The 72,089-nt window shown below is 29.9% G+C and overlaps 2 pseudogenes; one reads left to right on the top strand and one right to left on the bottom strand.

Moving 5' to 3' along the window:
- Positions 1–49,885: 49,885 nt before the first annotated feature.
- Positions 49,886–51,557, top strand: LOC126184083 (NADH-ubiquinone oxidoreductase chain 5-like; annotated as a pseudogene).
- A 4,495-nt stretch (positions 51,558–56,052) lies between these two features.
- Positions 56,053–71,803, bottom strand: LOC126184081 (NADH-ubiquinone oxidoreductase chain 5-like; annotated as a pseudogene).
- Between the last annotated feature and the right edge of the window lie 286 nt (positions 71,804–72,089).

The raw sequence follows: 72,089 nt of genomic DNA, 5'->3' as shown, positions 1-72,089 counted from the left end.
GTTAACTAAACTAATAACCTTCAAAGTTATAATTAAAAGAATAATCTTTTAGGCCTTAGTAAAATTTCACACCTCTAGAATTGCAGTCTAGAATCATAATTGAATATAAGGCCTAAACATCATGGTAAGAGAGAAACATCTCATAAGTAGATTTACAGTATACCACCCTAAATTCAGCCATCTTACCGCAAAAAAGATTATTCTCAACAAACCATAAGGATATTGGTACTTTATACATCTTATTTGGAGCGTGAGCAGGAATAGTAGGAACATCAATAAGAATACTTATTCGTGCTGAACTCGGCCAACCAGGATCTCTAATTGGAGATGACCAAATCTATAATATTATTACAGCACTCGCATTTGTAATAATTTTTTTATAGTAATATCTATTATTATTGGTGGATTTGGTAATTGGCTTGTACCATTAATAATTGGTGCACCAGGTATGGCATTCCCACGAATAAATAATATAAGTTTGTGATTATTACCGCCTTCACTAACCCTTCTTCTTACATCTTCTATAGTAGATAACGGTGCTGGTACAGGGTGAACAGTTTACCCCCCTCTTGCAGGAGCTATCGCACATGGAGGAGCATCTGTAGACCTGGCTATTTTCTCACTTCACTTAGCAGGTGTATCATCTATTCTTGGTACAGTAAACTTCATTACAACAGCAATTAATATACGATCAGAGAGTATAACCCTAGATCAAACACCTTTATTTGTATGATCCGTAGCTATTACAGCTCTTCTCCTCCTTTTGTCGCTTCCAGTATTAGCAGGAGCTATTACTATACTACTAACAGATCGAAACTTAAATACATCATTCTTTGACCCTGCGGGAGGAGGTGACCCAATTCTGTATCAACACTTATTTTGATTCTTTGGGCACCCAGAAGTTTACATTTTAATTCTTCCAGGATTTGGAATTATCTCTCACATTGTATGTCAAGAAAGAGGAAAAATTGATTCATTTGGAACACTAGGTATAATTTATGCTATATTATCAGTTGGACTAATTGGATTTATTGTATGAGCACACCACATATTTACAGTAGGAATAAATGTTGACACACGAGCTTACTTTACTTCAGCAACAATAATTATTGCTGTACCTACAGGAATTAAGGTATTCAGATGATTAGCTACACTATATGGAACTAAATTCAAATTCAATCCACCACTATTATGAGCTTTAGGATTTATTTTTCTATTCACAATTGGTGGACTAACAGGGTTAGTATTAGCAAACTCATCACTTGACATCGTATTACACGATACATATTATGTAGTAGCCCACTTCCATTATGTATTATCTATAGGAGCAGTATTTGCAATCATAGGAGGTGTTATTCAATGATACCCATTATTTACAGGATTAACTATAGATAATACATGATTAAAAATCCAATTTACAATTATATTTATTGGGGTAAACTTAACATTCTTCCCTCAACACTTCCTAGGACTAGCAGGAATACCACGACGATATTCAGATTATCCAGATGCATATACATCATGAAATGTAGTATCAAGAATTGGATCTACAATTTCTATTGTAGGAAACATTATATTTATTGTAATTATATGAGAAAGAATGGTTACAAACCGAGCAATCATATTTAGAGCTAATATAAGAAGATCAACAGAATGATTACAAAATAACCCGCCTGCAGAACACAGCTACTCAGAACTACCATTAATTTCTAGATTCTAAAATGGCAGATTAGTGCAGTAGATTTAAGCTCTACAAATAAAGGTTTGACCTTTTATTAGAAAATTTATTAATGGCAACATGATCAAATTTATCCCTTCAAGATGGTGCTTCCCCATTAATGGAGCAACTATCATTCTTCCATGATCATACTATAGTCGTATTATTATTAATTACAGTAATTGTAGGTTATGCTCTAAGTTATATATTATTTATTGCTATACAAGCCGAAACATACTTCACGGACATTTAATTTAAACAATCTGAACAGCACTGCCAGCAATTACACTAATTTTCATTGCACTCCCATCATTACGACTACTATATTTACTTGATGATTCAGTAGATGCAATAATCACAATTAAAACAATTGGACGACAGTGATACTGAAGATATGAATATTCAGACTTTATAGATGTAGAATTTGACACTTATATAACGCCAGGACAAGACCTAGAAAATGACGGATTTCGACTCCTAGATGTAGATAACCGAACAATTCTACCAATAAATACGGAAGTACGACTATTAACAAGAGCATCAGACATTCTACACTCAGGAGCAGTACCTGCATTAGGGGTTAAAATTGACGCAACGCCTGGTCGACTAAACCAAGGAGCATTTACAATAAACCGACCTGGATTGTTCTTTGGACAATGCTCAGAAATCTGTGGAGCAAACCGCAGATTCATACCAATTGTAATTGAAAGAACTTCAGTAAACTTATTTATCAAGTGATTATCTAAGATAATCTAAGGAGTTAGTTAAAATATATAACATTAGAGTGTCAATCTAAAATAATTAAACGATTAGTACACCTTGAAATGCATTAGATGACTGAAAGTAAGTGATGGTCTCTTAAACCAAAAAATAGTAAATTAACGACTACTTCTGATGGGGAAATTTAATCCAAATCCCTCAAATATCTCCTCTCATATGATTCTCCCTATTCATTATATTTTCGGCTACATTAATTTTATTTAATCAAATAAACTTTTTTTCATTTAAACCAAATCTTATTAAAAGAGCAGAAAAAAGAACAATTGATATAAAAAACTTAAATTGAAAATGATAACAAATTTATTTTCAACATTTGACCCATCAACTAATATCTTCAATTTATCATTAAATTGAACTAGAACATTCTTAGGATTATTATTATTCCCATCAATGTTTTGACTTACACCATCACGAATTAATATTATTTGAAATAAACTAAACTTAATCTTACACAATGAATTTAAAACATTACTAGGACCAAAATCATTTAATGGAACAACATTCATCTTCATTTCAATCTGTATTATAATACTATTTAATAAATTCATAGGATTATTCCCTTACATTTTTACTAGAACAAGACATTTAGCATTAACATTTGCAATTGCTCTACCTATATGATTAAGATTTATGTTATTTGGATGAATTAATCATACCAATCATATATTTACACACCTTGTTCCTCAAGGAACACCACCTGCATTAATATCATTTATAGTATTAATTGAAACAATTAGAAATGTCATTCGACCGGGTACATTAGCACTACGACTAGCAGCAAATATAATTGCAGGACACTTACTATTAACATTACTAGGAAATACAGGACCATCTATAGCAATAAACTTAATTTCACTATTAATTATTGGACAAATACTTCTATTAATTCTAGAGTCAGCAGTAGTAATAAATCAAGCTTATGTTTTCTCAATTTTAAGAACTTTATACTCTAGAGAAGTATACTAAACCTATCTTTACAACTCACTCAAACCACCCATTCCACTTAGTAGATTACAGACCTTCACCATTAACAGGAGCAATTAGAGCAATAGTTTTAGTATCAGGATTAGCAAAATGATTTCACCTATTTAACATTAACTTATTCATAATTGGATTTGGAATTACCTTACTAACTATAATCCAATGATGACGAGATGTAGTACGAGAAGGAACATACCCAGGACTACATACAGGATTTGTATCAATTGGATTACAATGAGGGATAATTTATTTATTGCATCAGAAGTAATATTCTTCGTTTCATTTTTCTGAGCATTTTTTAGAAGAAGACTAGCACCTACTATTGAACTAGGAATGTTATGACCTCCAATAGGAATCCAACCTTTTAATCCTATACAAATTTCATTACTTAATACAGCTATTCTTTTAGCATCAGGAGTAACAGTAACATGAGCACATCATAGTTTAATAGAATCTAGTCATACTCAAGCATTACAAGGACTATTCTTCACAGTATTACTAGGACTATACTTCACTATACTTCAAGCATATGAGTATTGAGCAGCACCCTTCACCATTGCAGACGCAGTTTATGGATCAACATTCTTTGTTGCAACAGGATTCCATGGGCTACATGTAATTATCGGAACAATCTTCTTATCAACATGTCTACTTCGACATTCAATAAACCAATTCTCACCAAGACACCACTTTGGTTTTGAAGCAGCAGCATGATATTGACACTTTGTAGACGTAGTGTGATTATTCTTATACATCTCTATTTATTGATGAGGTAGATAATTGTTTTTCTAGTATAAATAGTACATTCGACTTCCAATCAAAAAGCTTGATATTAATCAAGAAAAACAATCCTAATTTTATCTACAAGAATTTTTATTAGATTTATTATTCCAATAATTGTTATAATCCTTGCAACAACACTATCAAAAAAATTAATTAATGACCGAGAAAGAAGATCACCATTTGAGTGTGGATTTGACCCAAAAAGATCAGCACGAATACCCTTCTCACTTCGATTCTTCTTAATTGCAGTAATTTTCTTAATTTTTGACGTAGAAATCGCACTAATACTTCCAATTGTAATTATTTTTAAAACTTCGGATATTATAATCTGAACAATATCAACAATATTTTTAATATAGTATTACTAGGAGGACTATACCATGAATGAAATCAAGGATCCTTACAATGAGCAGAATAAAGGTTTGTAGTTAACTATAACATTTGGGTTGCATTCAAAAAGTATTGATATAATCAATCAACCTTAAATAGAATAAAAAGCGAAATATATGCAGTCAGTTTCGACCTGGAAGGTTGGTAAATAAAATACCCTTATTCTTATTAATTGAAGCCAAACAGAGGCGTATTACTGTTAATAATATAATTGAACTATAAAGTTCCAATTAAGGAAATGTAAAGTCAATATGAAAGCTGCTAACTTTTTATATTAGCGGTTAAATTCCGTTAACATTTCTAAAATTTATATAGTTTAAATAAAACATTACATTTTCACTGTAAAAATAATATATGTATATTTGTAAATACCTAAAAGTAAAAATACTTCCTTAACATCTTCAGTGTTACGCTCTAATCATAAGCTATTTAAGTAAACGAAAAATAATACCACCAAAATAAACATACAAAAAATAAAAGTTAAAAGATAAATCTTAAAATTAGAATCATATCAACCTTGTATATAACCAATTAAATAAATAAATAGTCTATATAATTATTGACCACCAAATAATTCACCCCAACCATGGTCAAATGATTTAGATGAATAATAACCCAATTTTAAAGGAATATATCTAATAAACTTAGTTGAAAGAAAAGGTATAAACCACATAGAACCAGCAAATCTGACAAAAGAAAAGAAAGTATACTTAAAGAAAATAAATTTTGAGAAAAATCAAAATTAGAAATAAGATAACCTAAATAAGCACCCAAAACAACTACAGTAATAGTTAAAAACATTAAATAATGGGGCAAAGCAATAACATGAGGAATAGGAAAAATTAATCAAGACAAAAGACTGCCACCAAAAACAGCAACAAATAATAAACCAATTATACCAAACGAAATATAATAACCATTATCATCAAAAGAAAATCTAGAATAAAAATTATTATCACCTGACATTGAATAATAAAAAAGACGAAAATAATAAGAAGCAGTTAAGCCAGTAGAAAAGAAATAAAAAAAATTAAACAATTAATTCATCTTGAACAAACCAAAATAAACATAGGATTCAAAATAAACATAAATAAATCGTAAAGTATCAATACTATTTGTAGAAAAAATCTACATAAATGAATTCTAAATTCAACACATTAATCTGTCAAAATAGTAATTTAATTAATATTAATCAACAAAATAAAAATTTTTTTAACTATATGGTCCTTTCGTACTAATATGAATCAATAATCTTAGGATAGAAACCGACCTGGCTCACGCCGGTCTGAACTCAGATCATGTAAGAACTTAAAGGTCGAACAGACCTAATCACTGGGCAACTGCACCCAAAATTTTTCTTAATCCAACATCGAGGTCGCGATCTGCTTTGTCGATATGAGCTCTCAAAAACAATTACGCTGTTATACCTAAGGTAACTTAATCTTATGATTATAAATTATGGATCAAAACAACAAACATAAATAAATGATATAATAATGAAGAGTTTATTTATTCTTCATGTCACCCCAACAAAACATCATCATTAAATATAGAAAGACAAACAAAAAACTATATAAAAATAAAATGTTAAGCTCTATAGGGTCTTCTCGTCCTAAAGAAAAATTTAAGCCTTTTGACTCATTCCAGCCACTAATTAAGAGACTAATGATTATGCTACCTTTGCACGGTCGAAATACCGCGGCTCTTTAAAAATCTGCTCAGTGAGCAGGCCAGATCTCAAAGTATTTTCAAGAGGACATGTTTTTGATAAACAGGCGGAAATCAATTTTGCCTAGTTCCTTATAATAAATTCACAAGGTAAAAATTATATACAAATAAATATACTAATTCTATCATTATTACAAAAATTTTAAAATTAAATAAATAATCTTAATAAAAACCTAAAATAAATATAAAATCAAAATAAAAAATAATGAACTAAAACGTAATCTAAAAGATAGCTGGTTTAAAGCTTACTATTATATTTTATAAAACAAATTATAGGTTATTAACTTCAAAGCTTATCCCTTAAAGAATAAGTAAGTTAATATTTATACTTAAAACATTAAATAAAAACAATTAACTTAAAAAAATTAAATGTATCTTAAGAAACTAGATATCTTGGGAAACGATTAACAACTCATTTCTATAAATAATATAATAATAATTATGATACATTAACTATAAATTATTTATAAATCAACCCAAATCGAGACAAGTGAAATAAATACTAAAATTTTGATAAACCCTGATCCAAAAGGTACAATAAATAAAATCTACTTTTAAAAATTTAAAATAATATTTCATAAAGCAATTACATTACCTATTAACTAAAGTCTAAAAAATCAATTCTACAAAATTTACTAAGACAAATTTCGACAAAATTATTTTTATTAAATAATTAAATAAACAAAAAATAAATATAATAAAATAAATAATCAAGATATCCTGATTTGCACAGAAAAATTTTCAGTGTAAATGAAACACTTTACTAATAAGTTATATCTTGAAACTCTTACTAGATACACTTTCCAGTACATCTACCATGTTACGACTTATCTCATCTAAATTGAAGCTAAATTAAAACAATAAAATAGAATAATCAATAATGAGAGCGACGGGCGATGTGTACACACCTCAGAGCCAATATCAGTTAAACTAAATAAATTAAATTACTATCAAATCCTCCTTCATTAACAGTATTTCACCATCAAATCTATTGTAACCCACCTCCTCTTAACTATAAGCTGCACCTTGACCTGAAATATTTTATAATTATAAATCTTGAGAATTATAACTCTAAAAAGATTCTCTGATAACGGAGATATACAAACAAATAAATCAAGTAGAGTAAATTGTGTATTATCAATCACGGGGTAGGTTCCTCTGAATGGAATGAGATACCGCCAAATTCTTAAAGACCTTAACTAATAGTACCCTGGTAAATATAATTAACATTTAAAATAATAGGGTATCTAATACCAGTTTATTATTTTAATTTCTGAGATTCATAAAAAGAGCAATAAATAAATTTTAACATTTCACCTTACAAATTTATATTTTAACCCTAAAAATATAAACAACTGTTTTAACCAATAATATTCACTTGTATCAATCGTATAACCGTGGCTGCTGGCACGAATTATGCCGATACTATATCAATTGCTAAATCCAAAATCACTTGATAATTAAATCAAATTACTGCAAAATAGAATATTTAGTTTAACAAAACTTACATATAATACAAAGAAAAAGTGAATAAATAAGCAAGAATAAAACTTTTGGAAACAAAATAAGAAATTCGAAAATTTTTTAAATTAAGAAAAAATAAAAGATTCAAATATTTAAAGAAAAAAAAGAAAAAAAACACAAATAGCGGCAAAAAAAAAGAAACGCGCCCTCGAATGACCACAACAACTTCTCTATTATATATAAATAAAGATTAATATGGAACATGTATACCAATAAATGTATTATATTCTTTCTTATTTAATCTTTCTTTTCACTAATAATAAAGAGAGATTAAATAATATAATAAATATATTTTATACAATTATGTAAATTAATGTAATATGTTATTAATATAAAATTAACTTTATATTAAATTAACTTAAATATTAATTAATTAAATAATTTAATTATAGAAAATATATATAATTATAATATTATAATAAATATAATTATTTATATTAATATAATATTTTATATTTAATAATATAGATTATATTTATTATATCCAATTATAATAATATTTAATATTAATTTACATATTATTATATAATTTATAATATAATAATTTCTTTTAAGCTAAAAACATAAGTAGCTATAATCCTAGGTAAATAAATGTATTAAAATAATCACTTAATAATAATAAAATAACATTATAAGTATTTAAATTTAATTAAATGTAATATATTAATATAAATTATTTATTGTATATAATATATAATTTATGCTCAAATTATCCCAACCGAGATAAATTAATTAGAAACAACCAAAATAATACATAAACAAATTTTCAAAAAAAAAATTTCATTTATATATTAAATAAAAAAAAAGTGCCTGATTAAAGGGTTACCTTGATAGGGTAAATCAAGTAAATAAAAATTACCTTCATTAAAAATTAAATAAGACAGAATTAAACTACCTCCTTTAGTATCAAAAACTAACGTGCATCATACACCTTAATGTAAAAAGGTAAGCTAAACAAGCTAATGGGTTCATACCCCATTTATAGAGGTATCAATCCTCTCCTTTTTAATGTCCAACAACTCTACAAAATTTCTCTTCCTATCAACATTAAAGATAGGAACGATCCTGTCCATTTCATCAAACTCCTGATTTGGAGTTTGAATAGGACTTACTTTCATTTATTCCGCTCCTAACAAGAAATAAAAATATAATAATAAATGAATCATCAATTACATATTTTATTGTCCAAGCAATAGCATCGACAATACTATTATTTTCAATTTTGCTGATTCAAATAAAATATCCAATAGGATGAGAAACACAATTTATTCCATCAATAATAATCAGATCTAGATTATTATTAAAGATCGGGGCTGCACCTTTCCATTTCTGATTTCCAGAAGTAATAGGAGCTTCAAGATGAAATAACTGTTAAACACTAATAACATGACAAAAAATTGCCCCAATAATGGTGTTATTTTATTGTATTCAATTAAGAACTTTCGTTTGAACAATTATCATTCTAAGAATTATTATTGGGGCAATAGGTGGTTTAAATCAAACATCTCTACGACAACTTCTAGCATATTCCTCAATTAGACATTTAGGGTGAATAATTAGATCTCTAACAGTTAGAGAAAACATCTCAGAACTATACTTTATTATTTACTCTCTATTAAGATTAATTATGGTCTTACTATTTAAGCAAATAAATCTATTTTTTATAAACCAAATTTATTCAGCCAGAAATATAAAAACTGAAATTAAATTCATAATATTTTTCTCTCTTCTATCCCTAGGTGAATTACCACCATTCCTTGGATTTCTACCAAAATGAATTGTAATACAATCATTAATAGAAAATAACATAACAACTATTATAACCATTATGGTTGTATTAACTACAATTGCACTTTATTATTATATACGTATTAGATTCTCAGCCCTAATTATGTCATACACAGAAAATTCATGATCTATAAAAATAAAGTCTCAAAAATCAAGAATTATTCTCCCTATAACAGTAATAATTTCAACAATAGGATTAATCTCAACATCAACCTTACTCTCATTATACTAAGGACTTAAGTTAACTTAACTAATAACCTTTAAAGTTATAATTAAAAGAATAATCTTTTCGGCCTTAGTAAAATTTCACACCTCTAGAAGTGCAGTCTAGAATCATAATTGAATATAAGGCCTAAACATCATAGTAAGACAGAAACATCTCATAAGTAGATTTACAGTCTACCACCTTAAATTCAGCCATCTTACTGCAAAAATGATTATTCTCAACAAACCATAAGGATATTGGTATTTTATACTTCTTATTTGGAGCATGAGCACGAATAGTAGGAACATCAATAAGACTACTTATTCGTGCTGAACTCGGCCAACCAGGATCTCTAATTGGAGATGACCAAATCTATAATGTTATTATTACAGCACGCGCATTTGTAATAATTTTTTTATAGTAATACCTATTATAATTGGTGGATTTGGTAATTGGCTCATACCATTAATTATTGGTGCACCAGATATGGCATTCCCACGAATAAATAATATAAGTTTTTGATTATTACCACCTTCACTAACCCTTCTTCTAACATCTTCTATAGTAGATAACGGTGCTGGTACAGGGTGAACAGTTTACCCCCTCTTGCAGGAGCTATCGCACATGGAGGAGCATCTCTAGACCTGGCTATTTTCTCACTTCACTTAGCAGGTGTATCATCTATTCTTGGTGCAGTAAACTTCATTACAACAGCAATTAATATACGATCAGAAAGTATAACTCCAGATGCAAACACCTTTATTTGTATGATCCATAGCTATTACAGCTCTTCTCCTCCTTTTGTCACTTCCAGTATTAGCAGGAGCGATTACTATACTACTAACAGATCGAAACTTAAATACATCATTTTTTGACCCTGCGGGAGGAGGTGACCCATTTCTATATCAACACTTATTTTGATTCTTTGGGCACCCAGAAGTTTACATTTTAATTCTTCCAGGGTTTGGAATTATCTCTCACATTCCAGAATGAGATTTTCACTCTGCAGCGGAGTGTGCGCTGATATGAAACTTCCTGGCAGATTAAAACTGTGTGCCCGAACGAGACTCGAACTCGGGATCTTTGCCTTTCGCGGGCAAGTGCTCTACCAACTGAGCTGCCGAAGCACGACTCACGCCCGGTACTCACAGCTTTACTTCTGCCAGTACCTCGTCTCCTACCTTCCAAACTTTACAGAAGCTCTCCTGCGAACCTTGCAGAACTAGCACTCCTGAAAGAAAGGATATTGCGGAGACATGGCTTAGCCACAGCCTGGGGGATGTTTCCAGAATGAGATTTTCACTCTGCAGCGGAGTGTGCGCTGATATGAAACTTCCTGGCAGATTAAAACTGTGTGCCCGAACGAGACTCGAACTCGGGACCTTTGCCTTTCGCGGGCAAGTGCTCTACCAACTGAGCTGCCGAAGCACGACTCACGCCCGGTACTCACAGCTTTACTTCTCCCAGTACCTCGTCTCCTACCTTCCAAACTTTACAGAAGCTCTCCTGCGAACCTTGCAGAACTAGCACTCCTGAAAGAAAGGATATTGCGGAGACATGGCTTAGCCACAGCCTGGGGGATGTTTCCAGAATGAGATTTTCACTCTGCAGCGGAGTGTGCGCTGATATGAAACTTCCTGGCAGATTAAAACTGTGTGCCCGAACGAGACTCGAACTCGGGACCTTTGCCTTTCGCGGGCAAGTGCTCTACCAACTGAGCTGCCGAAGCACGACTCACGCCCGGTACTCACAGCTTTACTTCTGCCACTACCTCCTTTCTTTCAGGAGTGCTAGTTCTGCAAGGTTCGCAGGAGAGCTTCTGTAAAGTTTGGAAGGTAGGAGACGAGGTACTGGCAGAAGTAAAGCTGTGAGTACCGGGCGTGAGTCGTGCTTCGGCAGCTCAGTTGGTAGAGCACTTGCCCGCGAAAGGCAAAGGTCCCGAGTTCGAGTCTCGTTCGGGCACACAGTTTTAATCTGCCAGGAAGTTTCATATCAGCGCACACTCCGCTGCAGAGTGAAAATCTCATTCTGGAAACATCCCCCAGGCTGTGGCTAAGCCATGTCTCCGCAATATCCTTTCTATCAGGAGTGCTAGTTCTGCAAGGTTCGCAGGAGAGCTTCTGTAAAGTTTGGAAGGTAGGAGACGAGGTACTGGCAGAAGTAAAGCTGTGAGTACCGGGCGTGAGTCGTGCTTCGGCAGCTCAGTTGGTAGAGCACTTGCCCGCGAAAGGCAAAGGTCCCGAGTTCGAGTCTCGTTCGGGCACACAGTTTTAATCTGCCAGGAAGTTTCATATCAGCGCACACTCCGCTGCAGAGTGAAAATCTCATTCTGGAAACATCCCCCAGGCTGTGGCTAAGCCATGTCTCCGCAATATCCTTTCTTTCAGGAGTGCTAGTTCTGCAAGGTTCGCAGGAGAGCTTCTGTAAAGTTTGGAAGGTAGGAGACGAGGTACTGGCAGAAGTAAAGCTGTGAGTACCGGGCGTGAGTCGTGCTTCGGCAGCTCAGTTGGTAGAGCACTTGCCCGCGAAAGGCAAAGGTCCCGAGTTCGAGTCTCGTTCGGGCACACAGTTTTAATCTGCCAGGAAGTTTCATATCAGCGCACACTCCGCTGCAGAGTGAAAATCTCATTCTGGAAACATCCCCCAGGCTGTGGCTAAGCCATGTCTCCGCAATATCCTTTCTTTCAGGAGTGCTAGTTCTGCAAGGTTCGCAGGAGAGCTTCTGTAAAGTTTGGAAGGTAGGAGACGAGGTACTGGCAGAAGTAAAGCTGTGAGTACCGGGCGTGAGTCGTGCTTCGGCAGCTCAGTTGGTAGAGCACTTGCCCGCGAAAGGCAAAGGTCCCGAGTTCGAGTCTCGTTCGGGCACACAGTTTTAATCTGCCAGGAAGTTTCATATCAGCGCACACTCCGCTGCAGAGTGAAAATCTCATTCTGGAAACATCCCCCAGGCTGTGGCTAAGCCATGTCTCCGCAATATCCTTTCTTTCAGGAGTGCTAGTTCTGCAAGGTTCGCAGGAGAGCTTCTGTAAAGTTTGGAAGGTAGGAGACGAGGTACTGGCAGAAGTAAAGCTGTGAGTACCGGGCGTGAGTCGTGCTTCGGCAGCTCAGTTGGTAGAGCACTTGCCCGCGAAAGGCAAAGGTCCCGAGTTCGAGTCTCGTTCGGGCACACAGTTTTAATCTGCCAGGAAGTTTCATATCAGCGCACACTCCGCTGCAGAGTGAAAATCTCATTCTGGAAACATCCCCCAGGCTGTGGCTAAGCCATGTCTCCGCAATATCCTTTCTTTCAGGAGTGCTAGTTCTGCAAGGTTCGCAGGAGAGCTTCTGTAAAGTTTGGAAGGTAGGAGACGAGGTACTGGCAGAAGTAAAGCTGTGAGTACCGGGCGTGAGTCGTGCTTCGGCAGCTCAGTTGGTAGAGCACTTGCCCGCGAAAGGCAAAGGTCCCGAGTTCGAGTCTCGTTCGGGCACACAGTTTTAATCTGCCAGGAAGTTTCATATCAGCGCACACTCCGCTGCAGAGTGAAAATCTCATTCTGGAAACATCCCCCAGGCTGTGGCTAAGCCATGTCTCCGCAATATCCTTTCTTTCAGGAGTGCTAGTTCTGCAAGGTTCGCAGGAGAGCTTCTGTAAAGTTTGGAAGGTAGGAGACGAGGTACTGGCAGAAGTAAAGCTGTGAGTACCGGGCGTGAGTCGTGCTTCGGCAGCTCAGTTGGTAGAGCACTTGCCCGCGAAAGGCAAAGGTCCCGAGTTCGAGTCTCGTTCGGGCACACAGTTTTAATCTGCCAGGAAGTTTCAAATCAGCGCACACTCCGCTGCAGAGTGAAAATCTCATTCTGGAAACATCCCCCAGGCTGTGGCTAAGCCATGTCTCCGCAATATCCTTTCTTTCAGGAGTGCTAGTTCTGCAAGGTTCGCAGGAGAGCTTCTGTAAAGTTTGGAAGGTAGGAGACGAGGTACTGGCAGAAGTAAAGCTGTGACTACCGGGCGTGAGTCGTGCTTCGGCAGCTCAGTTGGTAGAGCACTTGCCCGCGAAAGGCAAAGATCCCGAGTTCGAGTCTCGTTCGGGCACACAGTTTTAATCTGCCAGGAAGTTTCATATCAGCGCACACTCCGCTGCAGAGTGAAAATCTCATTCTGGAAACATCCCCCAGGCTGTGGCTAAGCCATGTCTCCGCAATATCCTTTCTTTCAGGAGTGCTAGTTCTGCAAGGTTCGCAGGAGAGCTTCTGTAAAGTTTGGAAGGTAGGAGACGAGGTACTGGCAGAAGTAAAGCTGTGAGTACCGGGCGTGAGTCGTGCTTCGGCAGCTCAGTTGGTAGAGCACTTGCCCGCGAAAGGCAAAGGTCCCGAGTTCGAGTCTCGTTCGGGCACACAGTTTTAATCTGCCAGGAAGTTTCTTATCAGCGCACACTCCGCTGCAGAGTGAAAATCTCATTCTGGAAACGTCCCCCAGGCTGTGGCTAAGCCACGTCTCCGCAATATCCTTTCTTTCAGGAGTGCTAGTTCTGCAACGTTCGCAGGAGAGCTTCTGTAAAGTTTGGAAGGTAGGAGACGAGGTACTGGCAGAAGTAAAGCTGTGAGTACCGGGCGTGAGTCGTGCTTCGGCAGCTCAGTTGGTAGAGCACTTGCCCGCGAAAGGCAAAGGTCCCGAGTTCGAGTCTGGTTCTGGCACACAGTTTTAATCTGCCAGGAAGTTTAATCTCTCACATTGTATGTCAAGAAAGAGGAAAAATTGAATCATTTGGAACACTAGGTATAATTTATGCTATATTATCAATTGGACTAATAGGATTTATTGTATGAGCACACCACATATTTACAGTAGGAATAGACGTTGACACACGAGCTTACTTTACATCAGCAACAATAATTATTGCTGTACCTACAGGAATTAAGGTATTCAGATGATTTGCTACACTATATGGAACTAAATTCAAAATCAATCCACCACTATTATGAGCTTTAGGATTTATTTTTCTATTCACAATTGGTGGACTATCAGGGTTAGTATTAGCAAACTCATCACTTGACATCATATTACACGATACATATTATGTAGTAGCCCACTTCCATTATGTATTGTCTATAGGAGCAGTATTTGCAATCATAGGAGGTGTTATTCAATGATACCCATTATTTACAGGATTAACTATAAATAATACATAATTAAAAATCCAATTTACAATTATATTTATTGGGGTAAACTTAACATTCTTCCCTCAACACTTCCTAGGACTAGCAGGAATACCACGACGATATTCAGATAATCCAGATGCATATACATCATGAAATGTAGTGTCAAGAATTGGATCTACAATTTCTATTGTAGGAATCATTATATTTATTGTAATTATATGAGAAAAAATGGTTACAAACCGAGCAATCATATTTAGAGCTAATATAAGAAGATCAACAGAATGATTACAAAATAACCCGCCTGCAGAACACAGCTACTCAGAACTACCATTAATTTCTAGATTTCAATATGGTTGATTAGGGCAGTAGATTTAAGCTCTACAAATAAAGGTTTGACCTTCTATTAGTAAATTTATTAATGGCAACATGATCAAATTTATCCCTTCAAGATGGAGCTTCCCCATTAATGGAGCAACTATCATTCCTCCATGATCATACTATAGTCGTATTATTATTAATTACAGTAATTGTAGGTTATGCTCTAAGTTATATATTATTTATTGCCTATACGAACCGAAACATACTTCACAGACATTTAATTGAAACAATCTGAACAGCACTGCCAGCAATTACACTAATTTTCATTGCACTCCCATCATTACGACTACTATATTTACTTGATGATTCAGTAGATGTAATAATCACAATTAAAACAATTGGACGACAATGATACTGAAGATATGAATATTCAGACTTTATAGATGTAGAATTTGACACTTATATAACACCAGAACAAGAAATTGAAAATGACGGATTTCGACTCCTAGATGTAGATAACGGAACTATGCTACCAATAAATACAGAAGTACGAGTATTAACAAGAGCATCAGACATTCTACACTCATGAGCAGTACCTGCATTAGGGGTTAAAATTGACGCAACGCCAGGTTAACTAAACCAAGGAACATTTACAATAAACCGACCTGGATTGTTCTTTGGACAATGCTCAGAAATCTGTGGAGCGAACCACAGATTCATACCAATTGTAATTGAAAGAGCTTCAGTAAACTTCATTTCAATCTTTATTATAATACTATTTAATAATTTCATAGGATTATTCCCTTACATTTTTACTAGAACAAGACACTTAGCATTAACATTTGCAATCGCGCTACCTATATGATTAAGATTTATGTTATTTGGATGAATTAATCATACCAATCATATATTTACTCACCTTGTTCCTCAAGGAACACCGCCTGCATTAATATCACTTATAGTATTAATTGAAACAATTAGAAATGTCATTCGACCGGGTACATTTGCAGTACGACTAACAGCAAATATAATTGCAGGACACTTACTATTAACATTACTAGGAAATACAGGACCATCTATAGCAATAAACTTAATTTCACTATTAATTATTGGACAAATACTTCTATTAATTCTAGAATCAGCAGTAGCAATAATTCAAGCTTATGTTTTCTCAATTTTAAGAACTTTATACTCTAGAGAAGTATACTAAACCTATGTTAACAACTCACTCAAACCACCCATTCCACTTAGTAGATTACAGACCTTGACCATTAACAGGAGCAATTGGAGCAATAGTTTTAGTATCAGGATTAGCAAAATGATTTCACCTATTTAACATTAACTTATTTATAATTGGATTTGGAATTACCTTACTAACTATAATCCAATGATGATGAGATGTAGTACGAGAAGGACCATACCAAGGACTACATACAGGATTTGTATCAATTGGATTACGATGAGGGATACTTTTATTTATTGCATCAGAAGTACAATTCTTCGTTTCATTTTTCTGAGCATTTTTTAGAAGAAGACTAGCATCTACTATTGAACTAGGAATACTATGACCTCCAATAGGAATCCAACCTTTTAATCCTATACAAATTCCATTACTTAATACAGCTATTCTTTAAGCATCAGGAGTAACAGTAACATGAGCACATCATAGTTTAATAGAATCTAATCATACTCAAGCATTACAAAGACTATTCTTCACAGTATTACTAAGACTATACTTCACTATACTTCAAGCATATGAGTATTGAGAAGCACACTTCACAATTGCAGACGCAGTTTATGGATCAACATTCTTTGTTGCAACAGGATTCCATGGGCTACATGTAATTATCGGAACAATCTTCTTATCAACATGTCTACTTCGACATTCAATAAACCAATTCTCACCAAGACACCACTTTGGATTTGAAGCAGCAGCATGATATTGACACTTTGTAGACGTAGTGTGATTATTCTTATACATCTCTATTTATTGATGAGGTAGATAATTGTTTTTTTAGTATAAATAGTACATTTGACTTCCAATCAAGAAGCTTGATATTAATCAAGAAAAACAATCCTAATTTTATCTACAAGAATTTTTATTAGATTTATTATTCCGATAATTGTTATAATCCTTGCAACAACACTATCAAAAAAATTAATTAATGACAGAGATAAAAGGTCACCATTTGAGTGTGGATTTGACCCAAAAAGATCAGCACGAATACCCTTCTCACTTCGATTCTTCTTAATTGCAGTAATTTTCTTAATTTTTGACGTTGAAATCGCACTAATCCTTCCAATTGTAATTATTTTTAAAACTTCAGATTTTATAATCTGAACAATATCAACAATATTTTTTATTATAGTATTACTAGGAGGACTATACCATGAATGAAACCAAGGAGCCTTACAATGAGCAGAATAAAGGGTTGTAGTTAACTATAACATTTGGGTTGCATTCAAAAAGTATTGATATAATCAATCAACCTTAAATAGAATAAGAAGCGAAATATTGCAGTCAGTTTCGACCTGGAAGGTTGGTAAATAAAATACCCTTATTCTTATTAATTGAAGCCAAAAAGAGGCGTATTACTGTTAATAATATAATTGAACTATAAAGTACCAATTAAGGAAATGTAAAGTCAATACAAAAGCTGCTAACTTTTTATATTAGCGGTTAAATTCCGTTAACATTTCTAAAATTTATTTAGTTTAAATAAAACATTACATTTTCACTGTAAAAATAATATATGTATATTTATTAATACCCAAAAGTAAAAATACTTCCTTAACATCTTCAGTGTTACGCTCTAATCATAAGCTATTTAAGTAAACGAAAAATAATACCACCAAAATAAACATTCAAAAAATAAAAGTTAAAAGATAAATCTTAAAATTAGAATCATATGAACCTTGTATATAACCAATTAAATAAATAAATAGTCTATATACACCTTGACCACCAAATAATTCACCCCAACCATGATCAAATGATTTAGATGAATAATAACCCAATTTTAAAGGAATATATCTAATAAACTTAGATGAAAGAAAAAGTATAAACCACACAGAACCAGCAAATCTGACAAAAGAAAGTATACTTAAAGAAAATAAATTTTGAGAAAAATCAAAATTAGAAATAAGATAACCTAAATAACCACCCGATACAACTACAGTAATAGTTAAAAAACTTTAAATAATAGGGCAAAGCAATAACATCAGGAATAGGAAAAATTAATCAAGACAAAAGACTGCCACCAAAAACAGCAACCAATTATAAACCAATTATACCAAACGAAATATAATATCCCTTATCATCAAAAGAAAATCTAGAATAAAAATTATTATCACCAGACATTGAATAATAAAAAAGACGAAAAGAATAAGAAGCAGTTAAGCCAGTAGAAAAGAAATAAAGAAAAAAAATTAAACAATTAATTCATCTTAAACAAACCATTTCAAGAATTAAATCCTTTGAATAAAAACCAGCTAAAAATGGTATACCACACAAAGACAAACTAGAAACATTAAAACAAACTGAAGTTAAAGGCATAAAATTAACAATAGAACCTATAAAACGAATGTCCTGAGAATCCTTTAAATTATGAATTATTGATCCTGCACACATAAACAATAAAGCCTTAAATAAAGCATGAGCTAATAAATGAAAAAATGCAAGTTTGGGGTAACCCAATTCCAAAATTCTTATTATTAAACCAAGTTGTCTTAAAGTAGAAAGAGCAATAATTTTCTTCAAATCAAATTCAAAATTCGCCCCTAAACCAGCCATAAATACAGTTATACAACCAATTAAAAGCAAAAATCAACCACAATTATAAGTATCTAATATTGGTCTGAAACGAATTACTAAATAAACCCCAGCATTAACAAGAGTAGAAGAATGAACCAAAGCAGAAACAGGAGTAGGAGCAGCTATAGCAGCAGGAAGCCAAGAAGAAAAGGGAATTTGAGCTCTTTTAGTTATAGCTGCTAAAACAATTAATATAGTAATAAGCTTTATTTCAAAAGAATTAGAAATAAAATCATAATAATAAATGTAATTTCAACCACCAAAATTTAATATTCAAGCAATAGAAATTAAAATAGCAACATCACCATTACGATTAGAAAGTGCAGTTAATATACCCGCACTATAAGATTTCACATTTTGGTAATATATAACTAAACAATACGAAACTAAACCTAAACCATCCCATCCTAATAAAATTCTAATCAAATTAGACTAATAATTAGACTAATAATTAAAAAACCTATAGAAAGAATAAATATTAAATCAATAATAATAAAACGATTTATATTTTTTCTCCCGATATATAGTCCTCTCTATAATAAATAACCAAAGAAGAAATATACATAACCAAATACATAAAAATAAGAGACACTCAATCCAAAATTAAAGTCATAACAACCATAGAACCATTTAAATTAAAAAGTTCTTATTCAACAAAAACTCTATAATCAATTATTAAATAATAAATACCCAAAATAAAAATTACAGTTCTAGAAAAAAATAAAGAAAAAAACTCAAAGAACAAATAGAAAACAAATTCACGGCCTAAGATGAAAAAATTCGTATCATTGATTCCACAAAACAACATTTTTAATTAAAATACTTAAGCTACCTAAACAAAAAAATACTTCCCCTTTAAACAAAGAATTTTTAAAGGTAATCAATGTAAAAGTAAAAGATGATATTCACGAAAATAACCAAGAGAACAAGTATAAACACCAGAATAATAATTACCATGTTGAGAATAAGAATACATGTATAAAGTATAAACAGCTCTAAAAAAAGACAAAAAAATTTAAGCAAAAAATCAAAAAGAAGATCAAGACATAATTCTATTTAATAATCTAAGTTCACCTACCAAATTTAAAGAAGGAGGAGCAGCTATATTAGAAGAGCTCAAAAGGAATCATCATAAAGCCATTCTTGGTATCAAATTAATTATACCCTTGTTAATTAATAATCTTCGTCTACCTAAACGCTCATAAATAATATTAGATAAACAAAATAAACCAGAAGAACACAAACCATGACCAACCATTAAAGAAAGAGAACCTATACAACCCCATCAATTCATAGTCATCAATCCTCCAATAACTATTCTTATATGAGCAACAGAAGAATATGCAATTAAAGACTTTAAATCAACCTGACGAAAACAAATAAATCTAACAATAACCCCACCAGATAAGCCTAAACACAATCAAAAATAATTAAACTTTAAACCCAAATAAGAAATAACCTTCGTAACACGAAAAATACCATAACCACCTAACTTTAATAAAACACCAGCAAGAATCATTCTACCTGAAATAGGGGCCTCAACATGAGCCTTAGGAAGCCATAAATGAACCAAAAATATCGGCATCTTAACTAAAAAGGCAAGAATTATAAACACATAAAATATAAAATAATAAGAACCAAAATCAACCAATAAAGGAAAGTACAAAGTATTAGAAAAATCATAAACCCTAAATAAAACTAATAAGAAAGGCAATCTAGCAACCAGAGTATAAAAAATTAAATAAACACCAGCCTGTAAACGTTCAGGTTGATAACGTCAACCTAAAATCAAAAGTAAAGTAGAAACTAATCTAGCCTCAAAAAAAATATAAAAAGAAACAAGACTCAATCTAGCAAAGGAACAATAAAGCATAATCATTAAAATTAAGCATATAAAGACAAAAAATTAGAATGATAAGAACTTAAATAAACTGAACCTCTAGCAGTAATTATTAAAGAACAAATTCAAAAACTAAGCAAAATCAAACTAAAAGAAAAATAATCAATACCAAAATAATATCTAATCATATTCAAATCCGCATATGAATAAACACAAACCATAAAAACAAAGCTAGACATAAACATTAAAGAATGAACCAATCATCAACAATTATTAACCAAACAAAGAGGGATCAAAAAAATTGTTATAAATAAATACTTTAACATAAAGATAGACCAAAAGAATTAAAAAAATCATTCCCATTAGTACGAATTATTGAAACTAAAATAGAAAGACCTAAAGCACCTTCACAAACAGAAAAACCCAAAAAAATAAGGAAAAAAATAATCATAATCAAACTCAATAAGAAAAACAATAATTAATATAAATAAAGAAAGAACAATATATTCTAATCTCAAAAGAACCATTAATAAATGGTTACATTTAGAGGAAAAAACATAAACACCAGCAAAATAAATCAATTCTTGGTGTTATATTAGTTCTACTTATTATTATTACGAGAATTGCATCAAACGAAATATTTCAACCTAAATCAATTATGATAATTATTACCTTAACTATAGGAATATTTATTATATCAATATTAATTATACTAGATATAACAATATTTATAGACATTTTCAAAAATACTAAAACTATAAATATTGATAATTCAATCAAGTATCAAGAAATAACAATATCTTTAGAAAAACTATATAATAGACCAACATTTATTATTACAATAATGATAATAATTTATTTACTTTTGGCACTATTAGTAGTTGTTAAAATCACCAATATTAACCAGGGGCCTATTCGTAAAATAAGATAATTTACTAATGAATAAACCCTTACGATTAAGACATCCTATAATTAAAATCATTAATAACTCTTTAGTTGATTTACCTGCACCAACAAATATTTCATTTTGATGAAATTTTGGGTCCCTACTAGGACTATGTTTAGTAATTCAAATTGTAACTGGACTATTTTTAGCTATACATTATACATCAAATATTGAAATAACGTTTAGTAGTGTAGTTCACATCTGCCAAGACGTAAATAATGGTTGAATTATTCGAACCTTACATGCAAATGGAGTTCCATATATTTTTTATTTGTATTTATTTACATGTAGGATGAGGAATTTACTACGGATCCTACATATACATGCACACCTGAATAATTGGTACAGTAAATCTATTCTTAGTTATAGCAACTGCATTTATAGAATACGTTTTACCTTGAGGTCAAATATCATTCTGAGGTGCGACAGTAATTACTAATTTATTATCAGCAATTCCATATTTAGGAACAGATTTAGTTCAAAGGGTATGAGGAGGGTTTGCTGTTGATAATGCAACATTAAACCGATTCTTTACATTCCATTTTGTACTACCGTTTATTATTGCTGCCATGGCAGCAATTCATTTATTTTTCCTCCACCAAACAGGGTCTAATAACCCTTTAGGACTAAATGGAGATATTGGAAAAGTTCCGTTCCACCCATACTTTACTTTCAAGGACTCTATTACATTTGTATTAATAACATCATTATTAATTATTTTATGCTTGATTAATCCTTACCTTCTAGGGGATCCAGATAATTTTGTACCTGCTAACCCATTAGTAACTCCCGTCCATATCGAACCAGAATGATATTTCTTATTTGCATATGCAATTCTACGATCAATCCCTAATAAGCTAGGGGGTGTTATTGCACTATTCTTATCAATTAGAATCTTAATAATTTTACCATTTTATAATAAAACACCATTTCGAGGTATTCAATTCTATCCTATTAATCAAATTTTATTCTGAATTATAGTAGTTGTTGTAAGCTTATTAACATGAATTGCTAAACGACCTGTTGAAGAACCTTACATTATAACAGGACAAATCTTAACAATTATCTACTTTACATACTTCTTAATTAATGTACATATTGCAAACGCATGAGATAAACTAATTAAGAATTAATAAGTTAATTAGCTTAGGAAACGCATATGTTTTGAAAACATAAAACTTGGAGTTTAACTCTTCTATTAACTTTTCTTGAAAATTTTCACTAAATATATGAAATAAATAAAATCTTTAAACCGACAAAGAAAATAAAAAAATTTAAAGATAAAGGCAAAAAACTTTTTCAAGCTAAGTACATTAACTTATCATAACGAAAACGTGGTAATGTTCCCCGAACTCAAATAAACCCAAAGGACATTACAGCAAGCTTAATAAAAAATATAAAGGAATAAAAATCACCACCTAAAGAAATTAAAGCTAATACTATTCTTATAAAAACAATTCTTGTATACTCAGCTAAAAAAATTAAAGTAAATCCACCTGCACCATATTCAATATTAAAACCTGAAACTAACTCAGATTCACCTTCGGCAAAGTCAAAAGGAGTACGGTTAGTTTCAACTAAACAAGAAGCAAAACAAGCTAAAGCTAAAGGAAAAGAAATAATAATAAATCAACAATAAAGCTGTTAATTTATAAAATCAAACATGTTAAAACTACCAATTAAAATAATTAAAGATAGTAAAATTAAAGCCAAACTAACTTCATATGAAATTGTTTGAGCAACAGAACGAAGAGAACCTAATAAAGAATAATTTGAATTAGAAGACCAACCAGCAATTATAACAGTATAAACACATAATCTAGTACAACACAAAAAAACAAAAATCCATAAAAAAAGAACACATATAGGTCAAGTAAGGGAAAATTACTCAAACAGCCAAGGAAATTATTAAATTAAAAACAGGAGAAAAATAATAAAGTAAATAATTAGATATAATAGGAATTGGCTGCTCCTTACAAATTAACTTAATAGCATCACTAAAGGGCTGAGGAATTCCTACAAAACCTACTTTATTTGGGCCCTTTCGAATTTGGATGTAACCTAAAACCTTACGCTCTAATAAAGTTAAAAAAGCAACACTAATTATAACAACAATAACTAATAAAAGATAATTCAAAATAAACATAAATAAATCATAAAGTATCATTACTATTTGTAGAAAATATCTACATAAATTAATTCTAAATTCAACACATTAATCTGTCAAAATAGTGATTTAATTAATATTAATGAAAAACATAAAAAATATTTTAACCATATGGTCCTTTCGTACTAATATGAATCAATAATCTTAGGATAGAAACCGACCTGGCTCACGCCGGTCTGAACTCAGATCATGTAAGAATTTAAAGGTCGAACAGACCTAATCACTGGGCTACTGCACCCAAAATTTTTCTTAATCCAACATCGAGGTCGCAATCTGCTTTCTCGATATGAGCTCTCAAAAACAATTACGCTGTTATCCCTAAGGTAACTTAATCTTATGATCATAAATTATGGATCAAAACAACAAACATAAATAAATGATATAATAATGAAGAGTTTATTTATTCTTCGTGTCACGCCAACAAAACATCATCATTAAATATAGAAAGACAAACAAAAAACTATATAAAAATAAAATGTTAAGCTCTATAGGGTCTTCTCGTCCTAAAGAAAAATTTAAGCCTTTTGACTCAAAAGTTAAATTCAAAAATTTATTAAGAGACAGTTGATTTCTGGTCAAGCCATTCATTCCAGCCACTAATTATGAGACTAATGATTATGCTACCTTTGCATGGTCAAAATACCGCGGCTCTTTAAAAATCTGCTCAGTGAGCAGGCCAGACCTCAAAGTATTTTCAAGAGGACATGTTTTTGATAAACAGGCGGAAATCAATTTTGCCTAGTTCCTTATAATAAATTCACAAGGTAAAAATTATGTACAAATAAATATACTAATTCTATCATACTTACAAAAATTTTAAAATTAAATAAATAATCTTAATAAAAAACCTAAAATAATTATAAAATCAAAATAAAAAATAATGAACTAAAACGTAATCTTAAAGATAGCTGGTTTAAAGCTTACTATTATATTTTATAAAACAAATTATAGGTTATTAACTTCAAAGCTTATCCCTTAAAGAATAAATAAGTTAACATTTATACTTAAAAAATTAAATAAAAACAATTAACTTCAAAAATTTAATTTTTTCTTAAGAAACTAGATATCTTGGGAAACGATTAACATCTCATTTCTATTAATAATTTAATAATAATTATGACACATTAACTATAAATTATTTATAAATCAACCCAAATCTAGAGAAGTAAAATAAATACTCAAATTTTGATAAACCCTGATACAAAATGTACAATAAATAAAATCTACTTTTAAAAATTTAAAATAATATTTCATAAAACAATTACATTACCAATAAACTATAATCTAAAATATCAATTCTACAAAATATACTAAGACAAAAATCGACAAAAATATTTTAATCAAATAATTAAATAAACAAAAAATAAATATAATAAAATAAATAATCAAGATATCCTGATTTGCACAGAAAAATATTCAGTGTAAATGAAACACTTTACTAATAAGTTATATCTTGAAACTCTTACTAGATACACTTTCCAGTACATCTACTATGTTACGTCTTATCTCATCTAAATTGAAGCTAAATTAAAACAATAAAATAGAATAATCAATAATGAGAGCGACGGGCGATGTGTACACACCTCAGAGCCAATATCAGTTAAATTAAATTACTATCAAATCCACCTTCATTAACAGTATTTCACCATCAAATCCGTTACAAACAAAAATCTATTGTAACCCACCTCCTCTTAACTATAAGCTGCACCTTGACCTGAAATAATTTATAATTATAAATCTTGAGAATTATAACTCTAAAAAGATTCTCTGATAACGGAGATATACAAACAAATAAATCAAGTAGAGTAAATCGTGTATTATCAATCACGGGGTAGGTTCCTCTGAATGGAATGAGATACCGCCAAATCCTTTGGGTTTAAAGACCTTAACTAATAGTACCCTGGTAAATATAATTAACATTTAAAATAATAGGGTATCTAATCCTAGTTTATTATTTAAATTTCACAGATTCATAAATAGAGCTATAAATAAATTTTAACATTTCACCTTACAAATTTATATTTTAACCCTAAAAATATAAACAACTGTATTAACCAATATTATTCACTTGTATCAATCGTATAACTGCAGCTGCTGGCACGAATTATGCCGATACTAAATTAATTGCTAAATCCAAAATCACTTGATAATTAAATCAAATTACTGCAAAATAGAACATTTAGTTTAACAAAACTTACAAATAATACAAAGAAAAAGTGAATAAATAAGCAAGAACAAAACTTTTGGAAACAAAATAAAAAATTCAAATATTTTTTAAATTAAAAAAAATAAAAGATTCAAATATTTAAAGAAAAAAAAGAAAAAGAACACACATAGTGACCAAAAAAAAAAAGAAACGCGCCCTCGAATGACCACAACAACTTCACTATTATATATAAATAAAGATTTATATGGAACATGTATACCAATAAATGTATTATATTCTTTCTTATTTAATCTTTCTTTTCACTAATAATAAAGAAAGATTAAGTAATAGAATAAATATATTTTATACAATTATGTAAATTAATGTATTATGTTATTAATATAAAATTAACTTTATATTAAGTTAACTTAAATATTAATTAATTAAATAATCTAATAATAGAAAATATATATAATTATATTATTATAATTAATATAATTATTTATATTAATATAATATTTTATATTAATAATATAGATTATATTTATTATATCCAATTATAATAATATTTAATATTAATTTACATATTATTATATAATTTATAATATAATAATTTCTTTTAAGCTAAAAACATAATTAGCTATAATCCTAGGTAAATAAATGTATTAAAATAATCACTTAATAATAATAAAATAACATTATAAGTATTTAAATTTAATTAAATGTAATATATTAATATAAATTATTTATTGTATATAATATATAATTTATGCTCAAATTATCCCAACCGAGATAAATTAATTAGAAATAACCAAGATAATTCATAAACAAATTTTCAAAAAAAAATTTTAATTATATATTAAATAAAAAAAATGAAGTGACTGATTGAAGGGTTACCTTGATAGGGTAAATCAAGTAAATAAAAATTACCTTCATTAAAAATTACATAAGACAGGATTAAGCTACCTCCTTTAGTATTAAAACCTAACGTTCATCATACACCTTAATGTGAAAAGGTAAGCTAAACAAGCTAATGGGTTCATACCCCATTTATAGAGGTATCAATCCTCTCCTTTTTAATGACCAACAACTCTACAAAACTTCTCTTCCTATCAACATTAATGATAGGAACAATCCTGTCCATTTCATCAAACTCCTGATTTGGAGTTTGAATAGGACTTGAGATCAACTTATTTTCATTTATTCCGCTCCTAACAAGAAATAAAAATATAATTATAAATGAATCATCAATTAACTATTTTATTGTCCAAGCAATAGCATAGACAATACTATTATTTTCAATTTTGCTGATCCAAATAAAATATGCAATAGGATGAGAAACAGAATTTATTCCATCAATAATAATCAGATCTAGATTATTATTAAAGATCGGGGCTGCACCTTTCCATTTCTGACTTCCAGAAGTAATAGGAGCTTCAAGATGAAATAACTGTTTAACACTAATAACATGACAAAAAATTGCCCCAATAATGGTGTTATCTTATTGTATTCAATTAAGAACTTTCGTTTGAACAATTATCATTCTGAGAATTATTATTGGGGCAATAGGTGGTTTAAATCAAACATCTCTATGACAACTTCTAGCATATTCCTCAATTAGACATTTAGGGTGAATAATTAGATCTCTAACAGTTAGAGAAAACATCTGAGAACTATTTTTATTATTTACTCTCTATTAAGATTAATTATGGTCTTATTATTTAAGCAAATAAATCTATTTTTTATAAACCAAATTTATTCAGCCAGAAATATAAAAACTGAAATTAAATTCATAATATTTTTATCTCTTCTGTCTCTAGGTGGTTTGCCACCATTCCTTGGATTTCTACCAAAATGAATTGTAATACAATCATTAATAGAAAATAATGAAACAACTATTATAACCATTATGGTAGTATTAACCACAATTACACTTTATTATTATATACGTATTAGATTCTCAGCCCTAATTATATCATACACAGAAAATTCATGATCTATAAAAATAAAGTCTCAAAAATCAAGAATTATTCTCCTCATAACAGTAATAAATTCAACAATAGGATTAATCTCATCATCAACCTTGATCTCATTATACTAAGGACTTAAGTTAACTAAACTAATAACCTTCAAAGTTATAATTAAAAGAATAATCTTTCAGGCCTTAGTAAAATTTCACACCTCTAGAATTGCAGTCTAGAATCATAATTGAATATAAGGCCTAAACATCATGGTAAGAGAGAAACATCTCATAACTAGATTTACAGTCTACCACCTTAAATTCAGCCATCTTACCGCAAAAATGATTATTCTCAACAAACCATAAGGATATTGGTACTTTATACTTCTTATTTGGAGCGTGAGCAGGAATCGTAGGAACATCAATAAGAATACTTATTCGTGCTGAACTCGGCCAACCAGGATCTCTAATTGGAGATGACCAAATCTATAATGTTATTATTACAGCACATGCATTTGTAATAATTTTTTTATAGTAATACCTATTATAATTGGTGGATTTGGTAATTGGCTCGTACCATTAATAATTGGTGCACCAGATATGGCATTCCCACGAATAAATAATATAAGTTTTTGATTATTACCGCCTTCACTAACCCTTCTTCTAACATCTTCTATAGTAGATAACGGTGCTGGTACAGGGTGAACAGTTTACCCCCCTCCTGCAGGAGCTATCGCACATGGAGGAGCATCTGTAGACCTGGCTATTTTCTCACTTCACTTAGCAGGTGTATCATCTATTCTTGGTGCAGTAAACTTCATTACAACAGCAATTAATATACGATCAGAAAGTATAACTCTAGATCAAACACCTTTATTTGTATGATCCGTAGCTATTACAGCTCTTCTCTTCCATTTGTCGCTTCCAGTATTAGCAGGAGCGATTACTATACTACTAACAGATCGAAACTTAAATACATCATTCTTTGACCCTGCGGGAGGAGGTGACCCAATTCTATATCAACACTTATTTTGATTCTTTGGGCACCCAGAAGTTTACATTTTAATTCTTCCAGGATTTGGAATTATCTCTCACATTGTATGTCAAGAAAGAGGAAAAATTGAATCATTTGGAACACTAGGTATAATTTATGCTATATTTTCAATTGGACTAATAGGATTTATTGTATGAGCACACCACATATTTACAGTAGGAATAGACGTTGACACACGAGCTTACTTTACATCAGCAACAATAATTATTGCTGTACCTACAGGAATTAAGGTATTCAGATGATTAGCTACACTATATGGAACTAAATTCAAATTCAATCCACCACTATTATGAGCTTTAGGATTTATTTTTCTATTCACAATTGGTGGACTAACAGGGTTAGTATTAGCAAACTCATCACTTGACATCGTATTACACGATACATATTATGTAGTAGCCCACTTCCATTATGTATTATCTATTGGAGCAGTATTTGCAATCATAGGATGTGTTATTCAATGATACCCATTATTTACAGGATTAACTATAAATAATACATGATTAAAAATCCAATTTACAATTATATTTATTGGGGTAAACTTAACATTCTTCCCTCAACACTTCCTAGCACTAGCAGGAATACCACGACGATATTCAGATTATCCAGATGCACATACATCATGAAATGTAGTGTCAAGAATTGGATCAACAATTTCTATTGTAGGAATCATTATATTTATTGTAATTATATGAGAAAGAATGGTTACAAACTGAGCAATCATATTTAGAGCTAATATAAGAAGATCAACAGAATGATTACAAAATAACCCACCTGCAGAACACAGCTACTCAGAACTACCATTAATTTCTAGATTCTAATATGGCAGATTAGTGCAGTAAATTTAAGCTCTACAAATTAAGGTTTGACCTTTTATTAGAAAATTTATTAATGGCAACATGATCAAATTTATCCCTTCAAGATGGAGCTTCCCCATTAATGGAGCAACTATCATTCTTCCATGATCATACTATAGTCGTATTATTATTAATTACAGTAATTGTAGGTTATGCTCTAAGTTATATATTATTTATTGCCTATACAAACCGAAACATACTTCACGGACATTTAATTGAAACAATCTGAACAGCACTACCAGCAATTACACTAATTTTCATTGCACTCCCATCATTACGACTACCATATTTACTTGATGATTCAGTAATGCAATAATCACAATTAAAACAATTGGACGACAATGATACTGAAGATATGAATATTCAGACTATATAGATTTAGAATTTGACACTTATATAACACCAGAACAAGACCTAGAAAATGACGGATTTCGACTCCTAGATGTAGATAACCGAACAATTCTACCAATAAATACGGAAGTACGAGTATTAACAAGAGCATCAGACGTTCTACACTCATGAGCAGTACCTGCATTAGGGGTTAAAATTGACGCAACGCCAGGTCGACTAAACCAAGGAACATTTACAATAAACCGACCTGGATTGTCCTTTGGACAATGCTCAGAAATCTGTGGATCGAACCACAGATTCATACCAATTGTAATTGAAAGAACTTCAGTAAACTTATTTATCAAGTGATTATCTAAGCTAATCTAAGGAGTTAGTTAAAATATATAACATTAGAGTGTCAATCTAAAATAACTAAACAATTAGTACACCTTGAAATACATCAGATGACTGAAAGTAAGTAATGGTCTCTTAAACCAAAAAATAGTAAATTAACGACTACTTCTGATGGGGAAATTTAATCCAAATCCCTCAAATATCCCCTCTCATATGATTCTCCCTATTCATTATATTCTCGGCTACATTAATTTTATTTAATCAAATAAACTGTTTTTCATTTAAACCAAATCTTATTTAAAGAGCAGAAAAAAAAGAACAATTGATATAAAAAACTTAAATTAAAATTGATAACAAATTTATTTTTAACATTTGACCCATCAACTAATATCTTCAATTTATCATTATATTGAACTAGAACATTCTTAGGATTATTATTAATCCCATCAATGTTTTGACTTACACCATCACGAATTAATATTATTTGAAATAAACTAAACTTAACCTTACACAATGAATTTAAAACATTACTAGGACCAAAATCATTTAATGGAACAACATTCATCTTCATTTCAATCTTTATTATAATACTATTTAATAATTTCATAGGATTATTCCCTTACATTTTTACTAGAACAAGACATTTAGCATTAACATTTGCAATCGCTCTACCTATATGATTAAGATTTATGTTATTTGGATGAATTAATCATACCAATCATATATTTACACACCTTGTTCCTCAAGGAACACCGCCTGCATTAATATCATTTATAGTATTAATTGAAACAATTAGAAATGTCATTCGACCGGGTACATTAGCAGTACGACTAGCAGCAAATATAATTGCAGGACACTTACTATTAACATTACTAGGAAATACAGGACCATCTATAGCAATAAACTTAATTTCACTATTAATTATTGGACAAATACTTCTATTAATTCTAGAATCAGCAGTAGCAATAATTCAAGCTTATGTTTTCTCAATTTTAATAACTTTATACTCCAGAGAAGTATACTAAACCTATGTTAACAACTCACTCAAACCACCCATTCCACTTAGTAGATTACAGACCTTGACCACTAACAGGAGCAATTGGAGCAATAGTTTTAGTATCAGGATTAGCAAAATGATTTCACCTATTTAACATTAACTTATTCATAATTGGATTTGGAATTACCTTACTAACTATAATCCAATGATGACGAGATGTAGTACGAGAAGGAACATACCAAGGACTACATATAGGATTTGTATCAATTGGATTACGATGGGGGATAATTTTATTTATTGCATCAGAAGTACTATTCTTTGTTTCATTTTTCTGAGCATTTTTTAGAAGAAGACTAGAACCTACTATTGAACTAGGAATATTATGACCTCCAATAGGAATGCAACCTTTTAATCCTATACAAATTCCATTACTTAATACAGCTAATCTTTTAGCATCAGGAGTAACAGTAACATGAGCACATCATAGTTTAATAGAATGTAATCATACTCAAGCATTACAAGGACTATTCTTCACAGTATTACTAGGACTATACTTCACTATACTTCAAGCATATGAGTATTGAGAAGCACCCTTCACCATTGCAGACGCAGTTTATGGATCAACATTCTTTGTTGCAACAGGATTCCATGGGCTACATGTAATTATCGGAACAATCTTCTTATCAACATGTCTACTTCGACATTCAATAAATCAATTCTCACCAAGACACCACTTTGGATTTGAAGCAGCAGCATGTTATTGACACTTTGTAGACGTAGTGTGATTATTCTTATACATCTCTATTTATTGATGAGGTAGATAATTGTTTTTCTAGTATAAATAGTACATTTGACAGCCAATCAAAAAGCTTGATATTAATCAAGAAAAACAATCCTAATTTTATCTACAAGAATTTTTATTAGATTTATTATTCCAATAATTGTTATAATCCTTGCAACAACACTATCAAAAAAATTAATTAATGACCGAGTAAAAAGATCACCATTTGAGTGTGGATTAGACCCAAAAAGATCAGCACGAATACCCTTCTCACTTCGATTCTTCTTAATTGCAGTAATTTTCTTAATTTTTGACGTTGAAATCGCACTAATCCTTCCAATTGTAATTATTTTTAAAACTTCAGATTTTATAATCTGAACAATATCAACAATATTTTTTATTATAGTATTACTAGGAGGACTATACCATGAATGAAATCAAGGAGCCTTACAATGAGCAGAATAAAGGGTTGTAGTTAACTATAACATTTGGGTTGCATTCAAAAAGTATTGATATGATCAATCAACCTTAAATAGAATAAGAAGCGAAATATTGCAGTCAGTTTCGACCTGGAAGGTTGGTAAATAAAATACCCTTATTCTTATTAATTGAAGCCAAAAAGAGGCGTATTACTGTTAATAATATAATTGAACTATAAAGTTCCAATTAAGGAAATGTAAAGTCAATATGAAAGCTGCTAACTTTTTATATTAGCGGTTAAACTCCGTTAACATTTCTAAAATTTATATAGTTTAAATAAAACATTACATTTTCACTGTAAAAATAATATATGTATACGCAATTATACGCAATTATGAGAATCTCTTCAGAAACAGTAGGAAATGATGGAGTGAGCATTGGCATGATTAAGAACGTCGTAAACACTATTACTCCAGTTATCACAGACATCTTCAACCTGTCTCTTGTCAGTAGCACATATCCTACTGAGTGGAAGCAAAGTTTAATTCAACCTATACCCAAGACTGACAACCCTAAGTCGCCAGGTGACTACAGGCCGATCAGCATACTACCTGCAATATCTAAAGCCCTAGAATACATCGTCCATGAACAGCTGACGGATTACCTCAAAACTCATAACATCCACGACAAATATCAGTCAGGCTTTCGAAAGCACCATAGTACAGCAACTGCATTAATCAAAGTAACTAATGACATTAAACATGCTATGGACAGACGTGAAGCTACCATCCTAACACTGCTTGACTTTAGCAAGGCTTTTGATACAGTTGACTTTGATATATTACTAATTAAAATGAAGCAGCTGAATTTCTCAAACAGCACAATACACTGGTTCGACAGCTACCTCAAAAACAGAAGTCTACAAGTCATTTGTGGGTCGGAAAAGTCATCATGGAAAAACGTGCGCTCTGGAGTTGCCCAAGGCTCCGTCCTTGGTCCATTACTCTTCTCACTGTACATTAATGATATTTCTCCAGTGATTCACTCCTGCAACTACCATCTATATGCCGACGACATCCAACTGTACATAAGTGCAAGCCCCAAGAACATTGCTGACGCAGTAGCGAGTATGAACGCAGATCTTTGTTCTGTTTCTCGATGGGCACAGAACCTAGGTCTGAAACTAAACCCCAAGAAATCACAGGTCATACTTATATCTCATCCAAAGTTAATCAGTCAGTACTTTCGCGAAACAGTCCCTCAAATACTCCTCAATGGTACCCAACTACCATACCAAAAACAGTAAAAGACCTTGGAATAATCTTGGATGACCACCTAAACTGGGAAGAACAAACAGTCACAGTTTGTCGGAAATCGCTCTCCTCCCTACATGCAATTCAAAATTTTAGAAAAACATTTCCAACCCATGTTAAACAAAAATTAGTCCAAACACTAGTCTTGCCTAATCTTTACTACTGTGATGTAGTTCAACACGGCACAAATAGTGAAAATTCGAGATGCCTCGAGCTAGTGATGAATGGTTGCGTTAGATACGTATGCAATATACAGTTGTATGATCATATCAGTCCTTCATACTCCCAGCTAGGTAGGATACGCCCACATAAGGCATGCGATCTCCACACGATGTGCTTACTTCAACGATTTCTTAGCCACTGGTGCCCCCAAGACTTATCTTCTCACATTAAACACCTATCATCCTTCCACAACCGCAATACCAGATCGGATACGTCTAGCATCTTGGCTGTACCTTTACATAACACAAAATCTTTCTCCATGTCATTTTCCATCTCAGCCAAACGACTATGGAACGCGCTCCCCTGTGATCTGCGTCTTATTCAGAACCACTTAACATTCAAGAGGGAACTCAAGACTTACATATTAGGGACGGTATAGCCACCATTGTTGTGCCCCTCTCATCTTTTTCTTTCTGCTCTCCATCATAGCTTCGAATTTTACCATTCTATATCTCTTCCTCTAACCTATCTACCTCTTCTATATCTCTTTCACCCCATTCTATCGTCTTATGTCTCTTCTTGATGAGAATAACTCACAAGCTGCGAGAATATAACGAGAAAATTCCCAACTAGCAATAGGACTGACATTCATAAAAGAAAAATATGTTTACTTTCATATACATAGTCATTATTAGTATTATTCTTGATTGTTATAATTATTTTTTGATTGTTATAATTATCATTGTACTACTTTTATAATCTCTATTTTTTTCTTTTACATTAATACTGTATAACATGTTATATGCCCTTAATGTTCTGTAGAAACTTCAATTTGTTGAATCTGAGTATGCCGGGTTAGGTGTAAGAGAGGGCGTGAAGGCCCTAATCTTGCCAGGTAAAATAAATGCATAAATAAATAAATAAATAAATATATGTATATTTATAAATACCTAAAAGTAAACATACTTCCTTAACATCTTCAGTGTTACGCTCTAATCATAAGCTATTTAAGTAAACGAAAAATAATATCACCAAAATAAACATTCAAAAAATAAAAGTTAAAAGATAAATCTTAAAATTAGAATCATATCAACCTTGTATATAAACAATTAAATAAATAGATAGTCTATATAAACCTTGACCACCTAATAATTCACCCCAACCATAATCAAATGATTTAGATGAATAATAACCCAATTTTAAAGGAATATATCTAATAAACTTAGTTGAAAGAAAAGGTATAAATCACATAGAACCAGCTAATCTGACAAAAGAAAATATAATTAAAGAAAATAAATTTTGAGAAAAATCAAAATTAGAAATAAGATAACCTAAATAAGCACCCAAAACAACTACAGTAATAGTTAAAAACTTTAAATAATAGGGCAAAGCAATAACATGAGGAATAGGAAAAATTAATCAAGACAAAAGACTGCCACCAAAAACAGCAACAAATAATAAACCAATTATACCAAACGAAATATAATAACCCTTATCATCAAAAGAAAATCTAGAATAAAAATTATTATCACCAGACATTGAATAATAAAAAAGACGAAAAGAATAAGAAGCAGTTAAGCCAGTAGAAAAGAAATAAAGAAAAAAAATTAAACAATTAATTCATCTTAAACAAACCATTTCAAGAATTAAATCCTTTGAATAAAAACCAGCTAAAAATGGTATACCACACAAAGACAAACTAGAAACATTAAAACAAACTGAAGTTAAAGGCATAAAATTAACAATAGAACCTATAAAACGAATGTCCTGAGAATCCTTTAAATTATGAATTATTGAACCTGCACACATAAACAATTAAGCCTTAAATAAAGCATGAGCTAATAAATGAAAAAATGCAATTTTGGGGTAACCCATAGCCAAAATTCTTATTATTAAACCAAGTTGTCTTAAAGTAGAAAGAGCAATAATTTTCTTCAAATCAAATTCAAAATTCGCCCCTAAACCACCCATTAATATAGTTATACAACCAATTAAGAGCAAAAATCAACCACAATTATAAGTATCTAATATTGGTCTGAAACGAATTACTAAATAAACCCCAGCATTAACAAGAGTAGAAGAAGGGACTAAAGCAGAAACAGGAGTAGGAGCAGCTATAGCAGCAGGAAGCCAAGAAGAAAAGGGGATTTGAGCTCTTTTAGTTATAGCTGCTAAAACAATTAATATAGTAATAAGCTTTATTTCAAAAGAATTAGAAATAAAATCATAATAATAAATGTAATTTCAACCACCAAAATTTAATATTCAAGCAATAGAAATTAAAATAGCAACATCACCAATACGATTAGAATGTGCAGTTAATATACCCGCACGATAAGATTTCACATTTTGGTAATAAATATCTAAACAATAAGAAACAAAACCTAAACCATCCAATCCTAATAAAATTCTAATCAAATTAGGACTAATAATTAAAAAACCTATAGAAAGAATAAATATTAAAACAATAATAAAAAAACGATTTATATTTAATAAAATTCTAATCAAATTAGGACTAATAATTAAAAAACCTATAGAAAGAATAAATATTAAAACAATAATAATAAAACGATTTATATTTTTTTCTCCCGATATATAGTCCTCTCTATAATTAATAAGCAAAGAAGAAATATACATAACAAAAGACATAAAAATAAGAGACATTTAATCCAAAATTAAAGTCATAACAACCATAGAACCATTTAAATTAAAAAGTTCTCCTTCAACAAAAACTCTATAATCAATTATTAAATAATAAATACCCAAATTAAAAATTACAATTCTAGAAAAAAAAAGAAAAAAAAACTCAAAGAACAAATAGAAAACAAATTCACGGCCTAAGATGAAAAAATTCATATCATTGATTAAACAAAACAACATTTTTAATTAAAATACTTAAGCAACCTAAACAAAAAAATACTCACCCTTTAAACAAAGAATATTTAAAGGTAAGCAATGTAAAAGTAAAAGACGATATTCACGAAAATAACCAAGAGAACAAGTATAAACACCAGATTAATAATTACCATGTTGAGAATAAGAATACATGTATAAAGTATAAACAGCTCTAAAAAAAGACAAAAAAATTAAAGCAAAAAATCGAAAAGAAGATCAAGACATAATTCTATTTAATAATCTAAGTTCACCTACCAAATTTAAAGAAGGAGGAGCAGCTATATTAGAAGAGCTCAAAAGGAATCATCATAAAGCCATTCTTGGTATCAAATTAATTATACCCTTGTTAATTAATAATCTTCATCTACCTAAACGCTCATAAATAATATTAGATAAACAAAATAAACCAGAAGAACACAAACCATGACCAACCATTAAAGAAAGAGAACCTATACAACCCCATCAATTCATAGTCATCAATCCTCCAATAACTATTCTTATATGAGCAACAGAAGAATATGCAATTAAAGACTTTAATCAACCTGACGAAAACAAATAAATCTAACAATAACCCCACCAGATAAGCCTAAAGATAATCAAAAATAATTAAACTTTAAACCCAAATAAGAAATAACCTTCATAACACGAAATATACCATAACCACCTAACTTTAATAAACCACCAGCAAGAATCATTCTACCTGAAATAGGGGCCTCAACATGAGCCTTAGGAAGCCATAAATGAACCAAAAATATCGGCATCTTAACTAAAAAGGCAAGAATTATAAACACATAAAATATAAAATAATAAGAACCAAAATCAACCAATAAAGGAAAATACAAAGTATTATAAAAATCATAAACCCTAAATAAAACTAATAATAAAGGCAATCTAGCAACCAGAGTATAAAAAATTAAATAAACACCAGCCTGTAAACGTTCAGGTTGATAACCTCAACCTAAAATCAAAAGTAAAGTAGGAACTAATCTAGCCTCAAAAAAAATATAAAAAGAAAGAAGACTCAATCTAGCAAAAGAACAATAAAGCATAATCATTAAAATTAAGACTATAAAGACAAAAAAATTAGAATGATAAGAACTTAATTAAACTGAACCTCTAGCAGTAATTATTAAAGAACAAATTCAAAAACTAAGCAAAATCAAACTAAAAGAAAAATAATCAATACCAAAATAATATCTAATCATATTCAAATCCGCATATGAATAAACACAAACCATAAAAACAAAACTAGACATAAACATTAAAGAATGAACCAATCATCAATAATTATTAACCAAACAAAGAGGGATCAAAAAAATAGTTATAAATAAATACTTTAAAATAAAGATAGACCAAAAGAATTTAAAAAAATCATTCCCATGAGAACGAATTATTGAAACTAAAACAGAAAGACCTAAAGCACCTTCACAAACAGAAAAAACCAAAAAAATAACAGGAAAAAAATAATCATAATAAAACTTAATAAGAATAACAATAATTAATATAAATAAAGAAAGCAGATGAAAAACAGCCGACCAGTTGCAAAGGATAAAGTAATCTTTACCTAGGTTTCAATAGGTTTAAACCTATCTTCTTCAGAAGACGGCCTGAGGAAAATGAACATCATGTTTTATATGAAAGGTATACACATAGGTCAAGTTTAGAGTTTAACGTATATTAGGAGGCTCTTGTGTTACAAAATATGAGATTAATTTCTTGTACTTACAGTATTACATTAACATGGCATGATACGTCGTTGCAATTTTTACAAACATCTCCATAGCTCCATTAGTTCAAATACAATATAGCCCTAAGAGTAGGGTTCGTCAAATAAATAAAATTAAGTACATGGAGGTCCGAGCGCGTATAAGCAACTGAGTAAAATCGGCCTGCGTGGTAGCAATGCGGCCAGGGCAGGTGGCGCTCAGGTCGAGTACTATGTGCCGATTGGCGTACTGAAGCAACATGTAAAATATAAATATTAGTTGCATCTTTAGAAGGAGTGACAGTGAACAAAATGAAAGCGTTTAACATTCCCATTATAACAATGTGGGGGCCTTAGAAATAGTAACGTAGAAACATACATCAAAAAGGCAGGTGGCGCATACGCCATGAGTTACATGCAGTGGCATATACAGCCAAAATAAAATTATATTACCATATTAGTGAAGCACACAGAATGTATATAAGTCAAAACTTTAAGCATAAATATTAAAGGCATCTTAAGACATAAATTACGAAACCTGGTGCACAATTTAGTTATTATACATTCACTGGGATCCGAGGCTTTAAGATAAGCGAGAATTACATGAGGGCCGGTGTAGTGGCAGCCATACATCATGAGTAAATCACATTGCATAAAAGGTAGTGAGCTTAGAGATATAAAAGTGCATGATAGCTTCCTGAGGAAAAAGACTACTGAGGTTATCAACATTAATGTTATGAATTAAATAATACGGGTTTAAAGCCTTCCAAAAATTGTCTACAGGCGAGGTTCAACTGATCGTTGAGTATATTGCCGTCTTCTAGCTCTAGATGTTTAAAAATAAATATTTTGTAACACAAGAGCCTCCTAATATATGTTAAACTCTAAACTTGACCTATGTGTATAACTTTCATATAAAACATGATGTTCATTTTCCTCAGGCCGTCTTCTGAAGATAGGTTTCAACCTATTGAAACCTAGGTAAAGTTTTCTTTATCCTTTGCAACTGGTCGGCTGTTTTTCATCTGATTACGTGGAACCGTTGCTGTTAGGCAGCTATGTTTAAAATAAATAAAGAAAGAGCAATATATTCTAATCTCAAAAGAACCATAATAAATGCTTACGTTTAGAGAAAAAAACATAAACACCAGCAAAATAAATCAATAAAGAAGTAAAGACAGAGAATATAAACATTAGTTTTAATAGTTTAAAAAAAACGCCGGTCTTGTAAACCGGAAATAAGTTCAGCCCCCACTTTTAAAACTTCAGAGGTGGAAAAGCTTTCCATCATCGGTCCCCAAAACCGATATTTTAATAAACTAACCCCTGAAATGATCAAAATAATAATTTATCACTATCAAATGTAATAAATATTAATTTTATTAAATTAAGACACCCAATATCAATAATGCTTTTCATTATCCTACAAACCTTTTTAGTCGGGCTAATAACAGGTAACCATAATGGAAAGATATTGATTATCATATATTTTAATTTTAACGTTTCTTGGTGGTATATTAGTTCTATTTAATTATATTACGAGAATTGCATCAAATGACATATTCCAACATAAATCAATTACAACAATTATTATCTTAACAATATGAGTATTTATTATATCAATATTAATTATTCTAGATATAACAATATTTATAGACTTTTTCAAAAATACTGAAACTATAAATATTGATAATACAATCAATTATCAAGAAATAACAATATCTTTAGAAAAACTATATAATAGACCAACATTAAGTATTACAATAATAACAATAATTTATTTAATTTTGGCACTATTAGCAGTTGTTAAAATCACCAATATTAACCAGGGGCCTATTCGTAAAATAAGATAGTTTACTAATGAATAGACACTTACAATTAAGACATCCTTGAATTAAAATCATTAATTACTCTTTAGTTGATGTGCCTGCACCAACAAATATTTCATTTTGATGAAATTTTGGGTCCCTACTAGGGTTATGTTTGGTAATTCAAATTGTAACCGGACTATTTTTAGCTATACATTATACATCAAATATTGAAATAGCGTTTAGTAGTGTAGTTCACATCTGCCGAGACGTAAATAATGGTTGAATTATTCGAACCTTACACGCAAATGGAGCTTCTATATTTTTTATTTGTATTTATTTACATGTAGGACGAGGAATTTACTACGGATCCTAAATTATACATGCACACCTGAATAATTGGTAAAGTAATTCTATTCTTAGTTATAGCAACCGCATTAATAGGATACGTTTTACCTTGAGGTCAAATATCATTCTGAGGTGCGACAGTAATTACTAATTTATTATCAGCAATTCCATATTTAGGAACAGGTGTAGTTCAATGGGTATGAGGAGGGTTTGCTGTTGATATTGCAACATTAAACCGATTCTTTACATTCCTTTTTGTACTACCGTTTATTATTGCTGCCATGGCAGCAATTCATTTATTTTTCCTCCACCAAACAGGGTCTAATAACCCTTTAGGACTAAATGGAGATATTGAAAAAATCCCATTTCACCCATACTTTACTTTCAAGGACTCTATTACATTTGTATTAATAACATCATTATTAATTATATTATGCTTGATTAATCCTTACCTTCTAGGGGATCCAGATAATTTTGTACCTGCTAACCCATTAGTAACTCCTGTCCATATCCAATCAGAATGATATTTCTTATTTGCATATGCAATTCTACGATCAATCCCTAATAAGCTAGGGGGTGTTATTGCACTATTCTTATCAATTAGAATCTTAATAATTTTACCATTTTATAATAAAACACCATTTCGAGGTATTCAATTCTATCCTATTAATCAAATTTTATTCTGAAATATAGTAGTTGTTGTATGCTTATTAACATGAATTGGTAAACGACCTGTTGAAGAACCTTACATTATAACAGGACAAATCTTAACAATTATCTACTTTACATACTTCTTAATTAATGTACATATTGCAAACGCATGAGATAAACTAATTAAGGAATAATAAGTTAATTAGCTTAGGAAAAGCATATGTTGTGAAAACATAAAACTAGAAGTTTTACTCTTCTATTAACTTTTCTTAAAAAATTTCACTAAATAAATGAAATAAATAAAATCTTTAAACCAACAAAGAAAATAAAAAAATTTAAAGATAAAGGCAAAAAACTTTTTCAAGCTAAGTACATTAACTTACCATAACGAAAACGTGGTAATGTCCCCCGAACTCAAATAAACCCAAAGGACATTACAGCAAGCTTAATAAAAAATATAAAAGAATAAAAATCAGTACCTAAAATATTAAAGCTAATAATATTCTTATAAAAACAATTCTTGTATACTCAGCTAAAAAAATTAAAGTAAATCCACCTGCACCATATTCAATATTAAAACCGGAAACTAACACAGATTCACCTTCGGCAAAGTCAAAAGGAGTACAGTTAGTTTCAGCTAAACAAGAAGCAAAACAAGCTAAAGCTAAAGGAAAAGAAATAATAATAAATCAACAATTAAGCTGGTAATTTATAAAATCAAACATGTTAAAACTACCAATTAAAACAATTAAAGATAATAAAATTAAAGCCAAACTAACTTCATATGAAATTGTTTGAGCAACAGAACGAAGAGAACCTAATAAAGAATAATTTGAATTAGAAGACCAACCAGCAATTATAACAGTATAAACACCTAATCTAGTACAACATAAAAAAACAAAAATCCATAAGAAAAAGAACACATATAAGTCAAGTAAGGGAAAATTACTCAAACAGCCAAGGAAATTATTAAATTAAAAACAGGAGAAAAATAATAAAGTAAATAATTAGATATAATAGGAATTGGCTGCTCGTTACAAATTAACTTAATAGCATCACTAAAGGGCTGAGGAATTCCTACTAAACCTACTTTATTTGGGCCATTTGAATTTGGATGTAACCTAAAACCTTACGCTCTAATAAAGTTAAAAAAGCAACACTAATTAAAACACAAATAACTAATTAAAGAAAATTCAAAATAAACATAAATAAATCATAAAATATCAATACTATTTGTAGAAAAAATCTACATAAATGATTTCTAAATTCTACACATTAATCTGTCAAAATAGTAATTTAATTAATATTAATCAATAAAATAAAAAATATTTTAACCATATGGTCCTTTCATACTAATATGAATCAATAATCTTAGGATAGAAACCGACCTGGCTCACGCCGGTCTGAACTCAGATCATGTAAGAATTTAAAGGTCGAACAGACCTAATCACTGGGCTACTGCACCCAAAGTTTTTCTTAATCCAACATCGAGGTCGCAATCTGCTTTGTCGATATGAGCTCTCAAAAACAATTACGCTGTTATCCCTAAGGTAACTTAATCTTATGATCATAAATTATGGATCAAAACAACAAACATTAATAAATGATATAATAATGAAGAGTTTATTTATTCTTCATGTCACCCCAACAAAACATCATCATTAAATATAGAAAGACAATCAAAAAACTATATAAAAATAAAATGTTAAGCTCTATAGGGTCTTCTCGTCCTAAAGAAAAACTTAAGCCTTTTGACTCAAAAGTAAAATTCAAAAATTTATTAAGAGACAGTTGATATCTCGTCAAGCCATTCATTCCAGCCACTAATTAAGAGACTAATGATTATGCTACCTTTGCACGGTCGAAATACTGCGGCTCTTTAAAAATCTGCTCAGTGAGCAGGCCAGACCTCAAAGTATTTTCAAGAGGACATGTTTTTGATAAACAGGCGGAAATCAATTTTGCCTAGTTCCTTATAATAAATTCACAAGGTAAAAATTATGTACAAATAAATATACTAATTCTATCATACTTACAAAAATTTTAAAATTAAATAAATAATCTTAATAAAAAACCTAAAATAATTATAAAATCAAAATAAAAAATAATGAACTAAAACGTAATCTTAAAGATAGCTGGTTTAAAGCTTACTATTATATTTTATAAAACTAATTATAGGTTATTAACTTCAAAGCTTATCCCTTAAAGAATAAATAAGTTAATATTTATACTTAAAAAATTAAAAAAAACAATTAACTTCAAAAAATTAAATTTCTTCTTAAGAAACTAGATATCTTGGGAAACGATTAACATCTCATTTCTATAAATAATTTAATATTAATTATGATACATTAACTATAAATTATTTATAAATCAACCCTAATCGAGACAAGTAAAATAAATACTAAAATTTTGATAAACCCTGATACAAAAGGTACAATAAATAAAATCTACTATTAAAAATTTAAAATAATATTTCATAAAACAATTACATTACCAATAAACTATAATCTAAAAAATCAATTCTACAAAATATACTAAGACAAAATTCGACAAAATTATTTTTATTAGATAATTAAATAAACAAAAAATAAATATAATAAATTAAATAATCAAGATATCCAGATTTGCACAGAAATATTTTCAGTGTAAATGAAACACTTTACTAATAAGTTATATCTTGAAACTCTTACTAGATACAATTTCCAGTACATCTACTATGTTACGACTTATCTCATCTAAATTGAAGCTAAATTAAAACCATAAAATAGAATAATCAATAATGAGAGCGACGGGCGATGTGTACGCACCTCAGAGCCATATCAGTTAAATTAAATACATTAAATTACTATCAAATCCTCCTTCATTAACAGTATTTCACCATCAAATTCGTTATAAACAAAAATCTATTGTAACCCACCTCCTCTTAACTATAAGCTGCACCTTGACCTGAAATATTTTATAATTATAAATCTTGAGAACTATAACTCTAAAAAGATTCTCTGATAACGGAGATATACAAACAAATAAATCAAGTAGAGTAAATCGTGTATTATCAATCACGGGGTAGGTTCCTCTGAATGGAATGAGATACCGCCAAATTCTTTGGGTTTAAAGACCTTAACTAATAGTACCCTGGTAAATATAATTAACATTTAAAATAATAGGGTATCTAATCCTAGTTTATTATTTAAATTTCACAGATTCATAAAAAGAGCTATAAATAAATTTTAACATTTCACCTTACAAATTCATATTTTAACCCTAAAAATATAAACAACTGTTTTAACCAATAATATTCACTAGTATCAATCGTATAACTGTGGCTGCTGGCACGAATTATGCCAATACTAAAACAATTGCTAAATCCAAAATTACTTTATAATTAAATCAAATTACTGCAAAATAGAACATTTAGTTTAACAAAACTTACATATAATACTAAAGAAAATGTGAATAAATAAGCAAGAATAAAACTTTTGGAAACAAAATAAGAAATTCAAAAATTTATAAAATTAAGAAAAAATAAAAGATTGAAAATATTTAAAGAAAAAAAACAAAAAAACACAAAAAGTGACAAAAAAAAGAAACGCGCCCTCGAATGACCACAACAACTTCTCTATTATATATAAATAAAGATTAATATGGAACATGTATACCAATAAATGTATTATATTCTTTCTTATTTAATCTTTCTTTTCACTAATAATAAAGAAAGATTAAATAATATAATAAATATATTTTATACAATTATGTAAATTAATGTAATATGTTATTAATATAAAATTAACTTTATTTTTAGTTAACTTAAATATTAATTAATTAAATAATTTAATTATAGATAATATATATAATTATATTATTATAATTAATACAATTATTTATATTAATATAATATTTTATATTTAATAATATAGATTAAATTTTTATATCCAATTATAATAATATTTACTATTAATTTACATATTATTATATAATTTATAATATAATAATTTCTTTTAAGCTAAAAACATAAGTAGCTATAATCCTAGGTAAATAAATGTATTAAAATAATCACTTAATAATAATAAAATAACTTTATAAGTATTTAAATTTAATTAAATGTAATATATTAATATAAATTATATATTGTATATAATATATAATATATGCTCAAATTATCCGAACCGAGATAAATTAATTAGAAATATCCAAAATAATACATAAACAAATTTTCAAAAAAAAATTTGATTTATATATTAAATTAAAAAAAATTGAAGTGCCTGATTAAAGGATTACCTTGATAGGGTAAATCAAGTAAATAAAAATTACCTGCATTAAAAATTACATAAGACAGATTTAAACTACCTCCTTTAGTATCAAAAACTAATGTGCATCATACACCTTAATGTAAAAAGGTAAGCTAAACAAGCTAATTGGTTAATACCCCCTTTATAGAGGTATCAATCCTCTCCTTTTTAAAGACCAACAACTCTACAAAACTTCTCTTCCTATCAACATTAATGATAGGAACGATCCTGTCCATTTCATCAAATTCCTGATTTGGAGTTTGAATAGGACTTGAGATCAACTTACTTTCATTTATTCCGCTCCTAACAAGAAATAAAAATATAATAATAAATGAATCATCAATTAAATATTTTATTGTCCAAGCAATAGATGGTTTAAAACAAACATCTCTACGACATCTTCTAGCATATTCCTCAATTAGACATTTAGGGTGAAAAATTAGATCTCTAACAGTTAGAGAAAACATCTGAGAACTATACTTTATTATTTACTCTCTATTAAGATTAATTATGGTCTTATTATTTAAGCAAATAAATCTATTTTTTATTAACCAAATTTATTCAGCCAGAAATATAAAAACTGAAATTAAATTCATAATGTTTTTATCTCTTCTATTCCTAGGTGGTTTGCCACCATTCCTTGGATTTCTACCAAAATTAATTGTAATACAGTCATTAATAGAAAATAACATAACAACTATTATAACCATTATGGTTGTATTAACTACAATTGCACCATATTATTATATACATATTAGATTCTCAGCCCTAATTATGTCATACACAGAAAATTCATGATCTATAAAAATAAAGTCTCAATAATCAAGAATTATTCTCCCTATAACAGTAATAATTTCAACAATAGGATTAATCTCAACATCAACCTTAATCTCGTTATACTAAGGACTTAAGTTAACTAAACTAATAACCTTCAAAGTTATAATTAAAAGAATAATCTTTTAGGCCTTAGTAAAATTTCACACCTCTAGAATTGCAGTCTAGAATCATAATTGAATATAAGGGCTTAAAAATGGTAAGAGAGAAACATCTCATAAGTAGATTTACAGTCTACCACCTTAAATTCAGCCATCTTACCGCAAAAATGATTATTCTCAACAAACCATAAGGATATTGGTACTTTATACTTCTTATTTGGAGTGTGAGCAGGAATAGTAGGAACATCAATAAAAATACTTATTCGTGCTGAACTCGGCCAACCAGGATCTCTAATTGGAGATGACCAAATCTATAATGTTATTATTACAGCACACGCATTTGTAATAATTCTTTTTATAGTAATACCTATTATAATTGGTGGATTTGGTAATTGGCTCGTACCATTAATAATTGGTGCACCAGATATGGCATTCCCACGAATAAATTATATAAGTTTTTGATTATTACCGCCTTCACTAACCCTTCTTCTAACATCTTCTATAGTAGATAACGGTGCTGGTACAGGGTGAACAGTTTACCCCCCTCTTGCAGGAGCTATCGCACATGGAGGAGCATCTGTAGACCTGGCTATTTTCTCACTTCACTTAGCAGGTGTATAATCTATTCTTGGTGCAGTAAACTTCATTACAACAGCAATTAATATACGATCAGAAAGTATAACTCTAGATCAAACACCATTATTTGTATGATCCGTAGCTATTACAGCTCTTCTCCTCCTTTGTCACTTCCAGTATTAGCAGGAGCGATTACTATACTACTAACAGATCGAAACTTAAATACATCATTCTTTGACCCTGCGGGAGGAGGTGACCCAATTCTATATCAACACTTATTTTGATTCTTTGGGCACCCAGAAGTTTACATTTTAATTCTTCCAGGAAATGGAATTATCTCTCACATTGTATGTCAAGAAAGAGGAAAAATTGAATCATTTGGAACACTAGGTATAATTTATGCTATATTATCAATTGGACTAATAGGATTTATTGTATGAGCACACCACATATTTACAGTAGGAATAGACGTTGACTCACGAGCTTACTTTACATCAGCAACAATAATTATTGCTGTACCTACAGGAATTAAGGTATTCAGATGATTAGCTACACTAAATGGTACTAAATTCAAATTCAATCCACAACTATTATGAGCTTTAGGATTTATTTTTCTATTCACAATTGGTGGACTAACAGGCTTAGTATTAGCAAACTCATCACTTGACATCGTATTACACGATACATATTATGTAGTAGCCCACTTCCATTATGTATTATGTATAGGAGCAGTATTTGCAATCATAGGTGTTATTCAATGATACCCATTATTTACAGGATTAACTATAAATAATACATGATTAAAAATCCAATTTACAATTATATTTATTGGGGTAAACTTAACATTCTTCCCTCAACACTTCCTAGGACTAGCAGGAATACCACGACGATATTCAGATTATCCAGATGCATATACATCATGAAATGTAGTGTCAAGAATTGGGTCCACAATATCTATTGTAGGAATCATTATATTTATTGTAATTATATGAGAAAGAATGGTTACAAACCGAGCAATCATATTTAGAGCTATTATAAGGAGATCACCAGAAGGATTACAAAATAACCCGCCTGCAGAACACAGCTACTCAGAACTACCATTAATTTCTAGATTCTAATATGGCAGATTAGTGCAGTAGATTTAAGCTCTACAAATAAAGGTTTGGCCTATTATTAGAAAATTTATTAATGGCAACATGATCAAATTTATCCCTTCAAGATGGAGCTTCCCCATTAATGGAGCAACTATCATTCTTCCATGATCATTCTATAGTCGTATTATTATTAATTACAGTAGTTGTAGGTTATGCTCTAAGTTATATATTATTAATTGCCTATACAAACCGAAACATACTTCATGGACATTTAATTGAAACATTTATTTAAGGCTTTATTGTTTATGTGTGCAGGTTCAATAATTCATAATTTAAAGGATTCTCAGAACATTCGTTTTATAGGTTCTATTATTAGTTTTATTTAGGGTTTATGATTTTTCTAATATTGTGTATTTTCCTATATTGATTTTGGTTCTTATTATTTTATATTTTATGTGTTTATAATTAATGCCTTATTAGTTATGATGCCGATAATTTTGGTTCTTTTATGGCTTCCTAAGGCTCATGTTAAGGCCACTATTTCGGGTGTTTTATTAAAGTTAGGTGGTTATGGTATTTTTCGTGTTATGAAGGTTATTTCTTATTTCGGTTTAAAGTTTAATTATTTTTGATTGTCTTTAGGCTTATCTGGTTGGGTTATTGTTAGATTTATTTGTTTTCGTCAGGTTGATTTAAAGTCTTTAATTGCATATTCTTCTGTTGCTCATATAAGAATAGTTATTGGAGGATTGATGACTATGAATTGATGGGGTTGTATTAGGTTCTCTTTCTTTAATGGTTGGTCATGGTTTGTGTTCTTCTGGTTTATTTTGTATATCTAATATTATTTATGAGCGTTTAGGTAGACAAAGATTATTAATTAACAAGGGTATAATTAATTTGATACCAAGAATGGCTTTATGATGATTCCTTTTGAGCTCCTCTAATATAGCTGCTCCTCCTTCTTTAAATTTAGTAGGTGAACTTAGATTATTAAATAGAATTATGTCTTGATCATCTTTTAGATTTTTTGCTTTAATTTTTTTGTCTTTTTTTAGGGCTGTTTATACTTAATACATGTATTCTTATTCTCAACATGGTAATTATTATTCTGGTGTTTATACTTGTTCTCTTGGTTATTTTCGTGAATATCATCTTTTACTTTTACATTGATTACCTTTAAATATTCTTTGTTTAAAGGGGGAGTATTTTTTTGTTATGTATATTTCTTCTTTGGTTATTTATTATAGAGAGGACTATATATCGGGAGAAAAAAATATAAATCGTTTTATTATTATTGTGTTAATATTTATTCTTTCTATAGGTTTTTTAATTATTAGTCCTAATTTGATTAGAATTCTATTAGGATGGGATGGTTTAGGTTTAGTTTCTTATTGTTTAGTTATTTATTACCAAAATGTGAAATCTTATAGTGCGGGTATATTTACTGCACTTTCTAATCGTATTGGTAATTTTGCTATTATAAATTCTATTGCTTGAATATTAAATTTTGGTGGTTGAAATTACATTTATTATTATGATTTTATTTCTAATTCTTTTGAAATAAAGCTTATAACTATATTAATTGTTTTAGCAGCTATAACTAAAAGAGCTCAAATTCCCTTTTCTTCTTGGCTTCCTGCTGCTATAGCTGCTCCTACTCCTGTTTCTGCTTTGGTTCACTCTTCTACTCTTGTTACTGCTGGGGTTTATTTATTAATTCGTTTCAGACCAAAATTAGATACTTATAATTGTGGTTGATTTTTGCTTTTAATTGGTTGTATAACTATATTTATGGGTGGTTTAGGGCGAATTTTGAATTTGATTTGAAGAAAATTATTGCTCTTTCTACTTTAAGACAACTTGGTTTAATAATAAGCATTTTGGCTATGGGTTACCCCAAACTTGCATTTTTTCATTTATTACCTCATGCTTTATTTAAGGCTTTATTGTTTATGTGTGCAGGTTCAATAATTCACAATTTAAAGGATTCTCAGGACATTCGTTTTATAGGTACTATTGTTAATTTTACGCCTTTAACTTCAGTTTGTTTTAATGTTTCTCGTTTGTCTTTGTGTGGTATACCATTTTTCGCTGGTTTTCATTCAAAGGATTTAATTCTTGAAATGGTTTGTTTAAGATGAATTAATTGTTTACATTTTTTTCTTTATTTCTTTTCTACTGGCTTAACTGCTTCTTATTCTTTTCGTCTTTTTTATTATTCAATGTCTGGTGATAATAATTTTTATTCTAGATTTTCTTTTGATGATAAGGGTTATTATATTTCGTTTGGTTTAATTGGTTTATTATTTGTTGCTGTTTTTGGTGGCAGTCTTTTGTCTTGATTAATTTTTCCTATTCCTCATGTTATTGCTTTGCCCTATTATTTCAAGTTTTTAACTATTACTGTAGTTGTTTTGGGTGCTTATTTAGGTCATCATATTTCTAATTTTGATTTTTCTCAATATTTATTATCTTTAATTATATTTTCTTTTGTCAGATTAGCTGGTTCTATGTGATTTATACCTTTTCTTTCAACTAAGTTTATTAGATATATTCCTTTAAAATTGGGTTATTATTCATCTAAATCATTTGATTATGGTTGGGGTGAATTATTTGGTGGTCAAGGTTTATATAGACTGTTTATTTATTTAATTGATTATATACAAGGTTGATATGATTCTAATTTTAAGATTTATCTTTTAACTTTTATTTTTTGAATGTTTATTTTGGTGATATTATTTTTCGTTTCCTTAAATAGCTTATGATTAGAGCGTAACACTGAAGATGTTAAGGAAGTATTTTTACTTTTAGGTATTTATAAATATACATATATTATTTTTACAGTGAAAATGTAATGTTTTATTTAAACTATATAAATTTTAGAAATGTTAACGGAATTTAACCGCTAATATAAAAAGTTAGCAGCTTTCATATTGGCTTTACATTTCCTTAATTGGAACTTTATAGTTCAATTATATTATTAACAGTAATACGCCTCTTTTTGGCTTCAATTAATAAGAATAAGGGTATTTTATTTACCAATCTACCAGGTCGAAATTGACTGCAATATTTCGCTTCTTATTCTATTTAAGGTTGATTGATTATATCAATACTTTTTGAATGCAACCCAAATGTTATAGTTAACTACAACCCTTTATTCTGCTCATTGTAAAGCTCCTTGATTTCATTCATGATATAGTCCTCCTAGTAATACTATAATAAAAAATATTGTTGATATTGTTCAGATTATAATGTCTGAAGTTTTAAAAATAATTACAATTGGGAGGATTAGTGCGATTTCTACATCAAAAATTAAGAAAATTACTGCAATTAAGAAGAATCGAAGTGAGAAGGGTATTCATGCTGATCTTTTTGGGTCCAATCCACACTCAAATGGTGAGCTTTTTTCTCGGTCATTAATTAATTTTTTTGATAATGTTGTCGCAAGGATTATAACAATTATTGGGATAATAAATCTAATAAAAATTGTTGTAGATAGAATTAGGATTGTTTTTCTTGATTAATATCAAGCTTTTTGATTGGAAGTCAAATGTACTATTTATACTAGAAAAACAATTATCTACCTCATCAATATATAGAGATGTATAAGAATAATCACACTACGTCTACAATGTGTCAGTATCATGCTGCTGCGAAAATCCAAAGTGGTGTCTTGGTGAGAATTGATTTATTGAATGTTGAAGTGGACATGTTGATAAGAAGATTGTTCCAATAATTACATGTAGCCCATGGAATCCTGTTGCAACAAAGAATGTTGATCCATAAACTGCATCTGCAATGGTGAAGGGTGCTTCTCAATACTCATATGCTTGAAGTGTAGTGAAGTATAGTCCTAATAATACTGTGAAGAATAGTCCTTGTAATGCTTGAGTATGGTTAGCTTATATTAAACTATGATGTGCTCATGTTACTGTTACTCCTGATGCTAAAAGATTAGCTGTATTAAGCAATGGAATTTGTATAGGATTAAAAGGTTGGATTCCTATTCGAGGTCATAATATTCCTAGTTCAATAGTAGGTGCTAGTCTTCTTCTAATAAATGCTCAGAAAAATGAAACGAAGAATAGTACTTCTGATGCAATAAATAAAATTATCCCACATCGTAATCCAATTGATACAAATCCTGTATGTAGTCCTTGGTATGTTCCTTCTCGTACTACATCTCGTCATCGTTGGATTATAGTTAGTAAGGTAATTCCAAATCCAATTATAAATAAGTTAATGTTAAATAGGTGAAATCATTTTGCTAATCCTGATACTAAAACTATTGCTCGAATCGCTCCTGTTAATGGTCAAGGTCTGTAATCTACTAAGTGGAATGGGTGGTTTGAGTGAGTTGTTAACATAGGTTTAGTATACTCCTCTAGAGTATAAAGTTCTTAATATTGAGAAAACATAAGCTTGAATTATTGCTACTGCTGATTCTAGAATTAATAGAAGTATTTGTCCAATAATTAATAGTGAGATTAAGTTTATTGCTATAGATGGTCCTGTATTTCCTAGTAATGTTAATAGTAAGTGTCCTGCAATTATATTTGCTGCTAGTCGTACTGCTATTGTACCCGGTCGAATGATATTTCTAATTGTTTCAATTAATACTATAAATGATATTAATGCAGGTGGTGTTCCTTGAGGAACAAGGTGTGTAAATATATGATTGGTATGATTAATTCATCCAAATAACATAAATCTTAATCATATAGGTAGAGCGATTGCAAATGTTAATGCTAAATGTCTTGTTCTAGTAGAGATGTAAGGGAATAATCATATGAAATTATTAAATAGTATTATAATAAAGATTGAAATGAAGATGAATGTTGTTCCATTAAATGATTTTGGTCCTAGTAATGTTTTAAATTCATTGTGTAAGGTTAGGTTTAGTTTATTTCAAATAATATTAATTCTTGATGGTGTAAGTCAAAACATTGATGGGATTAATAACAATTCTAAGAATGTTCTAGTTCAATTTAATGATAAATTTAAGATATTAGTTGATGGATCAAATGTTGAGAATAAATTTGTTATCATTTTCAATTTAAGTTTTTATATCAATTGTTCATTTTTCTGCTCTTTTAATAAGATTTGGTTTAAATGAGAAAAAGTTTATTTGATTAAAAATTAATGTAGCCGAAAATATAATGAATAGGGAGAATCATATGAGAGGGGATATTTGAGAGATTTGGGTTAAATTTCCCCATCAGAAGTAGTCGTTAATTTACTATTTTTTGGTTTAAGAGTCCATTACTTACTTTCAGTCATCTGATGTATTTCAAGGTGTACTAATTGTTTAGTTATTTTAGATTGACAATCTAATGTTATATATTTTAACTAACTCCTTAGATTATCTTAGATAATCACATGATAAATAAGTTTACTGAAGTTCTTTCAATTACAATTGGTATGAATCTATGGTTTGCTCCACAGATTTCTGAACATTGTCCAAAGAACAGTCCAGGTCGGTTTATTGTAAATGTTCCTTGGTTTAGTCGACCTGGCGTTGCGTCAATTTTAACCCCTAATGCAGGTACTGCTCATGAGTGTAGAACGTCTGATGCTCTTGTTAATACTCGTACTTCTGTATTTATTGGTAGAATTGTTCGGTTATCTACATCTAGGAGTCGAAATCCGTCATTTTCTAGGTCTTGTTCTGGTGTTATAGAAGTGTCAAATTCTACGTCTATAAAATTATAGCAACTTATGTTTATGGCTTAAAATAGGTTATTATATTATAAATTATATAATAATATGTAAATTAATATTAAATATTATTATAATTGGATATAATAAATAAATTGATATTATTAAATATAAAATATTATATTAATATAAATAATTATATTAATAATAATTATATAATTATATATTATTTCTATAATTAAATTATTCAATTAATTAATATTTAATTTAACTTAATATAAAGTTAATTTCATAATAATAACATATTACATTAATTTACATAATTGTATAAAATATATTTATTATATTATTTAATCTTTCTTTATTATTAGTGAAAAGAAAGATTAAATAAGAAATAATATAATACATTTATTGGTATACATGTTCCATATTAATCTTTATATATATATAATAGAGAAGTTGTTGTGGTCATTCAAGGGTGCGTTTCTTTTTGTTTGTCACTATTTGTGTTTTTTTTCTTTAAATATTTGAATCTTTTATTTTTTCTTAATTTTATAAATTTTTAATTTCTTATTTTGTTTTCAAAAGTTTAACTCTTGCTTATATTATTCACTTTTTCTTTGTATTATATGTAAGTTTTGTTAAACTAAATGTTCTACTTTGCAGTAATTTGATTTAATTATCAAGTGATTTTGGATTTAGCAATTGATTTAGTATCGGCATGATTCGTGCCAGCAGCCACGGTTATACGATTGATACAAGTGAATATTATTGGTAAAAACAGTTGTTTATATTTTTAGGGTTAAAATATAAATTTGTAAGGTGAAATGTTAAAATTTATTTATAGCTCTTTTCATGAATCTGTGAAATTTAAATAATAAACTAGGATTAGATACCCTATTATTTTAAATGTTAATTATATTTACCAGGGTACTATTTGTTAAGGTCTTCAAACCCAAATAATTTGGCGGTATCTCATTCCGTTCAGAGGAACCTACCCCGTGATTGATAATACACAATTTACTCTACTTAATTTATTTGTTTGTATATCTCCGTTATCAGAGAATCTTTTTAGAGTTATAATTTTCAAGATTTATAATTATAAAATATTTCAGGTCAAGGTGCAGCTTATAGTTAAGAGGAGGTGGGTTACAATAGATTTTTTTCATAATGGATTTGATGGTGAAATACTATTAATGAAGGTGGATTTGATAGTAATTTAATTTAACTGATATTGGCTCTGAGGTGTATACACATCGCCCGTCGCTCTCATTATTGATTATTCTATTTTATTTTTTAAATTTAGCTTCAATTTAGATGAGATAAGTCGTAACATAGTAGATGTACTGGAAAGTGTATCTAGTAAGAGTTTCAAGATATAACTTATTAGTAAAGTGTTTCATTTACACTGAAAATTTTTCTGTGCAAATCTGGATATCTTGATTATTTATTTTATTATATTTATTTTTTGTTTATTTAATTATTTAATAAAAATAATTTTGTCGAATTTTGTCTTAGTAAATTTTGTAGAATTGATTTTTTAGATTATTGTTTATTGGTAATGTAATTGTTTTATGAAATTTTAAAATTAAATAGATAATCTTAATAGAAAACCTAACATAATTATAAAATCAAAATAAAAAATAATGAACTAAAACGTAATCTTAGAGATAGCTGGTTTAAAGCTTACTATTATATTTTATAAAACAAACTATAACTTATTAACTTCAAAGCTTATGCCTTAAAGAATAAATCAATTTATTTATTATATCCAATTATAATAATATTTAATATTAATTTACATATTATTATATAAGTTATAATATAATAACCTATTTAAACTAAAAACATAAGTAGCTATAATCCTAGGTAAATAAATGTATTAAAATAATCATTTAATATAATAAAATAACATTATAGGTATTTAAATTTAATTAAATGTAATATATTAATATAAATTATTTATTATATATAATATATATTCAAATTATCCGAACCAAGATAAATTAATTAGAAATAACCAAAATGATAAATTAACAAATTTAAAAAAAAAATTTAATTTATATATTAAATATAAATGAAGTGCCTAATTAAAGGTTTAACTAGATAGGGTAAATCAAGTAAATAAAAATTACCTTCATTAAAAATTACATAAGACAGAATTAAACTACCTCCTTTAGTAACAAAAACTAACGTGCATCATACACCTTAATGTAAAAAGGTAAGCTAAACAAGCTAATGGGTTCATATCCCATTTATAGAGGTATCAATCCTCTCCTTTTTAATGACCAACAACTCTACAAAACTTCTCTTCCTATCAACATTAATGATAGGAATGATCCTTTCCATTTCATCAAACTCCTGATTTGGAGTTTGAATAGGACTTGAGATCAACTTACTTTCATTTATTCCGCTCCTAACAAGAAATAATAATATAATAATAAATGAATCATCAATTAAATATTTTATTGTCCAAGCAATAGCATCGACAATACTATTATTTTCAATTTTGCTGATTCAAATATAATATCCAATAGGATGAGAAACAGAATTTATTCCATCAATAATAATCAGATCTAGATTATTATTAAAGATCGGGGCTGCACTCTTTCATTTCTGATTTCCAGAAGTAATAGGAGCTTCAAGATGAAATTACTGTTTTACACTAATAACATGACAAAAAATTGCCCCTATAATGGTGTTATCTTACTGTATTCAACTAAGAACTTTCGTTTGAACAATTATCATTCTAAGAATTATTATTAGGGCAATAGGTGGTTTAAATCAAACGTCTCTACGACAACTTCTAGCATATTCCTCAATTAGACATTTAGGGTGAATAATTAGATCTCTAACAGTTAGTGAAAACATCTGAGGATTATACTTTATTATTTACTCACTATTAAGATTAATTTTGGTCTTATTATTTAAGCAAATAAATCAATTTTTTATAAACCAAATTTATTCAGCCAGAAATATAAAAACTGAAATTAAATTTATAATATTTTTATCTCTTCTATCACTAGGTGGTTTGCCACCATTCCTTGGATTTCTACCAATATGAAGTGTAATACAATCATTAATAGAAAATAACATAACAACTATTATAACCATTATGGTTGTATTAACTACAATTGCACCATATTATTATATACATATTAGATTCTCAGCCCTAATTATGTCATACACAGAAAATTCATGATCTATAAAAATAAAGTCTCAATAATCAAGAATTATTCTCCCTATAACAGTAATAATTTCAACAATAGGATTAATCTCAACATCAACCTTAATCTCATTACACTAAGGACTTAAGTTAACTAAACTAATAACCTTCAAAGTTATAATTAAAAGAATAATCTTTTAGGGCTTAGTAAAATTTCACACCTTTAGAATTGCAGTCTAGAATCATAATTGAATATAAGGCCTTAAAAATGGTAAGAGAGAAACATCTCATAAGTAGATTTACAGTCTACCACCTTAAATTCAGCCATCTTACTGCAAAAATGATTATTCTCAACAAACCATAAGGATATTGGTACTTTATACTTCTTATTTGGAGCGTGAGCAGGGATAGTAGGAACATCAATAAGAATACTTATTCGTGCTGAACTCGGCCAGCCAGGATCTCTAATTGGAGATGACCAAATTTATAATGTTATTATTACAGCACACGCATTTGTAATAATTTTTTTATAGGAATACCTATTATAATTGGTGGATTTAGTAATTGGCTTGTACGATTAATAATTGGTGCACCAGATATAGCATTCCCACGAATAAATAATATAAGTTTTTGATTATTACCGCCTTCACTAACCCTTCTTCTTACATCTTATATAGTAGATAACGGTGCTGGTACAGGGTGAACAGTTTACCCCCCTCTTGCAGGAGCTATCGCACATGGAGGGGCATCTGTAGACCTGGCTATTTTCTCACTTCATTTAGCAAGTGTATCATCTATTTTTGGTGCAGTAAACTTCATTACAACAGCAATTAATATACGATCAGAAAGTATAACTGTAGATCAAACACCTTTATTTGTATGATCCGTAGCTATTACAGCCCTTCTCCTCCTTTTATCGCTTCCAGTATTAGCAGGAGCTATTACTTATACTACTAACAGATCGAAATTTATATACTTCATTCTTTGACCCTGCGGGAGGAGGCGACCCAATTCTATATCAACACTTATTTTGATTCTTTGGGCACCCAGAAGTTTACATTTTAATTCTCCCTGGATTTGGAGTTATCTCTCACATTGTATGTCAAGAAAGAGGATAAATTGAATCATTTGGAACACTAGGTATAATTTATGTTATATTATCAATTGGACTAATAGGATTTATTGTATGAGCACATCACATATTTACAGTAGGAATAGACGTTGACACACGAGCTTACTTTACATCAGCAACAATAATTATTGCTGTACATACAGGAATTAAGGTATTCAGATGATTAGCTACACTATATGGAACTAAATTCAAATTCAGTCCACCACTATTATGAGCTTTAGGATTTATTTTTCTATTCACAATTGGTGGACTAACAGGGTTAGTATTAGCAAACTCATCACTTGACATTGTATTACATGATGCATACTATGTAGTGGCCCACTTCCATTATGTATTATCCATAGGAGCAGTATTTGCAATCATAGGAGGTGTTATTCAATGATACCCATTATTTACAGGATTAACTATAAATAATACATGATTAAAAATCCAATTTACAATTATATTTATTGGGGTAAACTTAACATTCTTCCCTCAACATTTCCTAGGCCTAGCAGGAATACCACGACGATATTCAGATTATCCAGATGCATATACATCGTGAAATGTAGTGTCAAGAATTGGATCTACAATTTCTATTGTAGGAATTATTATATTTATTGTAATTATATGAGAAAGAATGGTTACAAACCGAGCAATCATATTTAGAGCTAATATAAGAAGATCAACAGAATGACTACAAAATAACCCACCTGCAGAACACAGCTACTCAGAACTACCATTAATTTCTAGATTCTAATATGGCAGATTAGTGCAGTAGATTTAAGCTCTACAAATAAAGGTTTGACCTTTTATTAGAAAATTCATTAATGGCAACATGATCAAATTTATCCCTTCAAGATGGAGCTTCCCCATTAATGGAGCAACTATCATTCTTCCATGATCATACTATAGTCGTATTATTATTAATTACAGTAATTGTAGGTTATGCTCTAAGTTATATATTATTTATTGCCTATACAAACAAAAACATACTTCACGGACATTTAATTGAAACAATCTGAAAAGCACTACCAGCAATTACACTAATTTTTATTGAACTCCCATCATTACGACTATTATATTTACTTGATGATTCAGTAGATGCAATAATCACAATTAAAACAATTGGACGACAATGATACTGAAGATATGAATATTCAGATTTTATAGATGTAGAATGTGACACTTATATAACACCAGAACAAGACCTAGAAAATGACGGATTTCGACTCCTAGATGCAGATAACCGTACAATTCTACCAATAAATACGGAAGTACGAGTATTAACAAGAGCATCAGACGTTCTACACTCATGAGCAGTACCTGCATTAGGGGTCAAAATTGACGCAACGCCAGGTCGACTAAACCAAGGAACATTTACAATAAACCGACCTGGACTGTTCTTTGGACAATGTTCAGAAATCTGTGGAGCAAACCATAGATTCATACCAATTGTAATTGAAAGAACTTCAGTAAACTTATTTATCAAGTGATTATCTAAGATAATCTAAGGAGTTAGTTAAAATATATAACATTAGAGTGTCAATCTAAAATAACTAAACAATTAGTACACCTTGAAATACATCAGATGACTGAAAGTAAGTAATGGTCTCTTAAACCAAAATATAGTAAATTAACGACTACTTCTGATGGGGAAATTTAACCCAAATCCCTCAAATATCCCCTCTCATATGATTCTCCCTATTCATTATATTTTCGGCTACATTAATTTTATTTAATCAAATAAACTTTTTCACATTTAAACCAAATCTTATTAAAAGAGCAGAAAAAAGAACAATTGATATAAAAAACTTAAATTGAAAATGATAACAAATTTATTCTCAACATTTGATCCATCAACTAATATCTTCAATTTATCATTAAATTGAACTAGAACATTCTTAGAATTATTATTAATCCCATCAATGTTTTGACTTACACCATCACGAATTAATATTATTTGAAATAAACTAAACCTAACCTTACACAATGAATTAAAAACATTACTAGGACCAAAATCATTTAATCTTCATCTTCATTTCAATCTTTATTATAATACTATACAAATTCCATTACTTAATACAGCTATTCTTTTAGCATCAGGAGTAACAGTAACATTAGCACATCTTAGTTTAATATAAGCTAACCATACTCAAGCATTACAAGGACTATTCTTCACAGTATTATTAGGACTATACTTCACTACGCTTCAAGCATATGAGTATTGAGAAGCACCCTTCACCATTGCAGATGCAGTTTATGGATCAACATTCTTTGTTGCAACAGGATTCCATGGGCTACATGTAATTATTGGAACAATCTTCTTATCAACATGTCCACTTCAACATTCAATAAATCAATTCTCACCAAGACACCACTTTGGATTTTCACAGCACCATGATACTGACACATTGTAGACGTAGTGTGATTATTCTTATACATCTCTATATATTGATGAGGTAGATAATTGTTTTTCTAGTATAAATAGTACATTTGACTTCCAATCAAAAAGCTTGATATTAATCAAGAAAAACAATCCTAATTCTATCTACAAGAAATTGTTATTAGATTTATTATCCCAATAATTGTTATAATCCTTGCAACAACATTGTCGAAAAAATTAATTAATGACTGAGAAAAAAGCTCACCATTTGAGTGTGGATTTGACCCAAAAAGATCAGCACGAATACCCTTCTCACTTCGATTCTTCTTAATTGCAGTAATTTTCTTAGTTTTTGATGTAGAATTCGCACCAATCCTCCCAATTGTAATTATTTTTAAAACTTCAGACATTATAATCTGAACAATATCAACAATATTTTTTATTATAGTATTACTAGGAGGACTATATCATGAATGAAATCAAGGAGCTTTACAATGAGCAGAATAAAGGGTTGTAGTTAACTATAACATTTGGGTTGCATTCAAAAAGTATTGATATAATCAATCAACCTTAAATAGAATAAGAAGCGAAATATTGCAGTCATTTTCGACCTGGGAGGTTGGTAAATAAAATACCCTTATTCTTATTAATTGAAGCCAAAAAGAGGCGTATTACTGTTAATAATATAATTGAACTATAAAGTTCCAATTAAGGAAATGTAAAGCCAATATGAAAGCTGCTAACTTTTTATATTAGCGGTTAAATTCAGTTAACATTTCTAAAATTTATATAGTTTAAATAAAACATTACATTTTCACTGTAAAAATAATATATGTATATTTATAAATACCTAAAAGTAAAAATACTTCCTTAACATCTTCAGTGTCACGCTCTAATCATAAGCTATTTAAGTAAACGAAAAATAATATCACCAAAATAAACATTCAAAAAATAAAATTTAAAAGATAAATCTTAAAATTAGAATCATATCAACCTTGTATATAACCAATTAAATAAATAAACAGTCTATATAAACTTTGACCACCAAATAATTCACCCCAACCATATTCAAATGATTTAGATGAATAATAACCCAATTTTAAAGGAACATATCTAATAAACTTAGTTGAAAGAAAAGGTATAAACCACATAGAACCAGCAAATCTGACAAAAGAAAGTATACTTAAAGAAAATAAATTTTGAGAAAAATCAAAATTAGAAATAAGATAACCCAAATAAGCACCCAAAACAACCACAGTTATAGTTATTAACCTTAATTAATAAGTCAAAGCAATCACATGAGGAATAGGAAAAATTAATCAAGACAAATGACTGCCTCCTAAAACAGCAACAAATAATAAACCAATTATACCAAACGAAATATAATAACCCTTATCATCAAAAGAAAATCTAGAATAAAAATTATTATCACCAGATATTGAATAATAAAAAATACGGAAAGAATAAGAAGCAGTTGAGCCAGTAGAAAAGAAATAAAGAAAAAAAATTACCCCATTAATCCATCTTAAACAAACCATTTCAAGGATTAAATCCTATGAATAAAAACCTGCTAAAAATGGTATACCACACAAAGACAAACTAGAAACATTAAAACAAAGTGAAGTTGAAGGCATAAAATTAACAATAGAACCTATAAAACGAATGTCCTGAGAATCCTTTAAATTGTGAATCATTGAACCTGCACACATAAACAATACGCCTTAAATAAAGCATGAGCTAATAAATGAAGAAATGCAAATTTTGGGTAACCCATAGCCAAAATTCTTAATATTAAACCAAGTTGTCTTAAAGTAGAAAGAGCAATAATTTTCTTCAAATCAAATTCAAAATTCGCCCCCAAACCAGCCATAAATATAGTTATACAACCAATTAAAAGGAAAAATCAACCACAATTATAAGTATCTAATATTGGTCTGAAACGAATTAATAAATAAACCACAGCAGTAACAAGAGTAGAAGAATGGACCAAAGCAGAAACAGGAGTAGGAGCAGCCATAGCAGCAGGAAGCCAAGAAGAAAAAGGAATTTGAGCTCTTTTAGTTAGAGCTGCTAAAACAATTAATATAGTAATTAGCTTTATTTCAAAAGAATTAGAAATAAAATCATAATAATAAATACACTCCTGGAAATGGAAATAAGAACACATTGACACCGGTGTGTCAGACCCACCATACTTGCTCCGGACACTGCGAGAGGGCTGTAGAAGCAATGATCACACGCACGGCACAGCGGACACACCAGGAACCGCGGTGTTGGCCGTCGAATGGCGCTAGCTGCGCAGCATTTGTGCACCGCCGCCGTCAGTGTCAGCCAGTTTGCCGTGGCATACGGAGCTCCATCGCAGTCTTTAACACTGGTAGCATGCTGCGACAGCATGGACGTGAACCATATGTGCAGTTGACGGACTTTGAGCGAGGGCGTATAGTGGGCATGCGGGAGGCCGGGTGGACGTACCGCCGAATTGCTCAACACGTGGGGCGTGAGGTCTCCACAGTACATCGATGTTTTCGCCAGTGGTCGGCGGAAGGTGCACATGCCCGTCGACCTGAGACCGGACCGCAGCGACGCACGGATGCACGCCAAGACCGTAGGATCCTACGCAGTGCCGTATGGGACCGCACCTCCACTTCCCAGCAAATTAGGGACACTGTTGCTCCTGGGGTATCGGTGAGGACCATTCGCAACCGTCTCCATGAAGCTGGGCTACTGTCCTGCACACCGTTAGGCCATCTTCCGCTCACGCCCTAACATCGTGCAGCCCGCCTCCAGTGGTGCCGCGACAGGCGTGAATGGAGGGACGAATGGAGACGTGTCGTCTTCAGCGATGAGAGTCGCTTCTGCCTTGGTGCCAATGATGGTCGTATGCGTGTTTGACGCTGTGCAGGTGAGCGCCACAATCAGGACTGCATACGACCGAGGCACACAGGGCCAACACCCGGCATCATGGTGTGGGGAGCGATCTCCTACACTGGCCGTACACCACTGGTGATCGTCGAGGGGACACTGAATAGTGCACGGTACATCCAAACCGTCATCAAACCCATCGTTCTATCATTCCTAGACCGGCAAGGGAACTTGCTGTTCCAACAGGACAATGCACGTCCGCATGTATCCCGTGCCACCCAACGTGCTCTAGAAGGTGTAAGTCAACTACCCTGGCCAGCAAGATCTCCGGATCTGTCCCCCATTGAGCATGTTTGGGACTGGATGAAGCGTCGTCTCACGCGGTCTGCTCGTCCAGCACGAACGCTGGTCCAACTGAGGCGCCAGGTGGAAATGGCATGGCAAGCCGTTCCACAGGATTACATCCAGCATCTCTACGATCGTCTCCATGGGAGAATAGCAGCCTGCATTGCTGCGAAAGGTGGATATACACTGTACTAGTGCCGACATTGTGCATGCTCTGTTGCCTGTGTCTATGTGCCTGTGGTTCTGTCAGTGTGATCATGTGATGTATCTGACCCCAGGAATGCGTCAATAATGTTTCCCCTTCCTGGGACAATGAATTCACGGTGTTCTTATTTCAATTTCCAGGAGTGTATAATTTCAACCACCAAAATGTAATATTCAAGCAATAGAAATTAAAATAACAACATCACCAATACAATTAGAAAGTGCAGTTAATATACCCGCACTATAAGATTTTACATTTTGGTAGTAAGTAACTAAACAATAAGAAACTAAACCTAAACCACCCCATCCTAATAAAATTCTAATCAAATTAGGACTAATAATTAAAAAACCTATACAAAGAATAAATATTAAAACAATAATAATAAAACGATTTATATTTTTTCTCCAGATATATAATCCTCTCTATAATAAATAACCAAAGAAGAAATATACATAACAAAAGACATTAAAATAAGAGACATTCAATCCAAAATAAAAGTCATAACAACCAAAGAACCATTTAAATTAAAAAGTTGTCATTCAACAAAAACTCTATAATCAATTATTAAATAATAAATACCCAAAATAAAAATTATAGTTCTAGAAAAAAATAAAGAAAAAACTCAAAGAACAAATAGAAAACAAATTCACGGCCTAAGATGAAAAAATTCATATCACTGATTCCACAAAACAACATTTTTAATTAAAATACTTAAGCAACCTAAATAAAAAAATACTGCCCCTTTAAACAAAGAATATTTAAAGGCAATCAATGTAAAAGTAAAATATGATATTCACGAAAATAACCAAGAGAACAAGTATAAACACCAGAATAATAATTACCATACTGAGAATAAGAATACATGTATAAAGTATAAACAGCTCTAAAAAAAGACAAAAAAATTATAGCAAGAAATCTAAAAGAAGATCAAGACATAATTCTATTTAATAATCTAAGTTCACCTACCAAATTTAAAGAAGGAGGAGCAGCTATATTAGAAGATCTCAAGAGGAATCATCATAAAGCCATTCTTGGTATTAAATTAATCATACCCTTGTTAATTAATAATCTTCGTCTACCTAAACGCTCATAAATAATATTAGACAAACAAAATAAACCAGAAGAACACAAACCATGACCAACCATTAAGGAAAGGGTACCCATACAACCCCATCAATTTATAGTCATCAATCCTCCAATAACCATTCTTATATGGGCAACAGAAGAACATGCAATTAAAGACCTTAAATCAACCTGACGAAAACAAATAAATCTAACAATAACACCACCAGATAAGCCTAAAGACAATAAAAAATAATTAAACTTTAAACCCAAATAAGAAATAACCTTCATAACACGAAAAATACCATAACCAACTAACTTTAATAAAACACCAGCAAGAATCATTCTACCTGAAATAGGGGCCTCAACATGAGCCTTAGGAAGCCATAAATGAACCAAAAATATTGGCATCTTATCTAAAAAAGCAAGAATTATAAACACATAAAATATAAAATAATAAGAACCAAAATCAACCAATAAAGGAAAATATAAAGTATTAGAAAAATCATAAACCCTAAATAAAACTAATAATAAAGGCAATCTAGCAAGCAGAGTATAAAAAATTAAATAAACACCAGCCTGTAAACGTTCAGGTTGATAACCTCAACCTAAAATCAAAAGTAAACTAGGAACTAATCTAGCCTCAAAAAAATATAAAAAGAAAGAAGACTCAATCTAGCAAAGGAACAATAAAGCATAATCATTAAATTTAAGACTATAAAGACAAAAAAATTAGAATGATAAGAACTTAAATAAACTGAACCTCTAGCAGTAATTATTAAAGAACAAATTCAAAAACTAAGCAAAATCAAACTAAAAGAAAAATAATCAATACCAAAATAATATCTAATCATATTCAAATCTGCATATGAATAAACACAAATCATAAAAACAAAACTAGACATAAACATTAAAGAATTAACCAACCATCAACAATTATTAACCAAACAAAGAAGGATCAAAAAAATAGTTATAAATTAATTCTTTAACATAAAGATAAACCAAAGGAATTAAAAAATCATTCCCATAAGAACGAATTATTGAAACTAAAATAGAAAGACCTAAAGCACCTTCACAAACAGAAAAAACCAAAAAAATAACAGGAAAAAAATAATCATAATCAAACTCAATAAGAAAAACAATAATTAATATAAATAAAGATAGAACAATATATTGTAATCTCAAAAGAACCATTAATAAATGCTTACGTTTAGAGGAAAAAACATAAGCACCAGCAAAATAAATCAATAAAGAAGTAAAGACAGAGAATATAAACATTAGTTATAATAGTTTAAAAAAAACACCAGTCATGTAAACCGGAAATAAGTTCAGCCCCCACTTTTAAAACTTCAGAAGTGAAAAAGCTTTCCATCATCGGTCCCCAAAACCGATATTTTTAATAAACTAACCCCTGAAATGATCAAAATAATAATTATATCACTATCAAACGTAATAAATATTAATTTTATTAAATTAAGACACCCAATATCAGTAATGCTTTTCATTATCCTACAAACCTTTTTAGTCAGGCTAATAACAGGAACAATAATGGAAAGATATTGATTATCATATATTTTATTTTTAACGTTTCTTGGTGGTATATTAGTACTATTTATTTATATTACGAGAATTGCATCAAACGAAATATTCCAACCTAAATCAATTACGACAATTATTATCTTAACAATATGAGTATTTATTATATCAGTATTAATTATTCTAGATATAACAATATTTATAGACTTTTTCAAAAATACTGAAACTATAAATATTGATAACTCAATCAATTATCAAGAAATAACAATATCTTTAGAAAAACTATATAATAGACCAACATTTATTATTACACTAATAATAATAATTGATTTATTTATGGCACTATTAGCAGTTGTTAAAATCACCAGTATTGACCAGGGGCCTATTCGTAAAATAAGATAATTTACTAATGAATAAACCCTTACGATTAAGACATCTTTTAATTAAAATCAGTAATAACTCTTTAGTTGATTTGCCTGCACCAACAAATATTTCATTTTGATGAAATTTTGGGTCCCCACTAGGGTTATGTTTGGTAATTCAAATTGTAACTAGACTATTTTTAGCTATGCATTATACATCAAATATTGAAATAGCATTTAGTAGTGTAGTTCACATCTGCCGAGACGTAAATAATGGTTGAATTATTCGAACCTTACACGCAAATGGAGCTTCTATATTTTTTATTTGTATTTATTTACATGTAGGACGAGGAATTTACTACGGATCTTACATATACATGCACACCTGAATAATTGGTACAGTAATTCTATTCTTAGTTATAGCAACTGCATTTATAGGATACGTTTTACCTTGAGGTCAAATATCATTCTGAGGTGCGACAGTAATTACTAATTTATTATCAGCAATTCCATATTTAGGGACAGATTTAGTTCAATGAGTATGAGGAGGGTTTGCCGTTGATAATGCAACATTAAATCGATTCTTTACATTCCATTTTGTACTACCATTTATTATTGCTGCCATGGCAGCAATTCATTTATTTTTCCTTCACCAAACAGGGTCTAATAACCCATTAGGCCTAAATGGAGATATTGAAAAAATCCCATTTCACCCATACTTTACTTCAAGGACTCTATTACATTTGTATTAATAACATCATTATTAATTATATTGTGCTTGATTCATCCTTACCTTCTAGGGGATCCAGATAATTTTCTGCCTGCTAACCCATTAGTAACTCCAGTCCATATTCAACCAGAATGGTATTTCTTATTTGCATATGCAATTCTACGATCAATCCCTAATAAGCTAGGGGGTGTTATTGCATTATTCTTATCAATTAGAATCTTAATAATTTTACCATTTTATAATAAAACACCATTTTGAGGTATTCAGTTCTATCCTATTAATCAGATTTTATTCTGAATTATAGTAGTTGTTGTATGCTTATTAACATGATTTGGTAAACGACTTGTTGAAGAACCTTACATCATAACAGGACAAATCTTAACAATTATCTACTTTACATACTTCTTAATTAATGTACATATTGCAAATGCATGAGATAAACTAATTAAGTAATAATAAGTTATTTAGCTTAGGAAAAGCATATGTTTTGAAAACATACTCTTCTATTAACTTTTCTTAAAAAATTTCACTAAATAAATGAAATAAATAAAATCTTTAAACCGACAAAGAAAATAAAAGAATTTAAAGATAAAGGCAAAAAACTTTTTCAAGCTAAGTACATTAACTTATCATAACGAAAACGTGGTAATGTCCCCCGAACTCAAATAAACCCAAAGGACATAACAGCAAGCTTAATAAAAGATATATGAGAATAAAAATCACCACAAAAAAAATTAAAGCTAATAATATTCTTATAAAAACAATTCTTGTATACTCAGCTAAAAAAATTAACGTAAAACTGCCTGCACCATATTCAATATTAAACCCTGAAACTAACTCAGATTCACCTTCAGCAAAGTCAAAAGGAGTACGGTTTGTTTCAGCTAAACAAGAAGCAAAACAAGCTAAAGCCAAAGGAAAAGAAATAATAATAAATCAACAATAAAGCTGATAATTTATAAAATCAAACATGTTAAAACTACCAATTAAAATAATTAAAGATAATAAAATTAAAGCCAAACTAACTTCATATGAAATTGTTTGAGCAACAGAACGAAGAGAACCTAGTAAAGAATAATTTGAATTAGAAGACCAACCAGCAATTATAACAGTATAAACACCTAATCTAGTACAACATAAAAAAAACAAAAATCCATAAGAAAAAGAACATATATAAGTTAAGTAAGGGAAAATTACTCGAACAGCCAAGGAAATTATTAAATTAAAAACAGGAGAAAAATAATAAAGTAAATAATTAGATATAATAGGAATTGGCTGCTCCTTACAAATTAACTTAATAGCATCACTAAAGGGCTGAGGAATTCCTACAAAACCTACTTTATTTGGGCTCTTTCGAATTTGGATGTAACCTAAAACCTTACGCTCTAATAAAGTTAAAAAAGCAACACTAATTAAAACACAAATAACTAATAAAAGAAAATTCAAAATAAACATAAATAAATCATAAAGTATCAATACTATTTGTAGAAAAAATCTACATAAATGAATTCTAAATTCAACACATTAATCTGTCAAAGTAGTAATTTAATTAATATTAATCAATAAAATAAAAAATATTTCAACCATATGGTCCTTTCGTACTAATATGAATTAATAATCTTAAGATAGAAACCGACCTGGCTCACGCCGGTCTGAACTCATATCATGTAAGAATTTAAAGGTCGAACAGACCTAATTACTTGGCTACTGCACCCAAAATTTTTCTTAATCCAACATCGAGGTCGCAATCTGCTTTGTCGATATGAGCTCTCAAAAACAATTACTCTGTTATCCCTAAGGTAACTTATTCTTATGATCATAAATTATGGATCAAAACATCAAACATAAATAAATGATATAATAATGAAGAGTTTATTCAATCTTCATGTCACCCCAACAAAACATCATCATTAAATATAGAAAGACGTACAAAAAACTATATAAAAATAAAATGTTAATCTCTATGGGGTCTTCTCGTCCTAAAGAAAAATTTAAGCCTTTTGACTCAAAAGTTAAATTCAAAAATTTATTAAGAGACAGTTGATTTCTCGACAAGCCATTCATTCCAGCCACTAATTAAGAGACTAATGATTATGCTACCTTTGCACGGTCAAAATACCGCGGCTCTTTAAAAATCTACTCAGTGAGCAGGCCAGACATAAAAGTATTTTCAAGAGGACATGTTTTTGATAAACAGGCGGAAATCAATTTTGTCTAGTTCCTTATAATAAATTGACAAGGTAAAAATTATATACAAATAAATATACTAATTCTATCATTATTACAAAAATTTTAAAATTAAATAAATAATCTTAATAAAAAACCTAAAATAATTATAAAATCAACATAAAAAATAATGAACTATAACGTAATCTTAGAGATAGCTGGTTTAAAGCTTACTGTTATATTTTATAAAACATATTGTAGGTTATTAACTTTAAAACTTATCCCTTAAAGAATAAATAAGTTAATATTTATATTTAAAAAATTAAATAAAAACAATTAACTTCAAAAAATTAAATTTTTTCTTAAGAAACTAGATATCTTGGGAAACGATTAACATCTCATTTCTATAAATAATTTAATAATAATTATGATACATTAACTATAAATTACTTATAAATCAACCCAAATCGAGACAAGTAAAGTAAATACTAAAATTTTGATAAACCCTGATACAAAAGGTACAATAAATAAAATCTACTTTTAAAAATTTAAAATAATATTTCATAAAACAATTACATTACCAATAAACTATAATCTAAAAAATCAATTCTACAAAAATATACTAAGACAAAATTCGACAAAATTAATTTTATTAAATAATTAAATAAACAAAAATAAATATAATAAAATAAATAATCAAGATATCCTGATTTGCACAGAAAAACTTTCAGTGTAAATGAAACACTTTACTAATAAGTTATATCTTGAAACTCTTACTAGATACACTTTCCAGTACATCTACTATGTTACGTCTTATCTCATCTAAATTGAAGCTAAATTAAAACAATAAAATAAAATAATCAATAATGAGAGCGACGGGCGATGTGTACACACCTCAGAGCCAATATCAGTTAAATTAAATTACTATCAAATCCTCCTTCATTAACAGTATTTCACCATCAAATCCGTTATAAACAAAAATCTATTGTAACACACCTCCTCTTAACTATAAGCTGCACCTTGACCTGAAATATTTTATAATTATAAATCTTGAGAATTATAACTCTAAAAAGATTCTCTGATAACGGAGATATACAAACAAATAAATTAAGTAGAGTAAATAGTGTATTATCAATCACGGAGTAGGTTCCTCTGAGTGGAATGAGAGACCGCCAAATTCTTTGGGTTTAAAGACCTTAACTAATAGTACCCTGGTAAATATAATTAACATTTAAAATAATAGGGTATCTAACCCTAGTTTAAAATTTAAATTTCACAGATTCATAAAAAGAGCTATAAATAAATTTTAACATTTCACCTTACAAATTTATATTTCAACCCTAAAAATATAAACAACTGTTTTAACCAATAATATTCACTTGTATCAATCGTATAACCGCGGCTGCTGGCACGAATCATGCCGATACTAAATCAATTGCTAAATCCAAAATCACTTGATAATTAAATCAAATTACTGCAAAATAGAACATTTCGTTTAACAAAACTTACATATAATACAAAGAAAAAGTGAATAATATAAGCAAGAATAAAACTTTTGAAAACAAAATAAGAAATTCAAAAATTTATATACTTAAGAAAAAATAAAAGATTCAAATATTTAAAGAAAAAAACAGAAAAAAACACAAATAGTGACAAAAAAAAAAGAAACGCACCCTCGAATGACCACAACAACTTCTCTATTATA

The sequence above is a fragment of the Schistocerca cancellata genome, chromosome 4 (genome assembly GCF_023864275.1).
Source record: "Schistocerca cancellata isolate TAMUIC-IGC-003103 chromosome 4, iqSchCanc2.1, whole genome shotgun sequence".
Classification (NCBI taxonomy): Eukaryota; Metazoa; Arthropoda; class Insecta; order Orthoptera; family Acrididae; genus Schistocerca; species Schistocerca cancellata.
The sequence above is the reverse complement of the archived record's forward strand: the minus strand, read 5'-3'. Positions and strand labels throughout refer to the sequence as shown.